At 37.3% G+C, this 72,089-nt stretch overlaps 2 protein-coding genes and 1 pseudogene across 2 annotated transcripts; 2 read left to right on the forward strand and 1 right to left on the reverse strand.

Annotated features, from left to right (window-relative positions):
- The first annotated feature begins 8,060 nt into the window (after nucleotides 1-8,060).
- Nucleotides 8,061-14,687, forward strand: LOC143621901 (protein PSK SIMULATOR 2-like; annotated as a pseudogene).
- A 14,093-nt stretch (nucleotides 14,688-28,780) lies between these two features.
- Nucleotides 28,781-33,053, forward strand: LOC143621933 (thaumatin-like protein 1b). The gene is made up of 4 exons (XM_077093206.1): nucleotides 28,781-28,980; nucleotides 29,063-29,164; nucleotides 29,408-29,999; nucleotides 32,885-33,053. The coding sequence occupies exons 1-4, from the start codon at nucleotides 28,917-28,919 to the stop codon at nucleotides 33,051-33,053; spliced, it is 927 nt and encodes a 308-aa protein (XP_076949321.1). The 5' UTR covers nucleotides 28,781-28,916.
- Nucleotides 33,054-35,592: 2,539 nt separating this feature from the next.
- LOC143621903 (uncharacterized) lies at nucleotides 35,593-36,580 on the reverse strand. Its single transcript, XM_077093186.1, has 2 exons — nucleotides 36,097-36,580; nucleotides 35,593-35,876 (listed from the first exon to the last, which is right to left on the reverse strand). The coding sequence occupies exons 1-2, from the start codon at nucleotides 36,578-36,580 to the stop codon at nucleotides 35,593-35,595; spliced, it is 768 nt and encodes a 255-aa protein (XP_076949301.1).
- Nucleotides 36,581-72,089: the final 35,509 nt, after the last annotated feature.

Below are 72,089 nucleotides of genomic sequence, written 5' to 3' on the forward strand. Positions count from 1 at the left end.
AATCAATTGGAATTTAAAAAGGTTCAAAAGGTTTTGAATTGGAAAGCTTGAATATGGGTTGCCTAAAAATATTGAAAAGGGGGGGGGGGGGGGTGATAGGCGCCGGACCAGTGTGAAACAGGTAGAAAATGGATAGATCTAATGCTTGTTTGTGATACAAAAATCACCAAACAAAAGAACAAAGGGCAACGACACCCAAATGTAGATACAGACGCACCACTACGGTTAGATAGTCGGGTCTAAGATCACCACCCAACGCACCACGATCGAGCTAGCATAGATGAATCAGTTTAACTTATTCCAAAGAGATAAATCAACACAAAACTTTTCAACATCATAAACTCTTGTTTCATTTTATTATGCTTTTAAAGCAAAAGAATTACAGACTAGAGTTTTATGGAAATAACTAACCCGCTACACCCATGATCTCTAAAATGGGTAAACTAGACGTAATTAATTAAAGACACAAAAAACATGTGAATATAATCCACTAAAATAAACATGAAAATAAAATAAAAATAAAACACGAAAAAAAAAAAAAAAACTAGAACATAAAGGATCGGATCTCCATAGGGGGTTCCAATAAACCCTGTTACTCAATGTAAATCTGCCATTGGGTCCATATGTTTATCTAAACATGTCTACCCAAAAAAAACCTTATTTAATTAAACATGTCAACCAAACACGACATGTTTTTAAACGAGTTATATATTCAACAAAAAATCTGTTTTTTCTTTTGTATGTGTGTGTGTCCGGATAGTATTGGAAATTTGCCGTTTGGCACCCTCCCATGAGTTTTTTTATGAGAGTCTTGAGTTCAAGTCTTGTCTTGTTTTGGACCATTTTGTTCCGAATTAAGTTAGATGATACGTTCTAAAAAAAGAAGGTAAAAAGAGAAAATAAAAAAATCTATTACCATTGCAAACAACTCGCAGTCATCTCGATCTCCGGTACTTATTGTCTTTTTCCACTACCTGCCCTTTTCTCTTACCTGATTCGGTAGATGTTTTATGTTAATTATGTAAGTGGACTCTTATATCATATGGTTCTGAATACTATTCATCGTATGTGTTTTCTGATCTGAGATATAATGTGATCTTAAGCATTTAATAAATAAATTTATAACGAAATAATCAAGCACTTATTATTTACTAATTTCATTAAATATTAAATAATAGTATGACTATTATCTCATTATTCTCATTACATAAGATTAAAACATAAATATGATCCTATTATTTAAGGTTTTGATGAGGTATATTAAACAATCCCTTTTTGTTATAATACCAAGAAGTTTTAGTAGCGATTCCTTATGTTTGACCAGATAAGAAAATGAAGTGAAACTGTGTTTGCTAATTGCAATCTGTCCTCTTTCCCTTGCCTTTCTTCTTGTATTATTAGATGTCGAAATTTCTACTCATTTGCTTACCAACGACTCGATTTTTGTTATGTTTGGCGTACAAATTAATTAGGTGAAATTAACAACATTTGCTAAAATAGACAAGTTAAATTTAGATTATTATTATTATTATTATTATTATTATTATTATTATTATTATTAATGTACTATATGGTTCAACTCTTGAATTGTGATAGGCACCTCATGTAAGCACATTTCTTGGAAAATCTGGCAGTGTTGGTCTTGAAATCCTAGACACTCTTGGAAGCGACCTGAAACCCTCCATTTGTAATAGAAGTGTTAAGGTATATTTTGTTGGAAAAAACGACACCTAGCCACGAACGGTAAACAAAAATTGCGGAATTAACTTCGTTTAGCTAAACTTTTTCCCGACCCGAATGAACCAATGAGGATGCAAACAAATAGGGTAATATGAAAGGAAAAGTGACACAAAAATTTTAGCGTGGAAAACCTCTCAAGGCGAGAGTAAAAAACCACGAGACTACTAGAGCCGCTTCAAATCCACTATCACCAATAATAGCAATACAAAGTCTTCTCTAGGTAAAACTAGAGGCATACACAAATCATCATATACTTGGAACAATAATTACTTCAAGTATATGGAATCAAATACAAAAGAGTAAACGAGTAAGAGGAATCACCAACGAGAGAATGAATCGATCTATGGCACGTCTCCTATCTCTTCAAAACACCAAAACCTTTGTAGCAGTATTACTTCTCTTCGTCACAATGTTGAATCCGATGAAGAGGAAAAATAATAAAGGTTAAAAGTGGCTTTTGTGTTGTTGTCGGCTGTTAAGGTTAACAACTGTAACCCAAAGAACAATATATTCCTTTGCATCTCATCCAAGAATTGAAGCCCAAGCGCGGGCCCAATAAAATCTCACACAAAACACTTCATACGTATGAAGTGAAAAACATATATAATAATTGTTTTTTTTCTTTCTTTATTACTAAAAAAACAATAATAGTAATAAACCCATGTAGAAAATATTTGTTGGGTTTCTCATGGGCAAAAATACCACAACAAATCTCCCCCTTTTTGTCTATGAGAAAGAACTCACCACCCCGGCGTGCAAGCAACATATTTTCAGCTTCTACCTTGCCAAAGCTTTGGTCAACATATAGGAACAATTATCATCGGTGTGAACTTTATCAAGTTCAAATAACTTGTCTTCAATACCATTTCTAATCCAATGATACCTCACATCAATATGTTTTGTTCTTCTATGATACATAGAATTCTTAGCAAGGTGAATAGCACTTTGATTATCACAAAGAACCACGTAGCGCTGTTGCATAAGGCCAAGCTCTTGCATAAATCTTTTCAACCACAATAATTCTTTGCATGCTTTTGTTGCTGCCATATACTCTGCCTTGGTAGTAGACAAAGCAACACACTTTTGAAGTCTTGACTGCCATGACACGGCTCCCCGAGCAAATAACATCAAATATCCAGAAGTGGATTTCATGTTGTCCATATTTCCTGCCATATCAGAATCCGTATAACCAACAAGCATCGGCTCCCCATTTCCAAATGTTATACCCAATTTGGAAGTACCCCGTAGATATCTAAGGATCCACTTAACTACTTCCCAATGCTTCTTACCCGGATTTGACAAGAACCGACTAACAACACCTACTGCATGGGCAATATCAAGCCGTGTACATACCATTGCATACATCAAGCTTCAAACCGCTGATGCATATGGAACACCATTCATCTCTTCAATCTCTTTATTATAACTAGGGCAATCTTTTTCAGATAACTTAAAATTGGGGGAGTAAAAGGTGTACTAACCACATTAACTTTAGACATCGTGAATCTGCTAAGCACCTTTTCAATGTATTGCTCTTGTGACATGTGTAACTTCTTTGAAGCTCTATCTCTAGCAATCCGAATGCCAAGAATATTCTTAGCTGGCCCCAAGTCTTTCAAAGAAAATGACTTGCTTAACTCTTTCTTCAGCTAAACAATTCTTTCTACATTCTTGCCAACAATCAACATATCATCAACATAAAGCAATAAAATGATGAAATCATCATCACCAAACCTCTTGAAGAAAACACGGTGATCAGATGCTGTCTTTCGGTAGCCTTGTTTCCCCATAACTGACTCAAATTTCTTGTACCACTGTCTAGGCGCTTGCTTCAACCCATAAAGACTTTTCTGAAGTTTACAAACATAATCTTCTTTACCCTTAACCTGAAAACCTTCAGGTTGCTCCATATAGATTTTTTATCCAAGTCACCGTGAAGGAATGCAGTCTTGACATCCATTTGCTCAACCTCAAGATCAAGACTAGCAGCTAAACCAAGAATCACTCTAATGGAACTCATCTTCACAACTGGAGAAAAAATCTCATCAAACTCAATACCTTTTTTTTTACTGAACCCTTTGACCACCAATCTTGCCTTGTACCTTAGCCTCGAGGTATGCTCTTCAGTCTTCAACTTGTAGACCCACTTGTTCTTCAAAGCTCTTTTGCCCTTAGGCAACTTCACCAACTCAAAGGTATTGTTCTCATACAAGGAATCCATCTCATCTTGCATGGCTTCAACCCACTCTCTTTTATGCTTATCTTCCATGGCCTCTTTGTAATACTTGGGCTCTCCCCCATCAGTGAGTAAGACGTACTCACCGGTAGAATAACGAGTAGAAAGTTGACGGTCTCTAGAAGACCGCCTGAGTGGGACAAATGCAGGCATATCTATTGGTAATTCAGGATGAATATCCTCATCCAAATCTTCCTGCTCTTGATTATCAACATTATCGGTACCATGTTGTTCGTCATTGTGAATACCATCTTCGTGATGTGGCTCAGATTGCTGAGTAGGAATAGGATCTAAATCAATGAGATCATCAGTGTACTGAGGAACTACCTGTGTCTTCTCAATATCTTTCAAACTCTCATCTTCCACAAACACAACATCACGACTTCTTACAAGCTTCTTTGAAACCGGATCATATAGCCTAAATCCAAACTCATCTTGCCCATAACCAAGGAATATACACTGTCTGGACTTAACATCTAGCTTTGATCTTTCATCTTTGGGAATATGCACAAATGCTTTGCATCCAAAGACCCTCAAATGACAATATGAAACATCTTTGCCACTCCAACCCTGTCTGGAACATCATTATGCAAAGGAATACAAGGAGTAAGATTAATAACATGTACCGCCGTTTTTAAATCTTCTCCCCAAAACGAATTAGGCAACCCTGCATGTGAGAGCAAACACTTAAACCTTTCAACCAACGTTCTGTTCATCCGTTCTGCTAAACCATTCAACTGTGGTGTCTTTGGAGGTGGCCTTTGATGTCAAATACCCTTCTCTCTATAATAAGCATTGAAAGGACCAATATATTCACCTCCATTGTCTGTTCGAACACACTTGAGCTTCTTCCCAGTTTGTCTTTCAACTAAGGCATGAAACTGCTTAAACACATCAAACACTTGATCTTTAGACTTCAATGTATAAACCCATACCTTCCTCGAATGATCATCAATAAATGTGATAAAATATAAGCAGCCCCCAAGTGTTCTAGTCTTCATAGGACCACATACATCTGAATGCACCAAGTCGAGTATACTTTCTTTTCTATGAGGCGGATGACTATGAAAAGAAACTCTGTTTTGATTACCAATCATACAATGAGAACACTTCTTCAAATGAACATCTTTCACACCGGACAAGGCATCTTTCTTCAATAAAATAGACATTCCTTTTTCACTCATATGAGCAAGTCTCTTATGCTACATATCAGTTACATCAGAACTCGTCAACGAATGAACCGAGTCCCTAGAAATCTTTGGATGTGCCATGTATAACTTTGAAGTTCTTTCACCTCTTGCCACGATCAACGAACCACGAGTGAGTTTCCAAATTCCACCAAAAAAGTACTGTGGAAACCATCATCATCTAATGTGCCTGCGGAGATCAAATTAAGTCTAATATCCGGGACATGTTTTACATTGTGTAAAACCAACTCCATCCCGGTATCAAACTTCAAACAAACATCCCCAACACCAACGATCTTTGATAGCCCATTATTACCCATCTTGACATTCCCAAAATCACCAAGAGTATAAGACGAATAAAATTCCCTTTGTGATGTCACATGACAAGTAGCACCACTATCAACAACCCAACTCGAATCATCACGTGCAATGTTCACCCTATCATAATCACAACAAACATGAAATTCTTTGGTGGCAGTATTAGTTTCAGAAGCACCTTTATCACTGTCGTCTTTCTTGTGATTGTTCTTTTTATTGTTGTAATTAGCCTTGTTCTCCTTTTTCAATTGTCTGCAGAATTTTATTGTGTGCCCTTTTCTACCACAATGATAACACTCAAATTCTTCAAACTTCCCTTTGGACTTACTACGGTGCTTTGCTCTATTACTCGGACCTCTACTATGGCTTCTCTCCCTACTTTCGGTAACCAAGGCATCTAAATGTGAAGAGGAACCTTGTGACTTTCTTCTCAACTCTTCATTTATAATATTACCTTCAGCCAATTCCAAAGTAATAATATCGTTTGCTGCGGAGTTGGACAACGATGTCCTAAAAGTCTCCCAAGAATCCGGTAACGTACCAAGAAGCCATAAACCTTGTATCTCGTTTTCAAACTTAATACCCATACTTGCAAGCTAATTAATAACACCCTGAAAAGCATTCAAATGATCAGTAACAGGCGTAGCATCACGGTATTTCAAATTTATCAACTGTTTAATCAAGAACAGCTTATTGTTCCCGGTCTTCCGAGCATACAACTCTTCAAGCTTGGTCCAAAGAGTACGAGCATGAATCTCCCCACTAATATGGTTCAAAACATTATCATCAACCCACTGCCGAATACACCCGCAAACCTTCCTATGCAAAATATTCCATTCTTCAACAGTTTTATCTTCAGGTTTATCAGTAGTGAACACAGGCAAATAATAATCCTTCACATAAAGAAGGTCTTCCATCTTGCCTTTCCAAACATGATAATTTGCACCATTCAAATTCACCATCCTACTTGTATTAGCTTCCATCGTTCAAACAAGTCTTAACCCAAGAACAAGAGCTGAAGCTCTGATACCACTCTGTTGGGAAAAACGACACCTAGCCACGAACGGTAAACAAAAATTGCGGAATTAACTTCGTTTGGCTAAACTTTTTCCCGACCCGAATGAACCAATGAGGATGCAAACAAATAGGGTAATATGAAAGTAAAAGTGACACAAAAATTTTAGCGTGGAAAACCTCTCAAAGCGAGAGTAAAAAACCACGAGACTACTAGAGCCGCTTCAAATCCACTATCACCAATAATAGCAATACAAAGTCTTCTCTAGGTAAAACTAGAGGCATACACAAATCATCATATACTTGGCACAAACTAACATCAAGTATATGGAACCAAATACAAAAGAGTAAACGAGTAAGAGGAATCACCAACGAAAGAATGAATCGATCTCTGGCACGTCTCCTATCTCTTCAAAACATCAAAACCTTTGTAGCAGTATTACTTCTCTTCGTCACAATGTTGAATCCGATGAAGAGGAAAAATAATAAAGGTTAAAAGTGGCTTTTGTGTTGTTGTCGGCTGTTAAGGTTAACAACTGTAACCCAAAGAACAATATATATTATTCCTTTGCTTCTCATCCAAGAATTGAAGCCCAAGCGTGGGCCCAATAAAATTTCACACAAAACACTTCATACGTATGAAGTGAAAAACATATATAATAATTGTTTTTTTTTCTTTCTTTATTACTAAAAAAACAAAAATAGTAATAAACCCATGTAGAAAAATATTTGTTGGGTTTCTCATGAGCAAAAATACCCCAACATATTTTTTATTTTCTTACCTCTCTAATGTTGTACAAGAAAACAGAGGTTTTTAAATTTGCAAGAAAATTGGTTTTTATTGGTCCCAACTTTTTCATTTTTGCCGGTGATGGTCCCAACTTTCATTTTGGCTGGCAATGGTCCCAATTTTAACATTCGTTTCTTCCACCAGTTCGCGACTGACGGAGCACTAACTCCGTTATGTTTTTGGTTTATACTTAATATAACCTCAAACTTTAGGGTCTAAACTTAAATTATAAATTTGAAATATATTAAATTAATAGAAAATAACCCAACCCCCACCGTAGCCCGTATTCCCGGCGAGGCGCCGCCGGCAACGGCGTGAGGCTCCGACCATCGAAAAACACCCCCATTTCAGCCGTTCTTGACCCGTTAATTTAGAATAACGTAGTTAGACGGCAATAAACAACAATAGTTAACATTCTAATTATATTTTAACGCCTTAACCGTCGAACTAATTCCCGTAACCTTCACCGGAAAATCGACCATAAGCAATTAAAACTGATTAATGAATTTCATCGCAATTACTAGTATAAATAGGACCCGCACACCAAGCTAAACTTGCTCATCCTCTCAAATCTCACTGATATATCCTCTTTAACCCCGTAATCCTTCCTCCAAGCTCGGAGCTTCGGCCAACTTCGTTCACCCTTTTCCCGGCATCATTCGAGGTAATTAAAACATGGTTTTGAATAATTTTAATCCGCTAATCAAAAACCCTAACTTAATTTTAACAAACATGGATTGGATTAATCAATTGGATTTCTAGGGTTTGCAGAATTATGGATGAACCTGTATTATTATATACAATAATCCACGGTGGCTGCCACGTAAGATGTTTTTGACAACTCAGATTGACACGTAAGCAAAAACATAACGGAGTTAGTGCTCCGTTAGTCGCGGACTGATGGAAAAAATGAATATTAAAGTTGGGACCGTTGCCAGCCAAAATGAAAGTTGGGACCAGTGCAGGCAAAAATGAAAAAGTTGGGACCAATAAAAACCAAATTTCCAAATTTGCAGCATAAATGATCATAGTTCAGATAATTTTCACTAACAATGATTTGCCATCAGTCTGATGTTATATCACGCTTAGACTTATGAATGTAGAACTTGCCTTAGTAACTTCAAATTTTCTGAAACTCAACTTTGGCCATGAGAGTATGTTGTTTTCTAATTGTGTGTGATTTCTATATTAAGTTTGCCTTTCAAAAAGAAAAAAAAAATTATTATAGTAATGGTGTATGAGTAATTTATTCTTACTATTTGTTTTACAATTAGTGTGTTTACCTTGGGGGCAAATATTCTTTTCTAACATAAGAACCCAGCAATCAATTATGTTCAGAAGTAAACTCTAGTTATTGTTGTAATAGAAACTAGAAAGTATAAACTGTTCTACAAAGTCAAACTCATAACCTAATAACTGATTTTAAATCGACACTTAAGTTAATATTATTAGAGATGACAATCAACTCATTTTGTTTTTTGTTATCAATGAGTCAGCATTACAAGTTAAATGGGTCAAACAAAACTTAGATCGCTATGTTGCTCTGGCATGTGACCACTCTTGAATGTCAATAGGCACCTCACGCAAGAACATTTTTTAGCAAAGCCGGTCTTGGAGTCCTAGACACTCTTGGATCTTGGTTGTCTAATTCGGCTTCAACGAATAATGAAGTATCTGTTTTGGCATTTGAAGTGGCTAATACTATTGTTAAGGGGTCCGATTTGATGCAATCACTTCGGATGAGAACATCCAAATTCTAAAAGATGAGATTTTGCTTTCAAAAGGGGTTCAACTTTTGGTTTCCACAGATATTAACGAGCTATTAAGAATTGCAGCGGCTGACAAGAGGTAATCATCGGCTGTCTTCTGTGGGTGATTTTAAACTCATTTGTGTAAAAAAGATCAATTTGGGTTGTGTTTTGTCGCATATGGGTTCGGTGGGTAAGTTTAAAAGGCTTATATGGGCTGGAGCAAATTTTTCAGCCTAATCTTGAGAAAGTTGAATCTTCGCATCTTCCTCGAAAAGGTTAACAATATTTGTTGGATGGTATACATAGTTATATTTTCAAAGTTAAGCCCTGCAAAATAGGCGGGTTGGGTTGTGGGTCATAGTGGTTCGGGTCAGAAATTTCACCGAGGTTTCTAAATGTTTATCTCACTACCAAAAAACTGGACCTTTTCCGACAAAAAAATTCATAGGTAAATTGTCGGAAACGGTGATTAGCGAGGAAATACCGATGAAAGGCGTTTTTCGGAAAAACCTCCAAGGAAAAACTTTTCCGAGTAATTTCCCACAAATCTTCTCACAATATATCGACAATTGTGGTTTGTCGCTACCTTTGCGACAAACTACCGAGGACCAGATTCATAAATTATTCCAACCATTTAGCAAGAAACTAGACACAAAACATAATTTTATTAATCATAAAATTAAGTCATAATAACAATTAATTTTATTTTATTTCCGACGATCTTACGACAAATCATATTAATTAAATATAAGACAATTTTAAATGTACAGACCAACTTCCGACAAAAAAATTATTTTATTATTTTTTTTGTTTGATTTTTACAGATGCATTTCCGACAAAATTTAATTTTTAATTTATTATATTTTCTTCTGACAAAAAAAAACTAAATTATTTCTTCAAAAAATCTAATAGAAAAGACTAAAATTCTAGAAAAACAAAAACACAATTTAAATTAAGTGATTCTATTACAATGACCAAACAAAATACAATACCATTTGTTTTAACGGGTCAAAATACCAAACAAAATAACATAAGTTCAACATGTAAAAATACCAAACAGTCAACAAACTACTTATTGGCAAGTTTTTTCATAATTTCTTCAACCTGTTTTTGCAGCTTCTCGCGCTCGGCCCGCTCTTTTTCGCGCTCAGCCCGCTCTTTTTCACATTCAGCCCGCTCTTTGTCCAAGTCTCTTTCCATTTGTCTTTGTAGCCTCTCACGTTCGGCCCGTTCTATTTCTGCTTCTCTTGCCATTTCTGCCAAGCGGATTTCCATGTTTTGTCGAGCCTCCGTTTCTTGTTCTAACTTGGCTTGAACATCTTTAACCTATAAATTGTTAAAACATACATAATTAATACATATAATACATATTAGTTACAAACTGTAATGCTAATCAGAATGCTAACTAGTACAGAGAGCAATTACTAATAAATGGAATACACAATAATATATCTATGTATTTGGTATTGTGGTAAAAAAGCAAATGGCAGTGATGGCCTAATTTAAACAACAAATTACCATGGTGCCCTTAGTCCATTTTATACAGCAGATCTATGGTGCCCCCAATTTACACTATAATTTACCAAAAATGCATTACCTAATGCTAGAAAACAAGTGCCAAATGACTAAAATAGGCGGCAAGGGTTTTGTGAAGTGAATTGAAGGCTCCAGGGTTTTAATTTTTGGAGAGACTTAGCGCCAAGGGTTTCAATTTTGGGGGGAACTTAGCGCCAACTGGGTTTTGTGTTGGGAAATATCCAGAGTTTTGGGGTTTTCAACAATTAGCTTTATATATATTATTAAGGATAATACAACAAACAAAGTTGTGGTTCAAGTGGTAAGTTTTGTCTGAGTTGTAATACTAGACGGTGGTTCGAAACCCACGTCCTCGCACCATTTTTCTAGAAAACCAGTCTTATCGCTATTTTATCGGAAATCTTCATGTTTTCCGATACTTTCCGACAAAAAGAAATAAAAATATATATTATCAATTATAAAATAAAAGGAGTAATGTCTTGGGGTGCAAACGAGATTAGCTCATTTAACTTACACAGAGCTCGAGCTTGGCTCGATTCAAGCTATATTTTCAAAGCTCGAACTCGGCTCGTGAGTAGATTTTCAAGCTTGGCTCGTTTACTATTTAGCAATTATTTTTATATAATTATTTTTACAATTTTTTTGTCTATTATAATTTTATGTATAAAATAATACATATTATTTAGTTATTCTTATTTATTTTTGTCATAAATTTATATATATATATATATATATATATTAATAATTATTAAATATATATTTTAAAAAATTATATAATTGACAAGCTAGTTTAGGCTCGCGAGCCGGCTTGAGCTCAGTAAGTGAAGCTTGGGCTCAGGCTCGTTTATTAAGCGACCTTACTTTTAGGCTTAAGCTCGGCTCGATTGAGCTTTTTAACGAGTCGATCTCGAATAGTTCGGCTCGTTTGCACCCCTATTATTGTTCATATTTGACGGAAATCCAACAAAAATATAGAAAAAATAAATAAATTTAGCAAATAAGCAATAGAATTATATGAAATACACGAAAAAAATATATGCAACAGGCACACTTATACGCGTGCATATGTTAACGCACACACGTATTCATATGTATATATACTTATACAAATACATGCTCTATGGCTAAACGCTATGGAGTGACGTCAGGGCACCGCCACCATTCATGTGAGAGGTGTCTGCCACGTCAACCCCCCCCCCCCCTTTTCTACTAGCACACACACCGAGACATATGCATAGTTTCTTATGTACACATACACTACAAACAAATATGCATACAGATACTAGCACACACACATGTACATATACAGATGCTAACACACACGGATACACACATAGACACTCCTTCACGTACACATACACACATAAACACTCCTACACATACATACACAAACACATATGCACGAACGCATATGAATATGCATACACTAATGCATACTTATAGCATACACTCATCATGCATATACCTATACTCATACACATACGTACAATAACACACGCATTAACACAAACAACACACATGATACATGCCATACACACATACACTACTAACGTCTATGCATACACACACTCATACACATACAATCACTCATATGGACATACACACTCCTACACGTACGTACACTAACACATATTCACACATGAACGCATATTCATGTACATATATGTATATGCATTATGTAAATAAAAATATAATTCGTAATTATTAAATTTTTATTTTTTAATACTGTGTTCATAAAAATAATTTCTTTTATTACTAAAGTATTTAATTATTAATGTTACTATAAATTGTAAATTATGTTTTAAAAATTTGTATCAAATATTATTACTTATAATTAATATGTTTAATATACTAAAATATTAAAGTATTGTTACTAGTAAAATAATAATTTTTTTTTAAATAATCGTTAGATTCGTTGAAAGTTAATAAAATAACTCAAATAAATTGTTTTAACATTTGTCGGAAAATTGTCAGAAACTTATATATTTCTGGCCATGTTCCGACAAAGGTTAAAAAAATATTAAATTTTTAGTTATTTTGTTGATAGATTAGATTTATAAATGATCATAATATATAAAAATAATAGTATTTATAAACTTTGTCGGAAAATTGTCGGAAGTCTTTTAATGCTTTCGACAAGTTTTCGACAAAACTTAAAAAATATTATTATTTTTCTTATGTAACTTATTAGATTTAACCTATTAATAAATAAATGGCAAATTTGTCGGTAAAATGTCGGAATCATTTGAATACTACCGACAAAATTACGAGAAAAATTAATTTGTAGGTACTTTGTCGGATGATTGTCGGAAAAATCAGTGTTTACTTTTCTACTTTTTGTTAGAAAATTTCCGCTAATAAGTGAGAAATTGTGTTTGTCGGTATTTTGTTAGAAAAAAATTGTAGGAAACTTTCCCCTTTTATAGTAGTGTCTATACATGCATGTTTGGATGTATTTTTCTCTCGTTAACTTCTCATTTTGTAACTAGGCGCGTTTGGCCGGTTGTTTTTAACATTTTATTCTTTTACAGGAGAGAGTTTAATGATATTACAAAGTGAGCTAAAGCGTCAAACGAAACTCGTGAAGAACTTGAAGAAGAAATCTCTTTGGTCCAAAAGTTTGGAGGAAGTATGAACTTGATATTAGATGTGGCAATTTCCGTCAATTACTTGTAGATGTGTCATGCATGAAATAGTTTACATATGCTATCATTTAATATAATTCATGTCTAAGCATTAATGTTGTGGCTTTTTCTTTATGCATTTTCCGTGGTAGGTTGTGGAGAAGCTCGTAGATGTTGTCACTTTCATCCACCAAACAATTGTGGAGGCTTTTGGGGAGAATGGTATTTGAATATTTGCAACTTATGATAATTTCAAAGTTCTAACAACTTTAAGATACTATTATTTATATACCTTAAGAATATATGGATATAAGATTGGTTTCGGGTAATTAGACTGGTACATGCATTGTTTCATTTCAGACGCAATCTCACCAAATGCTGACATTGAGACTAACAACATAATCGAAGGATTATGTGCAGCTGCTCGTTCTTTGCACTATGCCAACTTAATAACTCAGATTGATAGTATTGTAACCTAATCTCAGTCTCGTGTAACTTTTTTTTTTTTTTTGCATAGTTATTATAGTTTGATAAATATACAGGGCTCAAGATCTCTTTGCAGGCATCATCGCGTCCTATGTCCATGCATCCAAATACGAGGGACACGCTATACAACAGTTTACCAGCCAGTGTCAAGGCATGCTTACGTTCTCGCTTACAAGCTCTTGCTTCTGAAGAGATGGTAAGTAGTCTCCGGTATTATCTCTCATTTAGGTGGCACTTTTGATCTGCTTTCATATTACTTGTCAGTTTACGTATTCATCTCTAATGGTTTAATTTAAATATAAAAGTTAGATTTGAAGGTAACGGGACAAATAGGTTGAAAGTTTCCGAAATTTTATTTTAATAGATGAAACATTCTAAATCATACTATTTGAAACCTGCCTGCTTTATATTATCTCTTGCACCGTTGTTGAGTGTGAGATTTATAGTTTTTACTTTTTAGTATACTTATGGATGCATAATTTTTTTTAGATGGCAATGCCTGAAATTAAGGCGGAAATGGACAAGACTCTTCACTGGCTTGTTCCTGTAGCTATTAATACGACGAAGTATGGACTAACACATTGGTCATTATTTTCTTGTGTCGGCAAAGCACATCTAAGTTTTGGGTGGATCGGTGAGTGGGCAAATATCAGGTAAGCAAGCATTCCTTATTACTTTGCCATTGTTAAATTAGTATATAAGACTGTTAACGCTCGCTGGTATGATTCAAACAGATTCGAGTTTGGGAAGAAGACAGAAGGGAGTAACAACATAAAATGACTGCAGACATTATATCACGCAGATAAACATAAAACGGATCAGTACATGATACTTGATTTAGTCATCTTGCTTCACTGTCTAATGACCCTAGCGAATAGTCAACTTTCGGATGGCCGACTTCAACGGGTCAAAACCTCACTACTAGAGGAAAAAAATCTTTTGGAGGAAGTGAGTGACTGCCAAGAGTTAGCAAATCTCCAAGAATTTGTGATGTTGGATGTGTAAGATGGCCTAGGTACAACTTTTTGAGGTGGTGATACAACCAGTTAAAAAGCCATTTTTAGTGCAATTTCTTTTATGATGTGTTTCTTATGAACAAATATATATGTGCATATAAATCCGTTATATGTAGGAATGGGGATGATATTAATTAAGGTAACCTGGTCGTATCAAACGTTGGGGATGATATGATACGGGAACGCCTTCCCGGATTTAAAAAATGCATACTATAATTCCCCATGTATATAAGCTTTTAGTTAGAATTTAAGACACACAAATTATGTTTAATTTCTTTAAATAAAATTCATTTATGTGTTATAGACGTGTTTGATGATGACGACCACGCTTACTTGATCGATTTTGTTGCAAATTTGTCAAATCAATTGATTACAATGTTTGTTATCATGTAAAGTGGTGTTGATAGAGATTAAGAGTTTTGCACCATCTAACGTAACTTACAATACATGTCAAACATTCCAGGATTTCAAAATCAACAAATCCGTGTTAACACCAAGTAGGGTAATTGTGCATATGAGACACTCCTAAGATCAACATTCATATCATCAAGACTGCGCATATGACCATCCTCGAGAACTCACATCCATCTCAACACCGGCACACCGCACGAACAAAAAATATTGTTAGTAAGATAATTGTTTCATCGTACAACTGCTACATCATAATATATACAAGTTATTGTAGAATCTTAGTTTTGTGGTGAACATTGAGTGATAGTTTAGTGATATTTTAGAGTTTTGCATGCCCCCCTCTCGAGACCGGGGGGGGGGGGGGGGGGGGGCATGTCAAGAGGGCTTTGTTGCCCCCTTGAATCCTCATTGCTTAGGGGCTAAGGCTTTGCCCCTAATTAACATAATAAAACTCAAATAAGTGTGCACGTCACACCTCTTTACTTGTTTGCTGAATATTATGATTCATACTAGTCAAACAAATTAATTCATTTACACTAAAATATCTAACACCATGTTCAGCATGTTACCCTATTGTTATCTATATGTTAGAACCGAAGTTCTCCTTTTTTAAATTTTTTATCAACTTGCTTATATCAAATTCAAGATGGTCCAAGTATGAATGTGATAATTCTTAAATCAGCTTCATGTCATTTTATAGCATCTGGTGTTTCCGTCCTTGTGGGACTCAGATTATATACAACCTTGTAGTTGTTTTCTTTTGTTGCGTCACTGATATAAACATTTGAGAAGGATTCGCCAATTCCAAATTAGTTGGCAAATAATGTGGCAGGGGCGGTTGATGGTGCCACTTGTGACTTGACATATTAATTTTTTTTTCTCCCCTCATATTTTGTAATCAATCATTCAAGATTTCAAGTAGTGGTTGTGTAAACTTTTGTCAAATGCAAAGCAAACAGACAAGACAAAAAAGTAGGATTGCTTTGATATAAGTCAAAAAGTAATTATGGCTGTTGCTTGTGTATTCATAAGGCTGTGTGTGATAACTGATACCAGCCAGAGTTAGTTAGCGTGTTACGTCGATGCCACTTTAACAAATGCACAACAAGACCACGAGTAGTGGCTTGTTGTTGCCTCCAAGCGAGCTAAACACTGCCCCTTCTCTCGTTTTCACCTTCGTTTTGGCCGTGCTCGTCTGCAGACAACGGTTGTGGGGGAAGGCTTGACCAATCAATTTTTTTATTTTTAATTTATATATTTAATTATATTAAAAAAATAAAAAACTAATAATTTTGTACTTAATGGAAGAAGGTTCTAAGGCATTTTACTACTACCTTATTTTTTGCAAAACTAGTAGTCATTGTTGATTGAGACGTCAGTCAGTCTGTCAAAAAAAACCCTTGTGTGCTTAGTTATCATTATGCATGGTTTAACTAGCCATCCGTTAATTTACCGTTGTGAGTTAACTAGATTTATATATATTTTAAAATAATAAGAAAAAAAAAAGAGAGAGAGATTAGTTGTTGGCAGGGGTGGACTCCACCTTATTGGGTTAGTGTTGTTATTACGATAGCGGCAAAAAAGGCGGAAGAGCATGGCGATGAACGGTGCTGTGGTTTGACAGGGCGAGGTGGCCAATGGCGCCTCTCCACTCTTCACAATGACCAGCCTAACAAAGAATGTATATATTAGGGTGGATGGTCATAAAAATTCGCTATCAATTTCTTCAGATGAATTGGTATATTGCCATATCATATTAGTGAATAATAAAAAAAAAACCCAATGTTTTCATAACCGGATTAGACAGCAAACCGGACAGACAACCAGTTCACCGGTTCGATCAGTCGGACCAGCCGAACAACTTTCAGCCACTGCTGTAGCTTCTTGTCAGCAAAGTTGGTGCCGTTATCGCTCACCAGATTCTGTGGAAGTCCAAAACGACAGATAATAAATTCCCAAATAAATTTTTTAATATGTTTTGCGGTTGTTTGGGCTAAAGGTTTTGCTTCTATCCACTTGGTGAAATAATCGATGGCTACCACTAGGAACTGAACATTTCCTGCTGCTGTGGGAAATGGGCATGTCACATCGATGGCCCACTTCTGAAATGGCCACGAAGAAGTGACTGGAACAAGTTCGTTCTTCGGGCGATGCGTGTTGGGTGCGTAAAGCTGGCAAGACCTGCATTTTCTAGTGTATGCCAGTGCATCCATATGCATCCCCGGCCAAAAGTATCCCGCATTGTTCAGCTTAGCCACAACAGCGCGGGGACCTGCGTGAACTCCACAGATGCCCTCGTGTACTTCCCTTAAGAGGTAGTCAGCATCTTGGTTGTCCACGCATCTTAAAAGTGGGCCAAGAAAGTTACGTCTGTAAAGGTTATCATTGATGAGTTGATAATTTAGTGCTTTACAGCGTAGTTTTCTTGCCTGTGTTTTTGATTCTGGTAGTATTCCTGCTGCAAGGTAATTTATTATTGGTGTCATCCACGTTTCTGTACCGGTTTGGATGACACAAATTTCCTTGTGCGGGACTGATGGTGCTTCGAGGAGTTCAATGCGGATGTCCTTTCCCAAGTGGGTGAAGGCCAGTGATGCAAGCTTGCTTAACGCATCCGCAGATTTGTTTTCGCTGCGCTTAACGTGTATGACTTTACAATCATTAAAATCACGCATAAGGGTTTTTGCCTGGGCGAGGTACAGAGCCATTATGTCGTTCACAGCCGTGTACGTCCCATTTATTTGGTTGGCCACCAGCATGGAATCCACGTGGGCTTCCAAGTTTTTCACTCCCATTTTACGCGCAATTCTCAATCCGGCCAAGAATGCTTCGTATTCGGCTTCGTTATTCGTACTTGGGAAATCCAACCGAATAGCGTAAGTATATTCTTGGCCCGCTGGGTTGGTTAATTTTAACCCTGCGCCTGAACCCTCGTTGTTGGCTGCTCCATCAGTATAGAGTCGCCAGATATCGTTGATGTCCTGTGCTGGGGAGGGTTGAGCCTCCTCCTGGCACTCTTTCTCCCGCGTAGCGGGGACTTCTGCAATAAAATCGGCCAGGACCTGGCCTTTTATGGCTGGTCTTGGCTTGTACTTAATTGCATATTCTCCCAATTCAATTGCCCATTTGGCTAGACGTCCCGATAATTCGGGTTTGCCTAGAACGTTTGAGAGTTTGAAGTTGGTGAGAATGGTGATTGGGTGGCCCTGGAAATATCGTCTTAACCTGCGTGAAGCGTGTATAAGTGCCAAGACTAATTTTTCGAGGGTAGAGTACCGGGTTTCTACGTCTGTTAGTACACGGCTAACATAATAGATTGGCATCTGGATGCCTTTTCGTTCTGTTAGTAGTACTGCCCCGGTTGCTCTATCTGTTGCGGAAAGGTATAGGATTAACTCCTCTCCCGCTTGTGGTGCTGTAAGTGTTGGGAGTTCGATCAGGCGTGACCGAATCTCCTGAAAAGCTGCTTCCGCTTCTGGTGTCCAGCGGAAGTGCGTTTTCTTCAAGCAGTTTCTTAATGTTGACACGAAAGGAAACGACTTATCTGCATGGTTTGCCAAAAAGCGATTAAGTGCGACTAGTCGTCCATTCAGTGTCTGAGCCTGTTTGATGGTGGTAGGTGATTCCATTTTAACAATGGCTTCGACCTTTTCAGGGTTCGCTCTGAAGCCATCTTTAGTAACAATGACTCCCAAGAACTTCCCTTCTTCCATCCCAAATGAACACTTGCTCGGGTTGAGCTTCATGTTTATCTTTCTGAGCGTGTTGAAGGTTTCTTCAATGTCTTTCAACATCGCTTCTGGCTCGGGGCTTTTGATGACCAAATCATCCATATAGACTTCTAAGTTTCTCCCGATTTGGGCATGAAACTCTTTGTCCATCAGGCGTTGGTACGTGGACCCTGCATTCTTAAGTCCGAAGGGCATCATTTTATAACAAAATGTACCATCGGGCGTCCGAAACGCGGTTTTGTCCTGGTCATCTACGGCCATGTGGATTTGATGGTACCCCTTATACGCATCCAAGAAGCATTTAAGGCGAAATGGTGCCAACGAATCCACCTTAAGATCAATTTCTGGTAACGGATAACAATCTTTGGGGCATGCTTTGTTCAAATCTTTGAAATCTATGCACATGCGCCATTGTTTGTCATTCTTCGGTACCATTACGGGATTTGCAACCCATGTTTGATATCTACTAACGCGTATGATGCCTGCGTCAAGGAGTTCCTTGACTTGGGTTCTACACGCGTTAGTTTGTTCAGGCCCCATTACTCTGCGCTTTTGTACGACTGGCGTAACAGCCTGATCGCACTTGAGCTTATGCTCCGCCTTACTTCGGGGTACACCAGTCATATCAGCTGGTGTCCACGCAAAGATGTCAGCGTTTTTCTGCAGTAAGCGTTTGAGTAAGGTGCGGGTGGGATCAACGATTGTTGGTCCAATGGTAACGGCCTGGTCGGGGTATTTGCCATTGAAGGCCCATTTTTCTGGTTCGGTGATGGTTGGTTTAGCCATCTTTGGTTTGGGTTTAGATGAGACAGATGCGATGCATACCTGGGGAATGCCAGTGATCATCGCCACACCCTCAGCTGTTGGCCATCCCATCATGCCGTGGACTGAAGATACCATGGCGTTGAATCTTGCCATCCCGTCTCTCCCGAAGAGGATGTCGTATGTGTGGTGTGGCTTCCTCATCACGACGAAGTCCACATCCTCTGTGCGGGAGTGTTTTCCATCTGTAAGAGTGACGGGGAAAGATAGGATACCCAGGGGGGTTTCTGTACTGCCGTCAAACCCTTCCATTGAAGCGTAGACCGTTTCCAGGCGTTCTTTGTCTTCATCATCCAGCTTGTCAAAGAACTGCCTGTACATCACTGTTGACGAAGCGCCGTTGTCAACAAGAGTGCGGGAAGTGATGTAATGCCCCAGCTGGCTTTTGATGACGATGGGGCCTTCTTTGCTGGGGCCTCCTGGCACTCGCGGGAAGCGCACCTCAGCTTCCTTCCATGCGCATGGTTCTGTCGCTCGTCTTTTTCTTCCTGCGACTTTGCCATGGACCATGTTGATGCTGATGTCGACGGGCTTTCGTCCGTTACCTCTGTACCGGTTGTCATTTCTTCCTCCCTTCCTGATTGATGCCACGAGATGTGCAAGTCTTCCATCCTTCACAAATGTCTCAACAATATCCTTCAGGGATGTGCACTCTTCAGTACCATGACCCTTTGTCCCGTGGAAATCACAGGATTTTCTTTGATCCGCATTAGGTTTCTGCCGGATCAATGGGGCTTTTGGCCATGGCAATTTTTCCGTGGCAAATATCTCCGTGACGCTCTTGGTGAGTGGCGTCCACCGGTGTTTTCGGTTTGAAGGGTGTGTGTTGTCCCTTCCGCCAACAAGAGGGCGAGAGCTGGATGAGGTGTCAAAGTTTACCCTTGACTGCCAAATACCTAGCCGCCTCTTTTTGTTCTGCCGGGCGATCCTAACGTTGTTCTCCCTTGTCCTCTGCGTGTAGAGGTGAGTACTCTGGGGAAGATCTCTTCCCAGCTGCTTCTCTGTCTCGGCAAAGCGCTTGGCTGCCGTCATGATGGCATCCCATGTGGATGGCATGCCGTCCTTACCCGTTAATGTGCGGATAAGCTCTGGGTACTCGGCGCCCTGGATGAAAGCGGCGCGAACGAGATCTTCACTTACGTTGCCCAGACTCAGTTTCTTGGAGTTGAAGCGGGTGATGAAGTCTAGTAAAGATTCATCCTCCTCTCTCACGCAGTTGAGGATCGTCCACTGCTCTTCAGTGTACTTCCTCTGTTGGCTAAAGTGCTGGCTGAACTTGTTCTGAAAGTCCGCCCAGTCATATATGTGGTGGATCGGTAAACGATCGAACCATGCCCTGGCCGCTCCGACCAGAGTCATCTGGAACATGTAGCACCACGTGGGTTCCGTCCAGTTGCTGACGGTAGCCCCCGCAATGAACCTGTTCAAATGGTCGTCTGGGTCGGATAGACCATCATAAGTGCCAATGTTGGACATCTGTTTGGCACTTCTCGGGGCGATTGCTTCCGCAATGTCCCTTGCGAATTTTGATTTTCCTGCATTTGTAGCAGTTGGTCTAAAGGTTTTGGAGAAGTCACGCGGGTTTCTCTCCGCGATTGGTTGAAAAGCTTCCCCAAAATTCCTTTTTGGTTGGACGTCTGTTTCCTTACGCTTCCCTTTCGCCTTATGGCGAGGGTTCGCGTCGGTATCGGACTCCAACTCGTCTGAGTACTCGCAGTCACTGCTCATATTGAGGTGTTGGCGAGTACTGTCGAATTCGTCAGCCTGTTGAGCTGAACGCAAGCGTTCATCCAATTCGGCTTGGAATTCTCTTTGCCGTGCTTCGGCCCACGCCTTCACTTGATCTAGTGTTTGGCGAGGGGCCCTTGTTCGTTTTTCCAACTGGGTGTCGGTGAACCCCAGTGGAATATTTACTGCACTTGCTCCGGCCTTTGTGGTCGGAGTAGTGTTCGTAAGGATTGTATAACCGCCGGTGTTCCCCCCAGTTGCTGGGGTTGTTACCGGGGTTTCTTGGTCGGTTACTGGCCTTTGGACCGGAGTAACGTTAACCATTTCTTCAGAAATTGTGAAAAAACTAAAATAGTTCTAGCTTTTATGCACGGATGGCGCCAATGAAGAAACACTAAGTGAACCCTGGACAGATTATAGATAATCTAGACAGATTATAGATAATCTGGGGGTTAAGTAATGTTTCCCACGAATGAGATCTAACTGAGAAGGCTGTTCTTCAGGAGACCTGCAAAACAAACACCGTAAGCTCGTCACTGAGAAGGGGGGGTTCCTCCTTGTGACCACCCTCCGGCGTGAGAATCAGACTAGGTTGTTCTGAATATAAGTGTATATTAAGAGATTGCTAGATAACTGGGTAGCAGATGATCTTACCATTCCAAGATGTTGGAGTATTTATAGCCGAAGGTAGGTTAGAAGGTATAGCCGGCTGAATAGTATTCCTATTCTACCAACAGTGGACTATGCACAGGCCATACTGGTTGGTGGATAGGTTACGGCCAACAGTAACTATGTCGGCTGCACTATTCCTCCAACTGTAGATTATGCACGTCCTACCTACTGTGGATTATACGCAGGCCATGCTGGTTGGTGAATAGGTTACGGCCCACAGTAACACTATTTCACCAACTGTAGGCTGCGCATGCCCTGCAGTAAGGGTTGGTGAGTAGGCAGCGGCTAATAGTAACAAACAGTACTAGAGGGTGCTCCTCCTCGTACTGTTGTCGGTGAGCTGTCACCCTGTGATTGGCTCATGGGCTGTTCTGGTCAGATTGTCTGTCCTATCCATACCTTGGTAGGTATAGTACAGATCTTTCAGAATCATACGGACTGGCTCATTTTGGCGGGATTGTTCCCGTCTTGCTCATTCCTTCATGTGACTACTGAAGTATCTATTGTCTTGTGCGTGTAGCCCTGCTGTCTGCGGGTAGCCTTCCCTGATGGCTTGTATCCGCAACTGCGGGAACAAGCGGGGTACTTCACCATTGGGAGGCTTTCCCTGCGTGTACAGCTTGCGTACTGCGCGTAAGGTTCTCTGAGCATGGTGGGTCCTGCGGAAGCAGATGGCCTTTGCGCAGACATCCCTGTTCAAGGTGAGTCTTGCGGGACCAACTGGGCTCTGCTGGGACCTACCTCTTCACAAGGTTAAAAGAATGTCAAAATAAAAAATATATATTTTTCCAATATCAAACCGGTTAAACCGGGCGGATTTTTCCGGTCAGACTGGTGAACCGGTTCGAACCGGGCGGTTCTTTTAAGGAATGGGTGAACTGTCTAAACCGGAACCGGACCGGTCAGGGGACTCCCGGTTTGACCAGTCAGACCGGCCAAATCGGTCCATCTCTAAACCATTGATAAAAAGGGTATGAATTCAAAAATATTTCAAGAAAAGATTGCAAAAATTGTAAACAGCATTCTCATCTCATATTCTCCAATTGTTAAGTGAATAAAGTAGCTTAAAATGTCTTAAAATATACCCTCACTCTAATACGGTATCAAGCGTATGCGGGTCACTTTTTGAGTGTCAAATACACTAGAAAATTGAATATATATGTGAGCTTGTTTGGTTACTATTTTTATGGCTTGAATGAGTTATAGGCCGCAATTAGATTAAACCGGTAAACGTTTGAACCCGTCGGGTTAAAACAAACGGAAACACTTTAGCTAAGCTGATTTAATGAAGCTGACCATTTTGCCTTGGTCCTTGTTCTGTTCTTGGACATTTGGCCCGTCTTGTTTTAACAAAATGATGTTTGAAAAGTAAATTACGTATGCGTTTAGTTCCAAGTTCCAACTGGTTTATTGGAAATAAAGAATTTAAGTAAAATATCATTATCGAAGTGATAATTAAATGCACACATGTTAATATTTTTAATATCTAAATTTGAACTCCATAAATTAAATTTAATTTTATAAGTTCTATTTAATATGAAAATATATATGATTCAGTTCTAGAAACCAAAAGTAATATATCTTTATCGACCCTCATGTTATATATCTCTTTGTCTAGTATTTAAAACGACAATTAAAGTGGGTAATGCGTATACACAAAGAAGACAAAGTCCATCACATTATTCTCAGAATTATTGATCCCATTGTTTCAAATAATTAAAAACAAAAAAAAAATGTTTGTATCTAGTGTATTTAGTGTCTATAATATATAAAGAAATGTCAAATACACGTAATAATGAAATATTTAGATCATTCCAGTTTTATGTAGTATTTTACTATTTGTTTAAATAAGATTAAATATAAGTATATTCTTATATTTCTTAAAAATTATATATATTTTTTCTCATGTATATATGAACATTAAATGATTTTATCTATTAATCATGAAAAAATAAAACTATAGTAGTTGGTCTTCTGGAGTTCTGGTCTAATGACATAAGGGTAATGGTTAAGGCTTGGAATCTTAAGGTCTTAAATTTGAAACATGATTCAAAGAAGGTTTCTCACAGTGTTAGGTTTCTTTTGTTGATGGTGTTCTTGAGTGACTCAGTGTTGTATGTCAAGATCAATATATATGATTGACATCCCGTCTTAGAAAGACTCATCCGTGTATTGAAAGTGGTTCCAGATGCTGTTTAAAAAAAAAATACCTTAGTTCCATTAATAGATAACAAACCTTAAAGCAAAACATTTTCAGCATTTAAAGATTTACATGTAAACGTCATGTGATGAAACGAGAGATTGCAGGATGCTGTTCACAGTGTTTTAGAAATTGAGCAGGAACAAGTCCAACCGATTAAATTGAGAATAGTCATGATTATCACGTAGATTGCTTGCTAACAGACCATAAATGAACCGGTCGATTTTGATATACCAAACAAAATTGATGAAAAGTGGAGCAATTATTATAATATTTTTAATTTTATTGATTGTATTAAATTAAATATGAATCACGAAGAATAAATACCAGTCACCACTAAATATGAGTATGTACTTATACACGAAACAATCTTTCATCTTTGAACCCTTTTTGGAATGGATAGAACAATCCAACAAAACATAAATGAAATTTTGTGTTTATTAAGACAATTAACTTATTCGTCGTTGATTATAGGCGAACATAATCGAACATCTAAACATTATACGAAAATGAAATATCGGTTATGTTAATACAAGACGAAGACATGATAGAAACATATATTGTATTAATTTTGGATACATAAACATGAAAGATATAGTAAATCTTATAAACATATATTCAAATCTGGTTAGTTTAATTCTCTTTCTACAACCATTAGTTTTGGTCTGGTGATAAAATATGTGACTTACAACCAAATGGTAATGAGTTAGAGCATTCTCAGCCTTTTTCTTATAATTATGTGAAGGGGGTTTGTAAATTATATGGTATGGTTATGAGTAGATGAGAGAGAAAATGTTATAAGGGAAAGTTAAATTTGATGATTCACTATTCATACCTTATAATTTTTTAATATTTTCTAAAAGTGGTTGTGAGTGAAGGAAAAAGAAAAGATAATGATAAAAATATAAAAGGTATTATTTAATTAAACAAGAGAGAGAAAAAACAGTGATTTTTAGTGTAATATCTATAACTAGTTTTACAGCCCGTGTGACACACGGGGATAATTCAAATTATAAAATTATAAGTAAAACAAATAATTACATAGCATACATGAAAAAAAATTATTACGTCTATGCTTGTATCTATACAATGTGTACACAAATTGATTTTATTTATATCACAAAATGATTTTTTTTAAATGAACTTAATAAAAAAAATGTTCGTGCAAAATCGTACCCGAGAATGCTTCTTTCTATTGAAAAATTCATTATCGGTGTCATATATTTATAATTGAAAGAATTTTGGTTATGAACCAATTTCGAAAATAAGACTTCTAATACGATAGTAGTTCTAACCACTCAACCTAAATATAAAAGAGGCGTTACCTTTATTGATATATTTATCAATTTACTACCCATCAAAGGAAAGTATGATATTAAATTGTAGCAATGGATGTTCTTCAAGAACTATGTTTTTCTGAGCTACACCATAAAAAAGACTTTGATAAGTTTCAGATGGCTTCTCGACTTTGTCATAATGACAACATAAAAAATAACATGTTAACCCATTCAATTTTGTGAATATTTTGTTTCATTTTAGCATAGTTTTGCATTATATGCTTCTCATACAACGTTCTAATCACCATTGAAGGAAAACTTAATGTTAACATAAATATTTCAAATTTGATAAAAGTTAGAAGTATTGATAGGCATGGGGGTGGCATGTCGAAAGTGTTCGCAATATTTTCTTAAATTTTAATAGTTGGGGGAAAAACAGTCAATTTGTCAAATCCCGAACCTTTTAATTTTTTCAAAAAATGCCCTTAAAAATAAACTTGAAACCCGAATCATGTTTAAAATTCTAACTTTCATACTTTTGACATTTAAGTCAACACTTTGAACCCATAACAAATTTGACGATAAATCTATTTTGCATTCTCAAACTTTTAAAAATACTCAAAATTTCCATTTTTGACCATTAACAAATTTTGATTTAATTGTGGTTAACTTGTACCAAACAATCTATTTACCAACTTTTGACCCATAAAATCAAATTTAACTTCCACAAAAAACCCGAATCAATTTTCATTTGAGAAACATGATTTGTTGTTGATTTTTGGAATTCACTAAGTATTTTGAAATATATAGTAAAATAATATGTTAATATTTATATTTATAAATATATATATATATATATATATATATAGATATTATATAAATATAGTATAAAAGAAAAGTGAATAATTATTGATTTATCTACCTATTCTAATAAAAGAAAATAATTGTGCCGCATATCATCACCATGCTTCATCAAACAATTTTTTTCCCACCAAAACTCATTTACTTTTATATCTTATAGATATTTAATTATAATTAATATATATTTTCTATATATAAGTTAATCATAATAGGTTATTAGGTTATATCTAGATAAATCTTATATTTAAGTTCAAATTTCAGTTATAGAAGTCAACCTAAGTTTTTATATCATCTCCAAATTTAAGTCATTTTTATTTTATATAAAATCAAATTTATTTAATTGATATAATTTGTTTTAATAAACAAAAAGTTTAGTTTGTTAATAACATACAATAATCATATTACAATAGTAAAAAAATGAAAATATTATATTAAACAATATTTGATTTAAATAGTTTCATTTTGGGTTCTCATAGTGTTCCTTGGAATTTAACAATATTTATTTGATTTTATTTTCATTGCTTGGATTTTGAATATGTTTTGACAAGTTTGCTTATTATTTGATTCATATGATTATTAGGGGTTTTTTATATATCATTGAATTGATTCATACTTAATTCTCATCTTGAATGTGTTTTTATCTTAATTGAATGGTTTTATTGTCGTTTTTATATTGTGAAGTTGGGTTATGTTTCATTCTTAATGAACAAAATAAGCTAAGCTACATTTTTAACTAAAAGGAAACAAATCGAAAATAATCCAATATATGTATTTAAGTGTACAAGTATTTTAATGTTTTCTATGAAAAAAAAAATCTTACTTTCTTATAGGTTGTGATCCTATTTAGCACATTATTTACGAATATTATGGTATTTTTAAAATTTATTTGGTAGGTTCCATTAATTTTGATTTCAATGACATAGTTGGTATTTAGTTTTAAAATTTTAGTAATAAAATTAAGAAATACACATGTAATATATATATTTTTTCACATACATTATGTACTTATTGATTAACTTTATTTGTAGTTTTATTATTTGGATCATTCTGTGTCACACACGGGGTCTAAAACTAGTTACATATATTAGGATATATTAGTTTTGGAGTGAAAAAAATTGTGAGAGTTAACCAAAACATGACAAGTGTCCACATTTATTTTACTTTATTAGAATAGGTAGATATATATAAACAAAAACCCAAAAATCCTATGTGTCGTGATGTGGTCGCTCCCCCTTTTTTATGGAAGCCACTAGATTTCTTGATTTTTAAATGGAGACCTCTCATTGATTTAACCCAAGATCATGGGTATTGGTCTTACCAAAACTAGATAGCTCTTAAACGGGCTATAACATCTCATTAAATTAAAAATTAAACTTACCAATTATTTGATATGAAAATCCTACAAAATAGGAATATACTAAAATTTAATATCCAACTTAAAAAGAAAAAGATATAATTTATAATTAATAAACAATTTTATAGTAAAAAACATAAGTGGATCATGGGTCACCAAATCCAGATAGCTTTTAAACGGGTCATAACATATCATTTATTTATGAAACTCTTTCATCATCAAACCCTAAGTATATTATTAACTTTCTTACAATAAAGAAAATTAAAATCCAAAAAATAAATATTAAAAAAAATGTAAAACAATAATTCTCTTAAGTCATCAGATTGCTTTATTTGTAAATGAAGGTTTCTCACGCATTTGACTCGAATTCACGGGTAAAGGTCTCACCAAACCCAGATAGCTTTTAAACGGGTTATAACATCTCATTATATTAAAAATTAATCTCATAAAATATTTGATATGAAAATCCTATAAAATAGGGATATACTAAAAATTAATATCCTATTTTATTTTAAAAAAAGATATTATTTATAATTAAGAAACAATTTTATAATAAAGAGAATAAACGGGTAATTGGTATCACCAAACCCAGATAGCTTTTAAACCGGATTATAACATATCATTTATTTGTGAAACCATTTTATTATCAAAAATCAAGTATATTAATAATTAACTTACTTACAATAAATAAAATTAAAATCCATATTATACATATATAAATATTAAAAACGAATAATATAAAACAACACTCGTAATACGGAGAGTAAAATCTAGTTATGATATATATGGATATAAGGTAAAGAATGAGCTGAGAATGCTCTTACAGTACCTCCCCTAAGATATGAAGTAAAATAGTTGGAAATACATTTTAGCTATTAAAAAAAAGTTTAATTCTCTTTTGATATAGTTTTCTTAAAAATTTTTGGACGTAGAGTTTGTCACACAAATTAGGAAAAAACGATAGGGCGTCATAATGTCATCAAAGATACATTTATGAAACTATTTTAATTTATTACTTATAAAAATATAACAGAATAAGAAAACGGCTACTTTCCGGTCTCCAAAAAAAATCTTCATCACATTCCCGTACGCCGCCTCTAACAACCTCTATATATACCCTCCGACCACCTTCCCATTAACAAAATCTCCATTCTCACAAAAAATGTCTAAATTACTGCTATCAAGTTTCCTCCTAACACTAGCAATCTCACAATCCTTCTTACAAGGTACCAACAATTTCATTCATTCATCTATTTCACTTTTATTTCTTAACATAATTATAGCATTTAGATATTTGATTAATTTCAGGCGTAACTTCATCTGCCACATTTACATTCATAAACAAATGTGACCAAACCATCTGGCCCGGCATATTATCCAACGCCGGAATTGCACCTCTTCAACAGACAGGTTATTATTATTATTATTATTATTTTATTTTTTTTATTAATCATCAATTAAATATATATTCTTTTACATCAGACAAGCAGTTACGTTTTTAAATTGCAAAATCAAATCTTTTATAAATAATGTTATTTATTTATAAATAATCTTTTATTGTAATCGTTTGATTGTTTTTTTTATTATTAATTCAAAAAATTTCTTCATCCTAAAAAAATAATTTTATTTGATATCAGAGTTTTAACATAACAGGTTTTGTTTTATTAAAAGGCGAATCAAAAGTAATCGACGCGCCGGCATCTTGGGGCGGCCGGTTATGGGGCCGAACACACTGTTCCGAGGACTCAGCCGGCAAATTCACCTGCGCCACCGGCGACTGCGGATCCGGCAAACTAGAATGCGCCGGCGCCGGCGCCACACCTCCGGCCACCTTAGCGGAGTTCACCCTCGACGGCGACGGCGGTATGGACTTCTTTGACGTGAGTTTGGTTGACGGGTACAACCTCCCGTTGCTGGTGGCTCCGACGGGTGGGACTGGCCGGAATTGTACGTACACGGGGTGTATGGTGGATTTGAACGGTGGGTGTCCGGCGGCGTTGAAGGTGGTGGGTAGTGAGGGTGAAGGGGTGGCGTGTAAGAGCGCGTGTGAGGCGTTTGGGAATGAGGAGTATTGTTGTAGCGGCGCGTATGGTACACCGGATACGTGTAAGCCGTCGTCGTACTCGCAGATGTTTAAGATTGCGTGCCCACGCGCGTATAGTTATGCGTATGATGATAAGTCTAGTACGTTTACGTGTGACGGTGCTGATTATGTGGTCACATTTTGTCCGCCGGCGAGTAATAGGTAAAAATAGAAGGGATATGTTATTCGTACGCACGTTGTTTATTCACACACCCTACATACTGTCGTATAGGGGCTATATGATTGTATGAAACCCCTGTTAAAGGGGTGTGTGAATAACCAATGCCAAATAAAATAACGTAAAATCCTATTGTCGGTGACATGTGAAAAGATTGTTGTTTTGTTAAACATTTTGATGTTAAACTTGTTGGATCAAGTGTCATTAGTTGAAATAAAAATGACATACATACCCTTGCTAGCTTGTGAACCGGTTGATAACAGTTGAAACCGGTTTGAGTTCACGTGTTGATCTGGTTGTAATTAATTAGAACGAAAATGACATTCGTACCCTTGCTTGTGAACCGGTTATGGTTATCCATCCGTTTGAGTTTATGTGTTAAACCAATTATAATGGTCTAGTGTTCATTAGTTCATTACAAGATCTCTTCGTTGCTGGTTACAACTTGGGGTACGACTCATGTTTTTATTAAAAAAAAAAAACTCTATACATAAAAACCCAACAAATTATGATGATTTGAGTTATCGGACCCTACACTTGGCTGTAGCTAGTTTGATTGATTGGTTTAAATTTCTTAGATTTCATTTACCATGGTAAAAAACGGTTCAAATTTGCAATTTTAGATAAACAAAACTTAATTATTCAATATTTGATTGTAAAATAACCAGTTGTTTTGGTTTTAATTTGATGATAAAAACTTTTATTAAAATATTAACTTTGCTATTATTATTATTATTGTTATTTTTTAGAATGATGTTATTCTCATTTTAATGAAGTGATAAGATGGTTAATGTATAGATTGTAAAGAATTTGATAAAATTTGTAATTTTAGATAAACAAAACTTAATTATTCAATATTTGATTATAAAATAACCAGTTGTTTTGGTTTTAATTTGACGACAAAAACTTTTATTAAAATATTAATTTTGCTATTATTATTATTGTTATTTTTTAGAATGATGTTGTTCTCATTTTAATGAATTAATAAGATGGTTAATGTATAGATCGTAAAGAAGTTGATACATATGTGGTACTTAACTTGTAGCTGGGTAAAAAGGGCCCTGCTATGAATACCCAAACACCCCCCAAATATGCTCCTATATAGGGCTATATGGAACATATTGGGTCCCCCAGTATAACCCGATATGCCCCTTAGACTAAACGCTATGGGGCGCGGAAGGGGGGAAAAGGGGCATGGTGGGCTTCAAACACCGCTGGAGCCTTATAGCAGATAGCTTTATAGCTTTATATTAAGAAGTGTTTTAGCATAAAGGGGGTGTCACTAGAATTTAAAAAAAAAAAAGAAAAAAACAGAAGGAAACTAGGAAAGTTAATAATTACACCATTACCAACATTAATCTCTTTCACCCTAAACAGTCACACTAGATATTTTGCAACAGTCATGATTACTCAAAGGGTAAACTCGTCATTTCATGTCTAGATATTTACACCGGTGACAGCTTATTTATTTTACCTTTTATCCAACGGTAACTTTCTTTTCTTTTCAAGCTGGCACGTTTATTAACTGATAAAAAAGAGTTAATTGCCCGTTTGCCCCCTGTGGTTTGTCAAACTAGCACGTTTGCCCCCAGTGGTTCCGAAATAGCACCATTGCCCCCTGAGGTTGTTTTTTTAGTACCCGGGTGCCCCCAAACATGAACGTCCGTTAGTTTTCACCGTTTGGTGTCAGAAAGTTTAGGGTATTTTCGTCTTTTCACCGTTTATTATTATTATTATTATTATTATTATTATCCCTGCAACACTCTCCAGTGAACCAAACCCTAATCCACATCCCAAATTGCAAAACCCAAATTTGAGTAATAAGAAGGTGAAAACTGGTAATGAGGATGTGAAAATGACGAGTGAGGTGAAGAGAGTGGCGGAGATAGTGTTGGTGTTGGCGACGCTTGGGAAGATGAGAGGCGGAAGGAAGCCGAGTGCGGTGGAGGTGGAGATGATGGCGGAGGCGAGGGAGAAGTTGGCGGAGGTGTGTAAGGAGTTTAAAACTAACCGAATCCCGCTCAGGCATTTTATCAAACACTTGGCGCGCAAGCTCAACGCACCCGCATTTCACATATAAACAAATCAAGCAATTCTGTAAATACAAATCACTCCCAATTCCAGTCTTTTTGAACAACCCATGAACCTGCATCCCTTCTTTAACCAACCCCAACCACGAACACGCCTTCAACACCAAGGAAACCGTAAACTTATCGACACAACAACGGTTTTCGAGCATCAAACCCAAAACAACCACAGCTTGTTTCGGGTCATTCCCATGTGAAAAGCTCTTGATTACTGCATTCCACACAAATGGGTCCTGTGTATATAGCTTTCTTGGAACGAAATGGGCGAAGAATACGTATCGGGCGAATTGGATTAACGGGTTGTGTGGAGAATTGGCGAAATTGAGGATCAATTTGGTGGTTAAAGAAGGGCTTTTGATGAAGCCAGTAGTGAGTAATCGAGTGTGGATTTGGTTGATATCGAATTGGGTTTTGCAATTTGGGATGTGGATTAGGGTTTGGTGAATTGAGTTCCATGGCTGGTGGTTTGAATTGATGATGCAGCAGGTTACCATTTGGGGGTTTGGTTCACTGGAGAGTGTTGCAGGGATAATAATAATAATAATAATAATAATAATAATAATAAACGGTGAAAAGACGAAAATACCCTAAACTTTCTGACACCAAACGGTGAAAACTAACGGACGTTCATGTTTGGGGGCACCCGGGTACTAAAAAAACAACCTCAGGGGGCAATGGTGCTATTTCGGAACCACTGGGGGCAAACGTGCTAGTTTGACAAACCACAGGGGGCAAACGGGCAATTAACTCGATAAAAAATGTATCTTTGTGCATGTGTACAGCAAGAAATCAACGGAAGGTCAACAAACTCCGACAACGGCAACACCGGAGTTTAACGACGGCATGGTGTTCGAAGGTGCAGATGCGATGGTAAACAGCGGAGCTCCTCCACGGTACACCTACATTCATGCGGCAGTCATGGCAGTTGTTATGTTAGCTGCGTTTTTATAATATTTGGGTTGTGACAGACGTTGTTTCGGGCTCCAATCGTCTTGAAAGGCATTGCTTCTGGATCCGGATATGATCCGAATAGCATATTATCATCTATGAAGAGATATTTTAGATTGTATTGTCGATTTGTACGGACAAGATTGGAATTTCGTGGTTGATATTTTTTTAGTGATATTTAAATTCTTTGTGGTGTACTTGATGCAACATGTAACATACTCTATTTAGTGGGAAGATATATATTTAATGCAAGATAAATTTATTTATTTGATGAGTTTTAATTTATTAAATATTGATTTGATTGCTATATTTCCAGATTAAATCATGTATTTTTTTTTGGGTTGTATCTTTTGGTCGATATTAAAGCATGCTGATGACCAGAGCAAGCATGAACTAAATATTATGTATGATCATCTAAAGTAAATTGTATGGTCTATACACTATTCAGTATTTCAAGGCGTGAAGTTTAGACAAATCTGAAATTTCTTAAGGCACATAATAATAGAGAAAAGGTCAACATGAATCAATGGTTTTTTTTTTATCGGTAACGGTGATTGAGAGCTCTATGCAATCACGAGATTAATTATGCAAGTGGTATCATTCAATGTTATCAGATTATCGAAAGCCCAAAGCATGATTGATAGTATTTCATGTCCGTAATTTTTCTTGGCACCTAGAGGAAAATGGTTTTAAATGTATCCAGTTTGTTGTTGATTCTTCTTGCCCTCTTTAAATTTCGTAACACACGTTTTTACTAATGCATTGTCTTAAAGATAGTAGATTAGTGGATTACTTAAGAATGAAAACTATGATACGCATTGTTTCCATCATATAGCTACACCTTAGTCTTTAACAGGCATCCTAAGTGGGAAATACAAGATTACAGCATACCGATATGCTATTTCTCATTAAAATCAAAACGATTACAATGAAGTGGCAGGCGATGGGTAACAAACTGCGCCGCAACCCCCTAGCAAACAGGCAAACAAGATTACAAGCGTTTTGCTTGACATGTTATGATGACCAAACATCCTAGCTCACGAATAATCCCACCTATGCCCCGCTCATGAAGCAGGGGCGCGTGCTCCATGGGTATGGTTCCTACGTAGCCAAGTCCCTTTCATCCTCAGCTCATCGTTACACATCTCCTTAATTAATAATTAGGTGAAATTAGGTGTGCCCTCACTTTGGTGGTTTAAAACAATGTTTTAAAACGAGACATTGTTATAAGAAAAGTTATCTTGCTTTCACTTCAAATAAATCAAGAAACTGTCATCATTTTTTGCAAATACATAAATAATGCAATTCCTCATACGTAATTCAGTTTAAATGTTGCTCAAATCACACACATTAGTCTACATCCCAAAATACAAATATATAATTATTAATTTTGTTTTGAAAATGAAAGGATTTAGAAAGGGTCATGCTAGGGACACTTAAACACCCCATAATATGCCTCATATAGGGCTATACGAGGCGTATTGGGTCCCTAAATATGACCCAATATGCCCCTTATTATGGAATGAATTATATATATATCGATATCTCCAATTTTCAGCCCTATCAATAAAATAATTTAATTTGTGCAATATTTTGTACAAAAAATGTGTCAATTTGGAGTAATCAATCTAAAATAGACATATTTTAAATTCATTCAAAATTTTATTTTTTGTTTCAAGTTTATGAAATCAGATAAACCATAAAGAATGATAAAAAAGTAAATAAAAGTAAATAAAATGAAACTAATGAACCTTCAAATTGGAGGGTATTTTAGCAAAAAGAGAAGCGTCCCTAGAATTCCCGTTTAGAAAATAAAAGCCTAAAGCCCTAATATCATATCACTTACCCTAAAAACGTTGTGTCATTTAGAGTTTAGCCTACTGGCTCTAAGAACGTTGTGATTAGGCTGCGTGATATGGTTGGGGGCTTCGAAGCCCCTCCATAGCGCCACGTCAGCGCCACGTGGGCACTGGGGGCACGAGCCCCAGTGCATAATGCCCCTCTATGGTGAGGGGGCTTCGAAGCACAACCTTTTCTCTGTTTTTTTTAAACAAAAAAACCAATACAATAATATATAATAAAAAAATAAAAAAATACGATAATACTAAAAATACAAAATAAATTAAATAAAAAAAAACATATAAAAAAGCTATTTTTAGTCGTCGTCGTCCTCGCCGTCATCTTGCTTTTTACTCCAAAGATGTTCAACCAAATCCGATCGAAGGCTGAAATTCGTTTCCCTTTTCGTGTTTTTAATAAATTAGCAAGTTTCTCATCTTCGTTTAGTGTATAGATCGGCTCTAGCTCATCGTTGTAGTCGCCTTGGCAAACTGCTCTACCCGAGTCCTCCAATATCATATTATGCAAGATAATGCAAGTGTACATTATGTTTCTTAACTTATCCATTTGTATAAAACGTGCCGGTTGTCTAATGATAGACCAACGTTTCTTTAATACACCGAATGCCCTTTCGATGTCTTTTCTTGCCGACTTGTGTTTTTTCTTGAAATGCAGAAGTTTTTCATCAGTCGGACACGTAAAACTAAGAACCAACGTGGCCCGCTCCGGATAAAATACCATCGACTAAATAATATCCGTATTCGTAGTTGATATCGTTCGTGGAAAATGAGATGTCGGGTGAGACTCCGTTTGTGAGGCGGTCAAAAATAGGGGACGCATTAATCACAGCTACATCATTGTTTGCATCGGGCGTCCCAATAAACGCATGCCATATCCAAAGATCAAATGATGCAGCCGCCTCAAGAATAACTGTTGGGCCATCATGATCACCCCGATGGTATTGACCTTGCCAAGTAACAGGACAGGCTTCTCATTCCCAATTCATGCAATCGAGGCTACCAAGCATCCCGGGAAAACCGTGTCTTTGATGATGCACCTCATATATTTTTTGTACGTCGCTGTGAGTCGGCTTCCTCAAATATGTTTTATGATATAGTTGTGGAATACCTAAATTTAACAAATTTTATGAAATTCATGCTTAAAATGTTACGGTTTTGAAAGAAATAATTAGAATATTAATACTCACATTCGCAGAATGTGTGAAGCGCTTCACGAGCCACTGTCTCCGAAATCTGTAAGTACTCTTCCATGGTGTTGCTCGCAGTCCCGTACGCTAGTTGACGAATTGCCGCCGTGTATTTTTGCATTGTTGAATATCCCGGTTTACCTCTCGCGTCCGCCCGTTGTTGGAAAAATGCATAAACGCTTTCTAAATCACCAACTATTTGTAAAAATAGTTGGCGACTCATTCGAAAACGGCGCCGAAATCGTTCCAAATCAAAAGTCGCGTCCGGCGAAAAATAATCTTTCATCAACCGGTCATGTGCACCTACGCAATCCCGTTGAAGACGAGGCCGTTTTTTTAGTGGTTGTGAGCTTTCGCAATGCTGGACTACGAGTCGGGCAGCCTCTAGAACGACACTAAATATCGTTTCATCCTCTGAATCCAAATTGGAAATATCGTCGATATCGAGCTGGAAGTCGGGTGTGAAAGATGAGTCGGAAGACATATTTTGGGAGAGTTTTATAAAGTTTAAATAGAAGAATGAGATGTTTGTAGAGATTAGGTGAATGGCATGTGTATATATATATATATATAGTATTTTATATTATTTAATCTTTTTTTAAACGGTCTAATTTATAGCCGTTGGTGTTGGGCCCCCCACCGCGCCATCGTCCCCTCCACCCTTCCCCCTTCGCGCCCCACCTCACCGCGCCCCTCTATGGTGTTTGAAGCCTACCGCGCCCTTTCCCCCCTTTCGCGCCCCCATAGGGTTTAGTCTTAGGTGAATTTAGGTGTAGGCAATTTAAAGTTTAGCTTACTAGCTTGTGGGTTTGGTGGTGCACTTGTGCTTTGTGTCTTGTCTACTCAAATCAGGTCTTCACCAAGTGGATTAATTTCACCATCAATCACTTCAGCCTTTATTGTTTATGATAATAATAATAATCCAAACATCACATGTTAAAATCTTTTGGTTCCCGGTCCGTTCTTCATATTCATCTTTATAATTATACTAAAAATACTATATTTTCTTTCTCATTTTTAATTAAATAATATATTTTTATACTTTTATCATTATTTTTTCTCTCTTCTTTACTCACAACCACTTTAAAAAACATTATAAAATTATAGAGGTGAACACTGTATTTCTCCAAATTTAACCATGAACAGCAATATTTTCTTTCTCTTCCTATCACAACCATTTTTAACTATTTATAAAATATGGAGAACTCCCTCATATAATTTGAAGAACCCACTGGGAATGCTCTTAGAGCATTCTCATTCAATTCTCCATCTCCATCTTTATAATTACACTAAAAACACTATCTTTTCTCTCTCATTTTCAATTAAATAATACTTTTTTATACTTTTATCATTACCTATTATCTCTCATTCACTCACAACCACTTTCAAAAACATTAAAAATGACAAAATGGCAAAATACGTCATTTACGTTTAACCTGATTTTCATTAGACGTCCTTTAATGAAAGAAATAGCAAAATGCATAATTCATGTTTCAAATTTGTTTCATGTTACGTCCTTTGTCACTAATCTAGTTAAATTTTTTTATTAAATCTGATCATGTGCCTTGCACACGAGGGTATTTTTGTACATTTATACATAATTTATATAATTAAAACTAACAAATAAAATACACAAAGTGACAAAACTCTCTCTCTCTCTCTCTCTCTACCCACCATCCCCACCCTCCATCTTCATTCTCTCCATCCACAACCACCACCATTATCACCAACCATCGTTTCCGACAATCGTGTATATACACACAACTCAAACCAATACATACACTACCCCTCTCTCTCTCTCTGACCCTAATTTGATTTGTAAACCCTAATTTTGTGCTAATTTAAGGGGATTTGAACCACCGACGCCGCCATCTCACCGGCAACTTAGACCAGATCGGTAAACTAAAAGATTTGGCCTAAGGGTTTCCAGCGAGAAGCTTGTTTGCCAACCGACAAGGGTATCTCCGACCGAATGGTTCCGACGACAAATTCTTTTATCCGGCATACTCCAAAAATTTGCAAGTCCCGATGGATTAATTTCCAGGTTCCGATGGATTAATTATCCACTGATTTCTGGGTCTTCGGTGGCAAAACTTATTTAACTATCGATACTCCAACCAATTTACAGGTCCTAGTGGATTCAATTTGAAGGTTCGTTTTCCAGATTTGCAGTTCACAATCAAAGATAAGAAAAATGCTCCCTAATCTTGGCTTTAGAAGAAAAAGATTTGCACAAAAAAATTAAGGGATCTTAGGGGTGTCAGCGGCGATGGTAGTGGCGACCGAAGGTGGTGGTGGCTGCCGCTCGTAGTGGCAACCGGTGGTCGTGGTGGTGGCACAACGACTACAACCGCTGTGGTAGTTGCAAAGTGTGAGAGAGAGGGAGAGAGAGAGAGAGAGAATATATGAGAGAGATATATAGGCTAAGTATAAAATGAAAACCCACTTGAGTTGTGAAAACTCTAGAAACCCATTCTCAACCACATGTTTTTAATTAATGTTTAAATCTTGTGGTCCACAATTAAAGTGAATAAAAAATGTAAATATAAATATAACTTTTTCTCTCTCCTGAATAAATATATAAAAATTAGTAAAAAAATGTTAAAAAATAACAAAACATTTTTTTTCGATGTTTCGATGTTTTGTATTAAATGTTACAACATATATTACATGTAACAAAAAAAAAAACAAAAAAAACCGATGTTACATAGGTTTTCGCGGGTTTTCACAACTCAAGTGGGTTTTCATTTTAACCACCCGAGAGAAATATATATATATATATGAAGAAACACTAATCGACCCCGGGCAGATTACGGATAATCTGGGGGTTAAATAGATGTTTCCCACGAGGGTTAGGTCCGGCAAAGATGGTTCTTCTGATGACCTGCAAAACAGATACCGTGAGCTCGTCACTGAGAAGGGGAGGGTACCTCCTTGTGACCACCATCCGGCGTGAGAATCAGACTAGATTGCTCTTGAATATAAGTGTATATTAAGAGATTGCTAGAGAAGATAAGATAATGAGATGACAAGATAATGTGATGATAAGATAATGTGTCCATACCATTCCAAGGTGTTGGAGTATTTATAGCCGAATGTAGGTTTCCAAGAAGGTACAGCCGGCTGAATAGTATTCCTGTTCTGCCAACTGTGGGCTACGCACATGCCATGCTGGTGGTTGGTGGGTAGGCAGCGGCTGATAGTGACCAGGCCGGCTGTGTACTATTCCTTTTCCACCAACTGCAGGCTAGTACGTGCTACGACAGGTTGGTGAGTAGGCAGCGGCTGATAGTGACATTAAGTAATAGAGCATGCTGCTCGTTGTACTGTTGTCAGTGAGCTGTCGCAGCTTTGGTCTGATCTTTTCTCCATACCTCGTCAGGTACAGTACAAAAGATCCTCCAGTAGCGTACGGACTGGCTCATTTGGGCGGGAGTTTACCCGGCTTTGTGCGGGAGTATTCCCGGCTTTGTGCGGGAGTATTCCCGGCTTGCTCACTCCTTCTTCAGGTGACATTACTGAATTATTTAAGAGTTAAGTGCCTTGTGCGTGTAGCTTTGCTGCGCGGGTAGCCTTCCCTGATGGCTAGTATCCGTTGCTGCGGGAACAGGCGGAGTACGTCGACCATTGGGAGGCTTTTCCTGCGGGAACAGCTTGCGTACTGCGCGTAAGGACGTCACGTCTCTGAGCATGGTGGATCCTGCGGATCCAGTTGGTTTCTGCGCAGACGTCTCTCTTCAAGGTGTCTTGCGAGTTTAGCCTTTGCGCAGACGTCCCTGTTGAAGGTGAGTCTTGCGGGTTCAACTGCGCAGACGTCCCTCTTTGAGGTGAGTCTTGCGGGTCCAACTGGGCTCTGCTGGGACCTACCTCTTCAAGTCCCCCCAGTCCAATGTTCTTCTCTTGAATTGTTAATAAGTGAGGTGAACTTTTGGACTTAAGCAAAGGGTTTTGAAAAGGGTTTAGTTTTAAGGTTTTCCATGGGGATTCTTCCCGCGGAAGTCCTAATGTCACGTGCAGAAATTCCCGACTTTTCTGCTTAATGTTTGGGTATGAGGCGGGTAGGTCTGTAACCTCCTCGCAAGTCAGGAGCGTTGAGTTCCACTTGTGTAGATTCTCCATGAGTTTTTGGTAGTTTTGAAGATAGTGATCAATTATGTTAAACAACCAATTCCATCTTGGAGCTTCAAACAAACTAGTTCTCGACGTTCCCGCTATGCGGGGATGTTATTCCCGTTTCCGCAAGCATGGCCCAGAAGATCCTTATTGGTTTCAATTCCCTGCGGAGTGCTAGGTATGTGAAGGGTTTCGCCTTGACACTGTACCCGCACTTGTCTTATAGTTACTTTACTTCCAAGGTATTCCTGGCTTCAATTCCCTGCGGGTGCTAAGTATGTGAAGGGTTTTGCCTTGACACTGTACCCGCACCCATCTTATAGTTACTTGGTTGCCGAGGTATTTTTGGCTTCAATTCCCTGCAGGTGCTAAGTATGTGAAGGGTTTTGCCTTAACACTGTACTCGCACCTGTCTTATAGTTACTTGGTTGCCGAGGTATTCTTGGCTTCAATTCCTTGCAGGTGCTAAGTATGTGAAGGGTTTTGCCTTAACACTGTACTCGCACCTGTCTTATAGTTACTTGGTTGCCAAGGTAAGGGGTATAGTCCCGCTTACTTTTGAATCTTTTTGAATCTTTTTGAAATTCGAAGAGTTGGTGAAAGGATAAGAACAGTCCAAACTGTTGAAACGTCGTCCGACGGTTTCTTCTGACAGTGTCAGGACGTGCAGGAAGTTATGGCGACGTGACAGTATATGGTCATTCCAGACGCTTTTTCAGGCGCGTGGGCGCGAGTTTTCGGGCGCATGGCCGCGAAGTTTACGGCACGCGTCCTGTCAACAGCTGTTGCCAGCTTGCATATTCCACGTGTCATAGTTTCATTGCACCTGTGCTTTCCTCTCTCTTCCGCATTAAATTCATCGCATTCATTGCGATGAGTATATAAAGGGAGGAGAGGTTGCATCTCAACTCACAGTTTCACCTCTCTTCTTCTTCTAAACGATTTCCTGCGAATACTCTAACTTTTCTGTCGAGCATTCTCCTGAAATCGTTCTTCTTTACATTCAAAACATGTCTTCCGTTCATGATCTTGAGGCTACCGCCGAGGAGTCTGACGTGTATGCCGAGAATCCGTCGTCTACTTCTGATAAGGACGATAAGAGTACTGCTGGTGAGTGCCAGTGTGCTCTTACCGTCGACCTGTACCAGTACATTGTTAGGAAGTTCATGCTCGAGCCTTTCAAGCCTGAGTTTCCTAAGCCTCATCAGACGGTGTACGATGCCCCCAAGGGCAAGATAGGGGTGTATGCCGCATTCTTCGTTTATGGGAATTTCAGGTAGCCTTCCCTGATGGCTAGTATCCGTTGCTGCGGGAACAGGCGGAGTACGTCGACCATTGGGAGACTTTTCCTGCGGGAACAGCTTGCGTACTGCGCGTAAGGACGTCACGTCTCTGAGCATGGTGGGTCCTGCGGATCCAGTTGGTTTCTGCGCAGACGTCTCTCTTCAAGGTGTCTTGCGAGTTTAGCCTTTGCGCAGACGTCCCTGTTGAAGGTGAGTCTTGCGGGTTCAACTGCGCAGACGTCCCTCTTTGAGGTGAGTCTTGCGGGTCTAACTGGGCTCTGCTGGGACCTACCTCTTCAATATATATATATATATAAATATTTATTAATTTTTATTTTCTTTAATATTTTGATCAAGGCCCAAACTTTAAGTAATCTACACAAATAGTCCTTTAAGGAGTAAAAAGACGAACTTACCTCGCGTGCGTTGCACATGACTATATTTAACAAAAAAATTTAACTGGGTTAGTGACAAAGGACGTAACGTGAAACAAATTTGAAACATGAATTATGTCTTTTGCTATTTCTTTCATTAAAGGACGTCTAATGAAAATCAGGTCAAACGTAAAGAACGTCTTTTGCATTTTGTCTTAAAAAATTATAGAGATGAACAGTGCGCTTCTCTAAATTTAATCATGAACACTAACATTTTATCTCTCCTCCTCTCACAACCATTTTTAACGATCTCTAAAAAATGAAGAACCCCCTCACATAATTTGAAGAATCCATTGGGAATGCTCTTATCTATGGTCTTTTACTCTTTTTAACAACAAACCACCTCAATACGGTTGAATTTTTCTGAGATAAATTGTCAACCGTTCATAGTAATTTGACGTTAAAATTCTGGCTAGCTTACACAAGAACACTATCATAGGGGAAACCAACCACTAAAGGAAAATCTCATTAAGTCAGATTTCAAACTTAAGACCTCAAAATCTCAAACTTTAACTATCATTCCTATACTATTGGGTCGTAAATACATGTTCCCATGGCACAGTTTTTTGACCTCTAAAAACCATGTCTATTCATCATATTACCATTTACAATTTTTTTTTGTTATTTTAGCATTTGTCAAGCATGTTCTCAACCAATTAACCAAGTACTGAATTTGTAACTTGAAAATTTGACAAAACGTGTTGGTTTGAGAAGTTGTAACTTTAAAATTCTGGGTAACTTTATTAGATTGATAGTTTTCATGTAGGGATGGTAATGGGTCGGGTTTGGTCAGAGTATTGGTATTCTCACACCCGTATCCTTTTATAAATTTCAAGTCTCATATCCGGTCTATTACCCGTCGGGTATCGGGTATACCCGCTAGTTTTTGTTAGGATTTTCAAGTATATTTTTTTTTACCATTTTAGTTATCATATATATTTTTATTTATATATGAACTATTATTACAAATTAAAAATCTCATACCCAGCCCGTACCCGCGAATCATTTTTAAAACTAATTCCATATCTGGCCCAATACCCATCGAGCTTCGAATATACCTGTCCCGGATGCTTCGGGTTTCAGTTATACCCATCAGGCTCGGTTTATTTTTTCATCCCTACTTTCATGTAGCAACACATAAAAGGAGAGTCCCCCTTAATTTGTAATAGTATTGATCAAGCACTTCTACATTATTTCCAACTGTGTAGAAATAGAGAGTTATCTCAAGTGATTAGGGAACTCGGTTTCATTAAAATTAATTAATTACTTGAACAAACTTTATTTGTAATACAAAAATATTTGTACATTAAATTGAAAAATATAATTAAGAACGTGTGCTTATAAAAATCTATTGCTAGATAAAAAGAAAATTCAATGAGTTCGTTTCCAGTTTTAGCCAACTCGACGGGTTCGCTACCCACTCCAGCAAGCTCCATAGTTTGAGGTTTAGTTTTTGAAATCACCTAAACGCGTTTAGTAGTTTTCCAAGCCATCTATTTTTCTAATACAACATATCAGTATCAATGCCTTATCAGTTATCAAATCATATCCAAGCCAATTGGCATTCTAAAAAGTAAAAACTAGTTTATTATGAAAACGTGTTACAACCAAATTTTCAAACCAAAGTTTTTATTTAAGCAAACCAGCTTATGATATATCAATGTCACATATATTACATTTATTACGAATTAAACAAAATTCCTGGTGTATGGCGATATATAAATCTAAAGAATGACTATTTTTCTTAACGACCATTTGAATTGTTGATGAGCCACTCGAACCCAATATCTCCACCTATTTAAATTGAAGTCTTTGAGTGTCTCGAATGAATGGATATAGAGTTAACAATCCATTAAACAAGGTTAATTGGTTAACCAGATAACCAAGAAACCAAATCTTATATTACCGTTTTTCTTCATGTAGGTTACCAATCAACGAAATGTCATAATCATGCATTAGCTTAACCAACAAAACCACATTTTGGTTTGGTTAACCAACCTTGGGCCACCTATATGTCCACTACCACCCGGTGGTTTGTTAATGGTAGGGTAAATAATGATTACTAAGAAAAATAATATTTTCAAAACCAAAAATAAATTATAAGAGAGATTTTTTTTAATGGCGATATCCATTAGATGTTTGTCAAGAAAATGTTTGAATCTGAATCTCTTTGAAAACTTTCAGGTGTCTTTATCACTAGACCGTATTGTGATGGTTTTAATTATCATATAAATGGTAATTACCATCACATATGGTAATTGATATTTGTGAAGTGTCCTTATATTGGTACACCATCCTTCTCTAGTTCTCTTAGACACCGTACGACTCATATCACCCTAAATGTGGTGCATTACCTCAATCATTGTGACATTCCTCTGTCACAATTACACAAGTCAAACCGTCACATAAAACGGATATTGTACACTGTAGTCCTTCTCACTTTTACAGTATATTCCTCATCAAATCTCTTAAAACATTTCAACATCTTTATCGAGACACATGTTATTAAATTTTATAAAAAAAAAGAACTATCTAATGTTAGATGTTGAGGCTTCTAATAAAATATTAACACGCTCCACCGAATAAATATAACATATGCCATTATATCCGTATCATCTGCCACATAGTTATTAACAAAAACAATTTTTTAGGTGTTTTTATTTATTTAGAATTTGATGATTTGAATGCAAAACACAGGACGCAACCTTGAGGTGTGGTAGTCACCCAAAGTTATAAATTGTACTTAATATTTGTATAAAAACAATTAAAAAAAACAAAAAATACATATTGTGTTGTTAAACAAAATTTAAATCAATTTATAATATTTAAAAAATATATAAATATTTTTTTTAAAAGTAAGAATACGGCCTTATTAGGTTATATAATCACTTGATCAACAGAGATGTTTGATAACCCTGACACGGTGTCAAAACTTTGACGCCGGATATATCGTAATAAATCAAAACTTCGAAACAGAAAAATGCGTGATGTCCTAGATGCCATCTTCTTTTCAACATTGTATTAAAGGCACTCCATAGGCCGGGCTCAGTATAGAGACATTCTAAATAGGGTTGTAAATGAAATGAACCAAACCAAACGAAGCCTTAGAGCATTGTCATCCAACCCCTCATTTTATGTGAGAGGTGTTTTTATAATTTAGAGAGTGATTTTGGGTGTTGTAAGTGAAGAATTTTTATATTTTAGAAAAAACAGTGATTTTTCTGTATATTTGAAAAATTACTGTTCACCTCCTATAATTTTTTAATATTTTTTGAAAGTGGTTGTGAGTGAGGGAAAGAGAAAAGTTAGTGAAAAAGGTATAAAAGAGTATTATTTAATTGAAATAGAGAAAAAAATATAGTAAGTTTTAATGTAATTTTTAGCTTAGGAATAAAGAGTAGGATGGAAATGCTCTTATACACGTTCCTCCAAGCTTTCTCTTCAAAAGATAAAAAAAAATTAATAAATAAATCTAGCTAAAGGAAGTATCTAAGAAAAAGTACAGCCCAAACTTTTAGAATTTCTGTATGTAATGGCAAACGATGATGATGATAATAGAAAGTTTTAAATGCGAAGTTTAAAGATATTAGTACAACTAAAAAAATATTGTAAAGCTATGAAGTATACTCTAAAGTTTGACATAAGTTATGTTAAGATGACATGACACTTTAAATGTGCATTAGACCACTCCCCACTAGTGTTAAGTTTGTTAAAAAGGCCCATAAATTATGCTTTCTATGGGTTCAAAGGAACAATATGTATCAATTATGTATTGATTTGTTATTAATTATGGATTAAACAATTTCCTTTGGGTGAGATGGAGTGAGAGAGAAAAATGAATGATGTTGTGCTTATATGGAGTTAAGAGGGTTAAAGTATACTCCATGACCTAAGAGAAAGGTTATTAAAGTCATGATTTCTGGCTTAAAACTTTTTCACTAATTTATCTATTTAAAATATAATTAAACTGAATTTGAGTAAAAATCTTCAAGATTTTCTCGCACAATGAGTCCATGGCATCTTCAACGTAATCAAGCTGGACTAGGATTGATAGTGGTGAAGAGTGGGAGCCCAATAGCATTCCGTCTCTTAGACAGGCCTAAAATGTTTGAACTCGCAATAAGAGCCCAAATCAAGCCCATTTGAGAGGATACCTCTAGGAAAAGAAACCCTTTTCAAACTCGAAACCGTTGTGGAACCGAACCTAGCCGTTTTTCGGGCGGCTTGTGCATTTTGGGTTGGACACCGGACTGATTAAGAACTGACTTACAACGTCAGAAACCCTTGCCCCTACAACCTACAGGCCCATTGGAGACCATTAGACAACGACTAACGACTATAAGTCCGTGTCTTTACCTTTTTTTTAACTAAAAAAAGATTTTACCCCTATTTGTTAGTATAAAGGTATTACCCCGACTAGTTTCTTGCTAGTCGTGTTTCTAATAATTTTTCATTTAAAAAAAAACTCAATTAACCTCGCACATTATCAAGTTAGCTTCTAAAGTACTTTCATTGATTATACAAACACTTAAATCACTTTGAGAAGTTAATGGTCACCCTTTCCATATTTCAGTAAGGGAGCCAGATATTGTGGTGATCTCTACCAAGTTATAGAGAATATTGTACACAATGACCTCTACGTTATAGGAAAAAAAAAAAAAGCTTACTAAAGAACATTTCTTAGTTGGATCCTAATGAGTGGACACAGGGTGGATTTGTTAATATCCACACAAACCGCTACACGCTATTTTTGTGTCCCGATATTTTTCTTACTTGCTAACTTAGACAGGTCGCTATGGGCATCCTTTGGAGCGCGGAGGGCGGTGCACACCTCGAGGAGCGTGGTGGGTGGGGGCGTTGAAGGGACAATGGGCGTCGTTCTCTCCATCTCTCTCTCATATATATATATATGTGTGTGTGTGTGTGTATGTGTATATTGGGGTACCCAAGAGGCTTTAAACCATAGCGGGACGCTATGGAGAAGGGCTACGAAGTCCTATTTTCTATCGGCGATAACGTGGCACTGTGGAGGGGGGTCATGACCCTATCATAAAGAATAGTCTTATAGGCCCTCATGCAGTCATGCATAATAAGCATTATGAAAAGTTAATGTTAATTTATTTATTCTTGAACTTTTAACGCATTTTATATTTATGTATTTTGCTTATGTACATTACAATGTTGGGAATACTCTGGACTTCATTGATATCATAGCTAGTCTTCTACTTGCTTCATAAAGATCCATAGCTTGCAGCCAAGTACGTCCCCATGCATACCTCCCAAATCCACGAATTACTTTATACGTGTTCCACTCATCTCATGATTCAAGACCACCACAAGACTCTATACATCATTCTGAATTGATTTAGGTTCTATACTTCGATGTAGAGACAAAAGAGAAAAGTGTTAAAAAGAAGGGGGCACGTACAACAATGTCTAAGGAGGCAAGGAGACACTCTCACGTCCAAGTTAGTATATGTTTATGAGGATGTGTCAGATTCCAAATAAGCTCTATGTGGCTTCACACACCGGTGGTTATAAAATTATCTATCATCAAGGTATTGAAACCTGTTGGTTTTAGGCGCTAAATGATCTCCATCCCCGTCCTCCACTAGAGCACGAATGGTAAGTTGTCAATTAGGGGGGGGGGGGGAGGGGGGGGGGGGGGCTCATCGATGTCCACTAGTCAAGAGGGTGATATGAATAATGCTATAATGTTAGTATTAGTTACGGTAACAAATCCTTTATATATGAGTGTTAAGTTGCATATATTTATTTGATGATCATATAAATGAATCAATGTTGTAAAACTCCCGACTAGGCGGCCAAGTACTTCCCGATTACTCCCCGCCTAGATCGAGTACTCCCCGCCTCGACCGAGTACTCCCTAGGTATTTTCTGAATAATCGGACTACTCCCGAGTACTCGCGACTCCCCAGTCGACCGCCTAACGACTTTTACAATCTTGAAATGAATGTTTTGTATTTCATCAAAATTGGAGATTTTCTATACAAAATTGATGTTTTGTATCATAAGATAGAATGCTTTACCCCCCCCCCCCCCCCCCCCCCCCGGGAGGGGGTTCTTTTGAATAAAGGTGTGGTTTCATATATCGTAGACTAAAACAAAAATATGAAATTTGCTGGGCCTTGAAATATTAGCAAAATATGAAGAATTGAATAAATAAACAATTTATGATAGAACCGATGAACCAAGAGTTAATTGAATTAATATGTGAGATTTTGATATTGAAAAAAGTAAAAAATAAAATAAAACTCGATCTAACCATTTAATTCGGTTTGCCAATTCAACTTGCCCAACAATAAGCGTCTAGTTTAAGAAAATTTAGCCGACTGGCAGGCCAATTAGACGATCTTATTCAGTTTTGAAAACAAATACGTGTAAAACATTATTGTTGGAAATATAAAAACATAATATAGGGGAAAGTTAACGTACAAATGAAATTAACGTGCTAATTGTGAGAATCAAGTAGAGTAATTATATATATAAGTAGATGAAGAAACACTAGGTGAACCCACGGGCAGACTATAGATAATCTGGGGGTTAAGTAATGTTTCCCACGAGAATGAGGTCCAGCAGAGAAGGTTGTTCTTCAGGGGACCTGCAAAACAGACACCGTAAGCTCGTCACTGAGAAGGGGGGGGGGGTTCCTCCTTGTGACCACCCTCCGGCGTGAGAATCAGACTAGATTGCTCTGAATATAAGTGTATATTAAGAGATTGCTAGATAAGATTGAGATATCAGATGATGTCCTTACCATTCCAAGGTGTTGGAGTATTTATAGCCGAAGGTAGGTTTCCAAGCAGGTACAGCCGGCTGAATAGTATTCCTGTTCTACCAACAGTGGACTACGCACAGGCCATGCTGGTTGGTGGATAGGTTACGGCCAACAGTAATAAGGTCGGCTGTATACTGTTCCTTTACTGCCGGCTACGCACTGTTCCACCAACTGTAGGCTGCGCACGTCCCATCGTAAGGGTTGGTGAGTAGGCAGCGGCTAATAGTGACAAACAGTACTAGAGGGTGCTCCTCCTCGTATTGTTGTCGGTGAGCTGTCACCCTGTGATTAGTTCATGGGCTGCTCTGGTCAAATTGTCTGTTCCGCCCATACCTTAGTAGGTATAGTACGAAAGACCTTCCAGAAGCATACGGACTGGCTCATTTAGGCGGGAGTATTCCCGCCTTGCTCATTCCTTCATGTGACTACTGAAGTAACGAATGCCTTGTGCGTGTAGCCTTGCTGTTAGTGAGGGTAGCCTTCCCTGATGGCTTGTATCCGCAGCTGCGGGAACAGGCGGAGTACTTCACCACTGGGAGGCTTTCCCTGCGGGTACAGCTGGCGTACTGCGCGTAAGGTTCTTTGAGCATGGTGGGTCCTGCTGGAGCAGTTGGTCATTGCGCAGACGTCCCTGTTCAAGGTGAGTCTTGCGGGTCCAACTGGGCTCTGCTGGGACCTACCTCTTCAAGTCCCCCCAGTCCAATGTTCTTCTCATGAATTATTAATAAGTGAGGTGAACTTTTGGACTTAGCAAGGGGTTTTGAAAAGGGTTTAGTTTTTCGGTTTTCCGTGGTGATTCATCCCGCGGTTTTCCTGATGTCACGCAGAAATTCCCGACTTTTCTGCTTGATCTTTGGGTGTGAAGCGGGTAAGTTTGTAACCTCCTCGCACGTCAGGAGCGTTGAGTCCCACTTGTGTGGATTCTCCATGGGGTCTTGGTAGTTTTCAACATAGTGATCAATTATGCTAAAACCACCAATTCCATCTTGGAGTTTCAAACAATATAGTTCTCGACGTTCCCGTCGTGCGGGGATGTTATTCCCTTTTCCGCAAGCATGGCCCAGAAGATCCTTCTTGGTTTGAATTCCCTGCAGAGTGCTGAGTACGTGAAGGGTTTTGCCTTGACACTGTACCCGCACTCGTCTTACGGTTACTTTACTTCCAAGGTATTCCTGGCGTCAATTCCCTGCGGGTGCTAAGTATGTGAAGGGTTTTGCCTTGACACTGTACCCGCATCCGTCTAACGGTTACTTGGTTGCCAAGTTATTCTTGGCTTCAATTCCCTGCGGGTGCTAGGTACGTGAAGGGTTTTGCCTTAACACTGTACCCGCATCCGTCTTACGGTTACTTGGTTGCCAAGGTAAGGGGTATTTTCCCGCTTACGTTTGAATCTTTTTGAATTTTGAATTTTGAAATTCGAAGAGTTGGTGAAAGGATAAGAACAGTCCAAACCTCTGAAACGTCGTGCGACGGTTTCTTCTGACTGTGTCAGGACGTGCAGGAAGTTATGGTGACGTGACAGTACATGGTCATTCCAGACGCTTTTTCAGGCGCGTGGGCGCGATTTTTCGGGCGCGTGGCCGCGAAATTAATGGTATGCGTCCTGTCAACAGCTGTTGCCAGCTTGCTTTTTGCCACGTGTCATAGTTTCATTGCACCTTCGTTTTCTCTCTCTTCCGCATTAATTTCATCGCATTAATTGCGATTAGTATATAAAGGGGGAGATGGTTCTTTGTAATCCACACTTTCACTCTTCTCTTCATCTTCTTTGCGATTTCCGGCGAATACTAACCTTTTCAGGCAAGCATTCTCCCGAAATCGTTTTCTTCTTCTTTTACTAGATGTCTCGTGATCTCGAATCTACGGCTGATGATAAGAGTACTGCTGGCGAGTGCCAGTGTGCTCTGCCTGGCGACCTGTATCGGTACGTCGTCAGGAAGTTCATGCTCGTGTCTCTCGAGCCTGAGTTTCCTGAACCCCAGCAGACGGTGTACGATGCCCCCAGAGGCAAGGTCGGGGTTTATGCTGCATTCTTTGTCTATGGGAATCTTAGGTTCCCATTGACAAAGTTTGTTTACCGTGTCCTTGAGAGGCACGGTGTTCATTTGACCGAGTTGCACCCCATGGCGATCGCTAAGATTCGCCACTTTGAGTGGGTGTGCCGGATACTGGGCATTGAGCCCTATGTTGACCGCCTGATGACCTTCTACACTTGGAGGTGCATCCAGGGGTGGTACACGTTGACAACCCGGATTAAGGGTTTAAAGATCTGCGCGACCGAGCGCAGTCTTCGCTCGTGGAAGCGGGAGTTCTTTTTCATATCCGCTCGCGCCATCCCCATTGCCATGAAATTCAAGAACGGGCAAGCACTTCCCAGCCTTCACGCCTCCAGCTACCAGGAGGCGGAATGGTTTGCGAAGATATCTCGGGTCCAATCTCCGGTTTACCGGTTTGCGGAGTCCGGGATGGTGATGCTGGGGATGAGCCGGGTGTGGAAGGAGGCTGATGCGCGCAAGATTCCGATCGTCCTCGAATACGGTTCGAACTCTGTTCCTTACGGTATGCCTTTTTTCCTTTTGTTGATTTTGAATTTCTTCTAACTTCTTTCCTGTTTATTTCAGAGGGGAACGACTTGCAGTCGCTCCTGAACCCGCGGGAGGCTGACGGTCCCGCACGGATGGGTACTCGCGCTCTAGATGAGAACGAGTTGCCCATCCTAGAACAAACGGCGGATCGGTTCGTGGAGGTCTATCCGCTAGGCCATGAGATCCTTAGCGCCCGTCGGCCAGGTAAGGCCCTATTCGACCCTCGACCCCTCAATGTTGAAACCTCTGCTGGAATTCCTCTAATCGTATGTTCTGATGAGGAATCCGCAGATGGTCCTCCGTTGGTGCGGAAGAAGAAGGCTGCCGGCGGGAAGGGGAAGGAGAAGGTGGCCTCCACAGCCGATCCAGCGCCTCGGTCTGACTCGGAGACCGAGAGCGAAGAGGTGGCGGGGAATCCCGGTGGTGACAAGATCACCATTCCGGAGGCTGTGACAACTGTCACCGAAGAGCCCAGGGTGACAACGGTGACCGGCGTGAAGAGGCCGGCTCCATCGGGTTCATCCCCGCCCGTCCGTACTTTCAGGCTCAAGAAAACCCGTAAGTACAAATTTCCTTTAGCTTTTATCTTCATAGCTTAATATCATTTAACACTTTTCTTTGTGCAGGCGTGGATGTTCTTATTTGCTCTTTCCAACTCACCATTACCTTGCGGGTGTGCCACTGAGGTAAAGGTGTGGGTGATTTGAAGTTCTTTCAGCCACTGTTGTAGCTTCTTGTCAGCAAAGTTGGTGCCGTTATCGCTCACCAAATTCTGTGGAAGTCCAAAACGACAAATAATGAATTCCCAAATAAATTTTTTGATATGTTTCGCGGTTGTTTGGGCTAAAGGTTTTGCTTCTATCCACTTGGTGAAGTAGTCGATGGCTACCACTAGGAACTGAACATTTCCTGCTGCTGTAGGAAATGGGCCTGTCACATCGATGGCCCACTTCTGAAATGGCCATGAAGAAGTGACTGGAACAAGTTCATTCTTCGGGCGGTGCGTGTTGGGTGCGTAAAGCTGGCAAGACCTGCATTTTCTGATGTATGCCAGTGCATCCGTATGCATCCCCGGCCAAAAGTATCCCGCGTTGTTTAGCTTAGCTACAACAGCGCGGGGACCTGCGTGTACTCCACAGATGCCTTCGTGTACTTCCCTTAGGAGGTAGTCAGCATCTTGGTTGTCCACGCATCTTAAGAGTGGGCCAAGAAAGTTACGTCTGTAAAGGATGTCATCGATCAGTTGATAATTCAGTGCTTTACAGCGTAGTTTTCTTGCCTGTGTTTTGGACTCCGGTAGTGTACCTGCCGCAAGGTATTTTATTATTGGTGTCATCCACGTTTCCGTGCCGGTTTGGATGACACAAATTTCCTTGTGCGGGACCGAAGGTGTCTCGAGGAGTTCAATGCGGATATCCTTTCCTAAGTGGGTGAAGGCTAATGATGCAAGCTTGCTTAACGCATCCGCAGATTTGTTTTCACTTCGCTTGACGTGTATGACTTTGCAGTCGCCAATGAAGAAACACTAGGTGAACCCACGGGCAGATTATAGATAATCTGGGGGTTAAGTAATGTTTCCCACGAGAATGAGGTCCAGCAGAGAAGGTTGTTCTTCAGGGGACCTGCAAAACAGACACCGTAAGCTCGTCACTGAGAAGGGGGGGGGGTTCCTCCTTGTGATCACCCTCCGGCGTGAGAATCAGACTAGATTGCTCTGAATATAAGTGTATATTAAGAGATTGCTAGATAAGATTGAGATATCAGATGATGTCCTTACCATTCCAAGGTGTTGGAGTATTTATAGCCGAAGGTAGGTTTCCAAGCAGGTACAGCCGGCTGAATAGTATTCCTGTTCTACCAACAGTGGACTACGCACAGGCCATGCTGGTTGGTGGATAGGTTACGGCCAACAGTAATAAGGTCGGCTGTATACTGTTCCTTTACTGCCGGCTACGCACTGTTCCACCAACTGTAGGCTGCGCACGTCCCATCGTAAGGGTTGGTGAGTAGGCAGCGGCTAATAGTGACAAACAGTACTAGAGGGTGCTCCTCCTCGTATTGTTGTCGGTGAGCTGTCACCCTGTGATTAGTTCATGGGCTGCTCTGGTCAAATTGTCTGTTCCGCCCATACCTTAGTAGGTATAGTACGAAAGACCTTCCAGAAGCATACGGACTGGCTCATTTAGGCGGGAGTATTCCCGCCTTGCTCATTCCTTCATGTGACTACTGAAGTAACGAATGCCTTGTGCGTGTAGCCTTGCTGTTAGTGCGGGTAGCCTTCCCTGATGGCTTGTATCCGCAGCTGCGGGAACAGGCGGGGTACTTCACCACTGGGAGGCTTTCCCTGCGGGTACAGCTGGCGTACTGCGCGTAAGGTTCTTTGAGCATGGTGGGTCCTGCTGGAGCAGTTGGTCATTGCGCAGACGTCCCTGTTCAAGGTGAGTCTTGCGGGTCCAACTGGGCTCTGCTGGGACCTACCTCTTCAGTAGAGTAATTATGTAATTAAATCATAGAATAATTACATAATTAGTCTATGATGTAATTACATAATTACTCTACTTATATATATAATACTCTACTTGATTATCACAATTAGAACGTTAATTTCATTTGTATTTGATCCAAACCCCCGAACATTATTATTAGTTTTAATATCTAACTTATTTTTATATATTACGCTTAAAAAAGAAATTATGAGCATAACTTAGCCAAGAAGATTATGAAGAAAAGTAAATTTATTTATTTATTCATGTTAAAATGAAAACGGCATGGATCTGAAATTCTTCATGCAACTTTCTGAAAGGCCAACTAAGTTATGCATATAAATCATATCTAATGTATCATTCGCTCTTAATTCGTAGAAAACAGAGGCCACTCGATTTATCTATTTTTAGGGAAAAAACACCAAATTCTAAGTACAGTATATGATTTTTTGGAGTCAGATATACAGTTAGCAAAATTATAGACTGCACAATTAAAAAGGCATTAGCTTTTATAAAAGAGAAATTTACAAAAGAGACATTTACGTATATCTCTTTTCTAACATTTCTTATTACATATTTCTCTAATCTAATCTAACTTATTTAATTTAACTATACTATTAAAACAACACAAGTTATTCACATAACATTTAACTAGACACTCCACATAGGATGTCATATGTCATGCCACTGTTTCCTATTATATTATGACCCATGACCCGTTTTCTTATTATAATCCATGACCTGTAAGGCTTTATAAAATTTTGAAAAATATATTATTGTGTGATACGATTTTTGAACCTAAGACCTCATGTTTCAAACCAAATGTGCTTATCAACTCCACTAAAATGGTAATTGTGTTTGATTTCTTGGCTTAGCATATATAACTGCGATTTCTCTTCAAGTATAAAACCCAAATTATATTTAATTGTTAACATTTTCATAATTCACAATATGATATTGTCTTCTCATACCTCTTTCACACAACCATTTAAAATTGTTCATCGTTTCTCTCTTTATTTTAAAATATAAGATATTTTTATTTATTTTCTTTTACAGCAAAACCTTAGTCTTTGTAAATTTAGTTTTTAAATCTATTACAAATATCATTTTTATACACACAATATTTAATATAGCAATATCGGTATGATTGTTTAATTTGAAATAAATCAAACATCAAGATTTGGTTTTCAACTTAAATTATAGTGCATAATATATTAAAAACTTAATAAAAAAAAAAAGTCATACATAAAAATTATTATATGAAACAATTGAATTTATGTATTACATATAATAATTTTTATTTTTATTCTATTTTTCACTCGTATGAAACACGGGCTCTAACCTAGTACTAAATATTTAATTACGTATTTCCCCTCCCTAACCCTCATATATAACGTATCTCCACGTTTTATTAAATTTAACCAACTAAGTGACCATTTTACCTTTAATGAACTAATTTATATATTTAACTTTCTTAATAGTAATAATTACATATACCGTCAAATTAAACCCAAACCAAGTAGGATTAAGACGAACATATCTATTAAATACAGTTAGACTCAATTTTTTTAATCGTTAACAAATATAAAAAAGATATTTCTTTACATAGTTTATAAGTTCAATATTTCTAATATGAGTGACATATCAACAAATTACCGGTTAGAGAGCCCGCAATTAATTGGATTTAGGATTGGAGGGAAATCAAAAATTTATTTTGTTGTAAAGTGGGGGGAAACTCAATTGTCACGGTTCTTATAAACTAACCGCTCTAAAAAATAATTCATAAATAGAAAATGTGTGTGTATATATATATATAACATTGAATTTGCCTACAATCTGATTTCATCTGGTTTCATGTCTGTAACTGAAGATGTGGTCTGAAGGTCTGCAATATGAAAATATAATACTATTTGTTTTATAAATTGGATATCGCCTGCATAAGCTGAAAATTAGTTACCTATCATACATATCACAGTAGATAAAATTTATTTAACGTCTGTAGACTGCTAAACTAATTGGTGGTGGTGTACGAACTGTGAAAGTGGGTGGTTCTGGTCGATTAGTGGCAGACAATTGTGGTAGGCAGTGAACGGTGGGTGGTGGTGGTAGACGGTGGTGATGGACGGTTGTGGTGGTGGTGTGTGGTGGACGGTGGTAGTGGCAGACGGTGGGTGGTGGTGGTGGACGGTGATGGTGGTGGCACACGATGGGTGGTGGTGGTGTTGGACATTGGGTGTTGATAAGATGTGAAGAAGTATAAAGAAGTGTGTAAAGTTGAACAATAGCTTATTTTTTAAGACTATAAAAACATTTTTCAGATCCCTTTCTTCTAAAAAAACAAACAGTCTTCAGAAGCTTATATCTGCGTGCGCACAGATGTAAGCCCCTTGCAGACCTTTTTAGCAAAAACAAACAGAACCTAAATGTTTTTATGTTAAAATACACTACATATGATGAAGTGCTTAGTTTATGTGAATTTATATGTTTATATTGCTATTATTTCATTAACCCCGCCCGTTTAAAATATCCGTATTAACCGGGCCATGTCCTTGTTGGAAGGTTTCAACAACTTTTCCAATGAATAATTATTTTGAGTTTAATGGATGTATATTACATTAGGGTACATAATGAGTCAAGCCGTTCATGAACTACTTGATCTCGGATTGATAAAAGGCTCGAAACGAGTAGAGGTTTGCCGTTTTGAGCTCAAGTCGAGTTGCTCATGAGCTACTTGAGCGTAGATTGTTAAATAAATCAAAAAAAGTCGAGCCTCTTGCGGGCTAGTTGAAATTGGATAGATAAAAAGCTTAAATTGATAAAAAAAAAGTTGGAAATGAGTCGAGCCGCTCGCGAGCAACTTGAGCTCGGATAGATGAAAAACTTGTCACACCCCGACTTAGGGCCTAGGTGTGACATCTATAGTTGGTACCTGTTTTGTAAATATATCAGAGTTGCGGGTTATTAGCGGAAGTCTTTGGTTATAATAAAATATTAATTTATTTTGAAAACTTCTCGCATAATAAATATCCAAGTATTTGATTTACAGGGGGCGGTTAACATGCACTAATACACTATCGTACATTACGTAAGCGAGTATCCTGAACGTACAATTATACGCGATTAAATTTTTAAATACAACTATATGCCACTATATGCCAGTTATCAGAAGAGTATTTCCGTCCAAAAGATTTTCCGTCCAACTATACTCCTCAAATATATTTTGCAATTCCCCCAAATCCCTGTTCTTCAAAATTCCTGTAATTAAACGTATTAGACAAATTTTTGGATTTTGACAGCACTACATTGTTTTTGTGTCTTCAAAGTTTTTAACCGTACGTTATAGGTAGACGTTTATGTTTAAAGGAACGTATTAGGAGATTTTTAGTTGCATAAGCCGATTTGATTTTGTCTGTTTTTAGACGAACATATTAGTTCAACTGAGATGATGTAAAAAGCAGTATTGTTGATTTTTTTTTTAAAATAGAACGTATTAGAAAAACGTTTTAGCAAAGCGTATTAGAAAAAAATCAAATTGGAGTTTTATAAGATTTTATTAAATATTTTTTTAAACAGAACATGTTCGCAGAAGGTATTAGCAAAGAGTGTTAGATGAACCCAAATTGGATTGGTGATTGTTTGTTTCAGACTTTTTTTTAACAGAATGTATTAGTAGAACGTATAAGCAAAACGTATTAGCTTATATAGTTGTTTTTGTTAGTTTGATGCTTATATAGTTGTTTCAGACTTTTTTTTTAACATAACGTATTAGAAGAACGTATTAGCAAAACGTATTAGCGTATATGGTTGTTTTTGTTAGTCATATTAATATACAGACCTATGTCAATTTAGCACTTTCAATACTTGACTAATTCGTTTAAATTGTAATACATTCTTCTAATACGTTCTTAATACACTATTTATACGTTTTTCTAATACGTTCTTAATGCATTCTTAACTAACTATTTCAATCATTATACGTTTTTCTAATGCGTTCAGTTAATACGTTCTGAATTCTTTACACACCTATTTAAAACTAATTCGTTCAATTCTAATACACACAGCTAATACGCTCTTCATACTATCGAACCAACAGATTAGCGATTACCAGATTTTTTCAGCTAATTATAGGAATGCATCGCGTTCGACAGAATGATAATCAAAATTGCCAAATCGCCAAAATTGTAATCTCAATTACTCAACAAAAACGGTTTATGGGTTTTGATATAAAACAGAGTATAATAAAAACCGTTTCTAAAATTAGTAGCGGGATTGAATTTTTAAACGATGTTAAATGAAAATTATATCCTTATGTTAAGTTACAATATCAGATTGTTAAAAGTTACGATCTACGTTCAGGATACTCACGTACCTAATGTACGATAAAGGATTATTGTATTGGATCCTTTATCTTGATTTACAACCTTGTTTAATCTTGATTATTTTATTTTAATGATTTTAAAAAAAAACCGAGTCATCTACATAAGTGAGCTTCTAACTTCATGAGTGACTCTTATTCCTTGTTATATGTTCTATACTTGCTTTCCTATAATGTGGGGGAAAAATACGTCAGCGATATGCTGGTGATTCGTTGACTCTAAAAATATTTAATAAATCTTTGACTGTCAAGATAGTTTTCTTGAACAATCTCAGCATAAACGTCTCTTATTTCTGGGAACTTGTGCCATTTGCCATATACACACAATTACGGTTCTTCGGGAACTGATGCCCATTGGAGAACTTTGGTTATGACTGTTTAGCCTGCAGCCACGTAGCCTTGATTGAAAGGCTAGACAGATATGTTTGGATCCAGGTACATGTGTACTCGGTCTAAGTTGCTTTTATTTTCTATCTTGTGACCTAGGGATCACGTAATCTCGTAAATTTAGAGATCACGTAATCTCAGATAAACATTTGACTGACTTGTTAAGATAAACAACCCATTTACCTTAATGACTGACTGTAAAAGGTTTAACATATTCACCTGTGATTGTCTTTTCTGAATGATGTGGTGATCTCGTTTGAAAACCTTTATGAATGATGATTGACCTATAAAATAGGTTTATAAATATTTGGATCGTCTCTTGATCCAGTTACAGACCTTTAGTTTGATTTTGATAGCTTTAAACCTTGACTGATCATTTGTTTGAATAAAATATTTAGGCCCGTAATCCTTTCATTTATTTACAAATCATGTGCTGAGTTTCTTCTTCATGAAGTAACATATATCATAAAGCCAACAATAAAGGTTTTCAATATGATATCATATTGGGACTGATTCCCAATATGGAGGGTCTTTCAATATGATATCAACTGATCTTAATGTTGGTGTGGAAATCCAACACAAGATGATACAAGAATAAGTATAAAAAACTCAAAATATTGCTTTAAAACACATGTTATGATTAACGTCAGCTGCTTAAGCATAATGTTTACAATACTCGTCTAATGTATCTATGATACTAGACGGCCAAAATCACACACGTCAACCACACCTAAACCCTATACAAGATATCTATAAATAGGGTAGCCAACATACCAGCCCAACAAAAGCCCAAAGCCCAACAATCAACAAAAACATGAAACCGGCTTACTACAAAACATGAAACCGGGATTAACTAAGTGCAAACCATCAAGTATAGACCCAACAATCTCCCCCTTGGTTTGTAGCTTAGTTGTCTAATCATACTCCATAATTTCAACATCAGCATCCTTTAGGTCGCCTGCCCAATAACCAGTTCTGATAATGGAAGCCACCATTCTTGTGTATTCTTTTGCAGCGGCCTCAAAGAGTGGATCAGCAATGATTTGAAATTTGCTGAGGGTCTTGATATCTTGTTCTCCAAGCTTGAGCAAATCCCTTGGATCGACAAATCTGTATTGCCCCTTACCTTTCTGCAACCGTATGATAACAGTAGCAGACATACTATCGAACGTCCAGAATCTCATGTTCTCCAAGGTTCCATTAGGTACAGGAATATGAGTAGCCTTCTTTGTTGCAGGCCACATCACGTTTATCATAGTTTTTCCCGTCTTGGGATCTTTTACACCTTTGGCCTTTTTCAAAAATGATTCGGCAGTGGTCATCTTCGGAAAGCCTCTATCCACTTGGCTTCTGAGAAAATTCCAGAAATTAGTTCCTCTCTTATCATTGGTTGGATTGTGGAATGATGCATTGATGAGGTCACTAAGATCCACTTTTGTCCAAGACCCAAAATCTTTCATCCGCTTGTAGTATTTGGTGTTCCCAGATCTTTGTTTAACCCACCACATGTTCTTTTCAGCATCAAATCCCCAAGACATAACTCCAGAACGATCACCATATTTATCTGAAAAATCCTTGTTAAAAGTAATAACAAATCTATTGGGATGATCGGAGGATTCAACATTCTGATTTGAGTTCTTCATAATCATAATCTTCTTTTGGAGTCGATCCGATCTCTCATTTGTCATTGGAGGTGCAGACATGTATTGCTTCAATGTCTCGGATTCATCTATGTTTTCAACAGAATGACCACCAGAAATGTCACCTTGATCTGTATTGGGAGTTGTTGAAGTGACATCAGCACCACTCTTGAAATCATCTCCAAATTTCTGAACAAGTTTTTGTTGAAGATCAAGATATATAGCAGTTAGTTCTCCCATACTAGACTCAAGCTCTTTAATCTTGGAACCTTTGTCTATTGGTTCAGCTTCCAATGCAATCCCTTTCCCTTATTCTTGAAAAATTGTTCCTGTATAGCAAGAATATAGGCAACCTTCTCGGAAACACTGGAGCTTGACTGACCCTGATTGGCGGGGTCGGATGATCCAGATGGAATATCAACATGTGGAATATCGGCCTCAAAATCAAACTCTTGAGTAATATCATCAAATGTTTGTTCCTGGGTCTGAAACTCAGCAGTTGATTGAGTGAAGTCATTGTGAATCTTAGGAACTGCTGACTCTTGTGGTTGTTGTTGGTGTTGCAGATTCATGAATCAGAACGCCTGATCTTGGATCTCTTTTCCTTCTTTTTCGTGGAACTAGATCAGCATCTGAATCTTCTGGCATATTTTCATCTTGGTTTTCAGCAACTGTCTGAGGAGGCTTCAAAGCAGTTGATTGAAGTAATTCTTTAAATTTCTCAAACTCTAGTAACTGTTCAGCAGACGAAGCAGTCTCCGTTATACGGTGTTCAGACTCTAATTGTTGTACGAGAGTCTCCTCATCTTCATCATCAGAAATAATTTCAAGAACGACAGTACGCCTCTGAACTGGTGCCACATGCTCTTCAGCAACCTGAGCTGTCATCGGGACATTCTCTGTTTCAGCAAAGTGGCCGAACTTAATTAGCCCATGAATGCCTTGATAGACGACCTTTGCTCATTTTCTTGATTGCTTCATCAACCCAAAGGTATTTGGTCCCAGTGACTTCATATCCAGTGTCTCAACAGATTTAACAAGATCAATGTAATGTGAATCAAAAATCATCTGTAGAAATCGAGGATACATAAGAAACATCTCTTTCTTCTTTCCCTTCAGATTGCTCACCATCTCATCAAAAACGAACTTGGAATAATTGTAATTCCAATCCATGATCAGAGCAACAATAGCTAACATCTGCGTGTGGGAGATCTCATCTGAACCTCCTTTTCGTCCCGACACACATGTAAAGAATGTGTGTATTAGAAATCTACAGTATGGGTGAAACAACTTCTTGACTGCAGGAGGATAGGATCCTTCGTAGCCCATTCTTGTAAGGACCTCAGAAATAACAGCAATTGAATACTCTGTTGGGTAATCAGGTTGATCTCCAAATAAGAGCACTTATCGTATAATAGCCTCTGTGATGACGACCGGCTGTTTCTGTACTTTGGAATCAATACACACAACTCCACCTGGTCCTCGCTGGTTGATTGATGCATTATTCCAAAAGTCCGTGATCATTCTCTTGCAAATGACAAGACTTTCTCGCAAGGCGTGGGAAATCCTGCAAGTATTGAGGCCAACGATCATGGACTTGAACTCCTTGTATGCTGGAGGGGGTTCAAACAAGTATCCAGCTATATTGTGAGTATCAACGAACTTTAAAGGAGCTTGATCAGCCATTTCTGCAACAAACGGGCTAAAATACCCAAGTAAAACGTGAGTAATCATCAGTGATAACCAAACAATAAGAGCTGCGAGAAAGACTTAAGACATGAACTGGATCAAAAAGATCCATATGCAATAGCTGAAAAACTGATGAGATGGTATTAATCAGTTTTGGCTTGTGAGATTTTCGATAATGCTTGCCCAGAGCACAGGCCACACAATTTTCAATGGTAACAAAATCTTTAACGGGTAATCCACGCACCAAATCATTTTTAGCAAGACGATTCAGATTTTTCATATTAGCATGACCTAGACGACGATGCCAAAGCATTGCATTATGTTCAGACACTTTGAGAACAAACAGGTTATTTCATCAGGAACATTTTTGTTCATGTCGATCACAAAAGCATTATCTTTTCTTTGTGATCGAACAAGAATCCAGTCTTCAGGTATAATGATACCTGGTTTCAAAATCAAACACTCCCTTTTTGTAAAATGAGTTGAAAACCCTTTATCACAGATTTGTGACACGCTCAACAAACTATGCTTCAGCTCTGGAACAAAATTAACATTCTCAAATTTCAGAACACCGTTACTTACAGTACCCTTCTGTGTGATCTTCCCTTTTTCTCCACCTGCAAAGGACACATACCCACCATTAAAAGTTTGAATGTCGTGTAGCTGGAAAATGTCTCTTGTCATGTGCCTGGAATAGCCACTATCAACATACCAAGGTCTGATGATATTCCTCCATAGCTGCTCCTGCACAAAGTGCGGGATTAATTAGATTTTGGCACCCAGTCCATAGTGACACTGGTTACTCCTGAGTTGTCTACCCTGGTTACGGGCTGCCATGACATATCTTCTCGATTATCTAAATAGAAGAAGAAACCTTCTTTACCGGAGACTTAGGCATCCATTTATATTTACCATTGAAAGATTTAATGTTGTTTGTACGAATGGATGGTTCAATCTCTGGTTTGCGTGTAGAGGGAACAAATGAATTTGTTCTCCCGACAGGAAGAGGCTTAGAAATAGAATTCGTTTTTGAACTAGAAACATAGTTTATATTCCTTTTACTAGACTTGTTAGGCTTGGTCTGATGAGGACTAAACCTACCAGTTTTGTTCCTGTTCCGATCACCGTCAGAAGGATTTGCCTTGTGATACCAAAAATTTCGTCGATAGGTATTACGAGGCATATTCCTCTGGTAAAATCCATAGTAAGGCACATATGGACGATGTGGACAGTTTCTAGCAATATGACCAGGAACTCCACAGTTAAAACAAGTTTGACGTTTTACATAAAAATCATTATGGTGAACCTTTTCTCTTGACCTATTGTGTGGGTCAGTACGTTTAGCTTGATATTTATCTTTTGACACATTGTTCGGTTCGACCCCCTTTAGTTCATTTGAGCATCCCTCTTTAATGAACTTGGGTGGTGAGCAGTTTTTAGTTAAACTTTTATTTTTAGTTTTCTTATCAAAACCCACATCATCAGATTTCACAGTTTTAACAGAATCAACCACACAATTGTCTTTGCCCTTAACACCAGAGCCCACACAAACCGACGACATAACAGAATTCAAAACAGGCAGTTTCAAAGAAACATTAGAGTTAATGTCTTTATTAAACGAAATACAAGAGTCATCATCCTCATCAATCCAATCCTCAACAACTACTTTCTCTGCACATGAAGTAAACACGTTAGAATCGTTCACTCCTGAAGTTGATACATCTGTATTCACAAGATCAGACTTGTCATTCTTATCTTGTTTACCGTACTTCATGCCCTGTACCTTTTCTTCTTATTCTTTGGTGACAGAAAGTTGAACATAGTTGTTATTGTAAGGTGGGGGTACCTGACTATAACCTATACCCCTACCTTCGTTTTCTTTCCACCATAGCTGATTATCAATCATTGAGCTAACTATTTTACTGGAACCCTCGAATTTTTTAAAATCAAGCTCAGCTCTTTCAAATTTAGAAGTTAAATTCAAAATTTCAATTTTAGAGGCTTCCAGTTTAGCGGTTAATTCAGCAATCTCCTGCTTGGCATCTAGATGGTGACAACACTTTATGCTGAATTCATATTTAAGCTTAGAAAAATCCTTTTGATTTGCTTCAATTTTATCAAAAAAGGCTTTTTCATTTTTCTTAAGTTTAAAGTTTTCAGATTTCACTCTCCATATCTCTAAGCAAGTTATCATTGTGGAGTTTGTATAAATTAATTTTATCAACACAATCTTGAGAGCATGGTTGAAAAATTACCTCAGATGAGCTGGAAGAAGTGAAGCCCATGAACGCAAATTGAAGTTCCCTGATCTGCTCCTCAGCAGCATGTTCTTCCTCAGCATTCTCAACGTGAGCATAATTGGCAGTCTGATTGCCAATGTTGAGAGCATCCATCTGATCATCCCAAGAAAATTGTTGAGCAACCAAACCTCTTTCACCATTTCCCGAGCTCCCCCCAACTTCTCCTCTAACATTTCCCACTGGAACCAGCGCCCTTTCGGTGTTTCCTTCCTTTGCTGGGTTGGTACATTCATGAGCAAAATGACCCGGCTTGTGACAGTTGTAGCATCTTAGAGTATCCTTGTTAAAACCCACCTTCTGGTTGTTTGGCATATTCCAATTGTTCCTCCCCGTTCTCTTAGTGAACTTCTTGGCCCGAAATACTGCCATGGCGATTTGCCAAGAGATATCCATTTCTTCAACATCATCTGGATGGATTTGATCAAGCTCAGCAGCAACTACCGGTTGAACCAAATCTCCAGCCAGGAATGCATCGTAGCAGTTCATGAATCCTGCCATTAAAGCTATGTTCTCTTGAGTTTCCTTTGGGATAGAGGGAATCTGACTGGAATTCTGATTGGGAGCAGCACCAGATGATTGAGGTTGACCACTTTGAGCAGGTTTAGTGAAGAAAACTGGAGCTGGTTGAGATGGGATGGAGGACGGTTGGCTCTGAGTGGACTTGAACATTTGGAAGTTTCCTTGAGGTGGAAGTTGCTGAGTGGCTTTAAACATAGACAAGCTGTCTTGTGAGATAAGGGCATTGTTGGAAGCGACGTTGTAACCAGCAGCACTGTAGGAGTTTGCATGGTTTATTGCACGTTGCTTGTCATCCATGTCACATGCCTTAATTGTGGCCATCATCTCAGAGATAGACATCCTGTTGAGATCTTTTGTCTTCTTGATAACCGCAACATTCATATCCCAGCTTTTGGGCAATGAGTTCACCAACTTGTTGTTTATCTCAGATGTTGCTAGATAGATGCTTGCGGATCTCATCTTAGTCACAAGAGCAATGAATCTTTGAAGTTGTGTTTCCAGCGATTCTCCCAACACATGATTGAACATATTGAATTTCTGTCGCAGCAAATCTTGGCGACTTCTCTTCATGTCTTCATTTCCTTCATACACTTCAATTAACGCCTCCCACAACTCCTTAGCAGATTGAAGTTCTCTAAAACTTAAAGCAATCTCAGGTGAGAGAGCCATAGTTAAGGTTGATAGGGCCTTTTCATCCTCTTCAACTTTAGCAAAATCATCATCATCATACATTGCAACAGGCTTCACAACAATTTCAGTTGAATTCTCACGTTGATACGTGATGATTTGAGGTCCCCTAACTATGCTTCTCCAGATCTTAGCATCTTTCATCTTAACATACTTCTCGAATCGAAATTTCCACTCACTGAATCCCTCATGTGACAGTAGACGAGGCACACGAGTGGTCGTCCCCATTATGGAATCTAGTTCTTGATGGAGTGAAGCATTTGATGACACATTACTGTTGGTTAACTGTTCCATTTTATAAAAAATTTATTAATCAGGTCCAACTAGGTTCTCGGTTCGGTTTCTGACCGAAAACAAGCTTCAACCGAATACTGCAAATGTTGACTGAAAAACTGCAAGATTTGACCGATAATCACCAAGAATACTATTTCTTGACCGAAGACACTGATGTTACGCCGAAAACCCTTGTTTAGAAGCCGAGAACTGCCAAAATCACCCGAGAACTGAATTATGGAATAAGATTAGCAACCAACTGAATTCCGTGAATTACGGGATTCAAATTTGTTTCCAGATTAGCCAAATCTCTATCCAAAATAATCTTTTCTTCTACGATTGGTAAAATCGCCGGAGAATCACCAAACACCACCAAACGAATAACTCTTGAATCCGTTGATATCACAATGATGAGCCTGAATAGGTCTAAGGCTCTGATACCAATTGTAAGTCCCGTGGAGGATCTTTCAATATGATATCAACTGATCTTAATGTTGGTGCGGAAATTCAACACAAGTTGATACAAGAATAAGTATAAAGAACTCAAAAGATTGCTTCAAAACACACGTTATGATTAACGTTGGGTGCTTAAGCACAATGTTTACAATACTCGTCTAATGTATCTATGATACTAGACGGCCAAAATCACACATGTCAACCACACCTAAACCCTATACATGATATCTATAAATAGGGTAGCCAACATACCAGCCCAACAAAAGCCCAAAGCCCACCGAGAACCATAAGGTTCTCGGCTTACATACAAAACATGAAACCGGGATTAACTAAGTGCAAACCATCAAGTATAGACCCAAAAGATTTTTAAATCCATTTTCAATATGTAACACCCTAGGAAAATATCACATCGGCCGTGGGCAGGAGAGATACTTGGTTCATAAGTAAATGTCTTGCCTCTTAAATCATCAACGTTTTTTGGGCTTAATGTTAGTGGACAATAGGAGAGCTCCACAGTTAAGTGTGGGCTCAGATGGAAGTAGTACTAGGATGGGTGAGCTCCTGGGAAGTCTCTACCGGGGCAACCAAAAACAAATTTGTGAGCTCTTCGTGGGCAAAACGAACAATATTGGTGGTGCAAGAGGATGGATGTTACATTACTATATGGTACAATCATATTCCAAGAAAGATCAACATTTGTGCTTGGAGGGTTTTACTGGATCGGCCTCCTACCCGTTCCAATGTTGTTGACAGAAATTATTATGTCCCTATAGTTCTTTGTTCGGTTTGCAATCTTTGGCACGAGTCGAGTAATCACATCTTTGGTGATTGACCTTCTAACCTTGGGATCTTGTGCAAATTGTTGCTTGGCTGGGAATTGTGTTGCCGGTGGATCAAGCTCTTTTTTTTATTATAACTAATTAGCTTGGTTTAGTTCACCCGGTGCCTTCTAAAATAGATTTAGCGTGATCAGTTATTTTTATCACTTGGTGGATTACTTGGAGGATGAGAAATGACATTGTCTTCCAACCAATAGGAATCAAGGAGGGACTTTATAACGGCATTGTTCAACTTATTTCTTTTTGGTATTATGGTCATTCTAGACTTCTAGTAAATGATGTGTTACTTGAACCGACTGGATGATGAATCCCCTAATGTACTTGTAACGGTCTTTCTGTTTGTGGCCCATCCAATTTCTTGCTAGTTGTGGTCTTTTGTTTTTCTCTCTTTGTTTATATTGATGCCGTCTTAAAAAAATTAATAATTATGAACATATGTTCATTGTTATTTTTATGTTTTCAACGCATTTCCAACTAAAACATATTATCTTTTTCCTTTTCCATGTGTATTTCTAACAAAAAAATATTACAAAAATTTACAAAAATATAAAAACAAAAAAAATCAAGATCTTTTATTTGCCAGAAATTGCATAAAAGATAGAAACATGCTATAAAAATTCAAACATGAATAAGACGCAGACAAGCTCGAGTCGATCTTAGGCTAAATTAAGTTTTCTTTAAATATATAACAATAATTAAAGTTGTATGTAAACTAATTAATAAATAATAATTGAGTCAAACCAAGATTTTTAAAAAGAGTAAATCTATACTATTGCTATTATTACTAATAATAAAAATAAATAACACAATTATTATATTAAAAACAAACATCAATAGGAATTGTGTTGGAATACCTCCTACGCATTTCCAATGAAATCTATTATTTATTTTTTTCTGTTTTCTTTGTTACGTATTTCTCATGAAAGGGTAAAATAAAAGTGTGCAACTTTTGCTGGAAATGTGTAGGAATGTTTGCTACGCATTTGTGACACAATTGCTTTTTGTCACTATCTTGTCACAATTCTGCTGCAAATTTAGTTTTCTTTTTTCGTAGGAATTTCGTTGGAAATGTGTTGGAAATAGGCATACGTAAGAAATGCATTGGAAAATTTAGTAAGAAACATTGTTTTTTTGTAGTGGTGTCACGGCGGAGACATAACAAAAATTTAAGTGAAAACGGTCAACCGTCATGCTGTAGCTGATCCATGTATGTAATAAAGATTGCGACACTTTCTTTTCTAAAACAAATTACAAAGTTGAAGTTATGTAAAAAAAAATATGATTAATGATCAATCTAATCTTATTAGTTATTATGGTCCATGACATTAAACAGGTGGGATATGAAATTAACAAAACACAACATCAACCTACCTCAAATCAATAAAATACATTTCTAACAATATGATTTTTCTACTGTTGTTCTGATGATTAGAAGGAAGACAGGCCGACGTTTTCTTTAGTGAATATGGAAATGATGGTTGGTTAGGGTATTGTAAATTGTAAAAGGGTAAAATGGTAATTGTATAATAGAAGGAGAAATATGTAATTAAAGGTTTAACATTAGGAAAATATGTAATAAAAAAAGTTAGAAAAGGGATATATGTAAAAATCACTTTATAAATAATTAAAATATTTAAAAAGCTGTTTCATTATGGTTAAGTTATGCTTTACTTTTTATATTTTGGTCATTGCTACTTTAATTTCAAAAGTTTATTTGTTTTTTCTGAAGAAATTAGCATTGCAGTAATTTGTCTTTGTTATTTTAGTCCAACTTTGTAACTCTTTTAACTTTTTTCCGCTGGCTTTTTGTTGAATGATAAAAATGCCCACGTATTAGAAAATAAAAGTTAAAACCATAGTCACAGAAATCGCTCAGTTACTCGCGAATTTTGTTTTGGTACATTTCGTACCGGATCGGAATTCGTTTTTGTTCCGATTGTGGGTTCAATTCGGGAACCAAGAGCAGCAGTCGCCGATCCAATTGAACCCTAAAATGTGTACTAGAATTGTTGGTACGTCGATTTAATTGAACCCTAATTCGCGAATTAGGAATCGATTGTACAACAATCCAATTCGATTGGGGTTTTTCCTAAAATCAGTAGTAAATTGGGTTCCAGCATGACCAAAACCCTAAAACGCTAGTGAAGCGCCGCTGCTTTTTTTCAGTTTTTTCTTCCATAAAACTTCATTTTTCACCCTCAAGTTTGTATTTTTATTAAATTTAACCCTATACTTTACTACTCAAATATATTTTACAATTTAATATAGCTATTTTATAAAATTGCATTTGAATATCTGTGTATATATGTATATATAATGTATATATGTATATATGTATATATAATAAATTGGAAATTATATTTTTAAATAAATAACTTTTATTTTTTAAAAGATATATAATTTATATATTAATTTTTCAATTCCCTCGAACCGGATTACTTGGCACACCGTACCGGTTCGTACCGAAATGAACCTACCCCTCCGTACCGAATTCGTCTAACCTAGCGAACCACGTACCCGAACCGCGTACCCGTACCAGAGAGTACCACGATTTATGTGACTATGGTTAAAACCAATCTTGCGCGTGGGACAAACGTGATTATTTGAAATTTTCTTGCTTTGAACAATATACTTACACGAGTTTCTTTGTTTTATTATTCAAAAATTTCTTGCTTTGAACAATATACCTATGCGAGTTACTTGGTTCTCTAGTGAGTTTCCCACACAATATGTAGTGACCTGGGTTCGAGCAGCAGTGATAGAAACTGTTTTTTAGGCAAATTTTTGAGGCTCAAATTGACGAACCCTCAAAAAAGGTAATGTTAACGCATAAATTGATTAAAATGGATTAACAAAGCCCTCAATTAAAAAGCACTTGACAATGCTCATTTATCTTATATTTATTTACCAGCTTTCATTAGATCATGTTTTGATCACAACATACAACCCGTTTTCAACTACAAATATTGGTTTTCAATTTCAACAAATTAGTTAGTAATTGCGAATCAGTTATAACTATTTGTTGCGGTTTTGTTTTTAGAAAATTTATAGTTATCTTTAAGAAATTATAGAAATAGTTTATTATTATTACTATTATAATTATTAATGTTTATAATACACTAGCCATAAAAAAATCAACCTAGACATCATATACTGATAGTAGTCGATTCGAGATGGCTAATCTCTCAAGTGATAGACCATTTGAGCGGGTTAGACTTCAAAGAAATAGAGAGAACAAGACATAATTTTACTTCAATATTCTTCTTAATATTATGCTTAAACTTGCAATGCCTTTTATAAGCTTACACTTGAAAATAATTGACCTAAATAAAAGGTAACATGACCATGAACTAGACCACTAAACGAAGATAACTTCCCACTAACCTAAACTAAACAAACAAGTAATGAAATTCATAGAAACTAATAAGTAATTAATAAGTTGCATGGTGAACATGGGTCTTACAGGTATCATATACCTTATGACCAAATACGGTTTTAGTCTCTATCGTTTCTCAACAAATTTGGTTTTATATTTTGTTTATATATAGGTTCTTTCCCCGTGATAAGTGAAATATCGTATACTAGCTGAATTTAAACACGACATGGAATTGAAAATGAATTCCGACATTCATAAAGTTTAAAATTTAAAACTCGACCTTCCTAAAAAAACTAAACAAACTATTTATTCTTCTTTTCCATCTTTTTGACATTTTTTAATTAACCTAAACTTGACCATGCTTTAATTTAATTTCCACGTCACCCATGTCGTAATTTGTGTGGTGCTTTATCTTTGCAGTACATGCAAGTTGTATATAAAAATCATCTTCTTTAATGTGACTTATCTAAATCTTTATTGTCGACTGTTTATGACATTGATCGTGTCTAGCGTAGGAATGAGCGTTTGTATCGGTACCGATCAGTACCAGTGTCATACTGGTGTCGAATTTGGTATCGATGTGGTACCGTCGGTGTCGAATCGATAACAAGTTTTTAGTTTTCGGTATCGGTATTTTCCGAATTTTTCACGAAATACCGATACCGAATAGATACCGGCACCATCCCGAGCTCATCCCTAGTCTAGCAAGTTGTTGTAAACCTTAAGTTAAACCGTCATGCCACTGTCATGTAGGCAGTGGAACTTTAACTAACATATCAATTTTAACAATGTGTTTTGGTTTAAAGCCTTGTTACAACGTTAAACCCCCACCGTTTTCTCCTTTGCTGTCACGTTAATATGTTGAAGCCCCTTCCTTTACCGCCTAGTCTTATCATCTGACGTGGTGTATGTGGCGTTAAGGCCGGGCCACATCAACTATTTCCGCCCCTTTGAAGCCATCAATAACCGGTCTCATAGTTTAATTAAATGATGGAATTTATAGAACAAGCTTGTCACAACGTCATTTTGATTGCGTACATTATCACAAACAAGATTGGCAACAAAGAACTTCAGCAACAAACTTACGGCTATTTTAATAATAAAACTATAAAAGTAACCGTATTTGCAGTGTTACAAGTATGTTTAAAAAGGTTAATTACACAGCCACCATTTAACCTTTTAGAGAACCACCCCAATTCCATGCTATGCTTCAGAACACACATATTTAGCCATTTTTTTTAAATGGAAGTGGAACAATCCCTAAAGGTTCTCACTTTTCTGTCAAAGGGGTGACAAGAAATCTTTTTTTTTCTTTCAAAATGAAAAGGAGAGATATTTAAAGAATAAAAAGATTATCCATAGACATTACTTACAACTTTACACGACACATAACATGTCATATGACAGTGGTGGCTGTCACCAAACCGTAGAGATATTGATTCTAACCCTAACCTTTTCATTACTGTCGGTAACCGAATTTATGTATACGCAATTGTACGTTTAAATGAACAAACATATATGAACACGTATCATAACATTCGATCACGTATGTTTAAATCCATTCATATATATATATATATATATAGGGTAAGGTTAAAATGAAAACCCATTTGAGTTGTGAAAATCCGCGAAAACCCTATGTAACATCGTTTTTTTTATTACATGTAATATATGTTGTAACATTTAATACAAAATATCGAAATATAAAAAATGTTTTGCTATTTTTTACTAATTTTTATATATGTTTTCAGGAGA

Source organism: Bidens hawaiensis, unplaced genomic scaffold, assembly GCF_021521415.1.
Source record: "Bidens hawaiensis isolate Kalapana, Puna unplaced genomic scaffold, B.hawaiensis_p1.1 tig00002977_1, whole genome shotgun sequence".
Lineage (NCBI taxonomy): Eukaryota > Viridiplantae > Streptophyta > Magnoliopsida > Asterales > Asteraceae > Bidens > Bidens hawaiensis.

Excerpts from the sequence above, each read along its gene's own strand:
- LOC143621933 (XM_077093206.1), top strand. The coding sequence starts at position 28,917 with ATGTCTAAATTACTGCTATCAAGTTTCCTCCTAACACTAGCAATCTCA. Across the intron at positions 29,165-29,407 it reads TGCACCTCTTCAACAGACAG|GTTTTGTTTTATTAAAAGGC; the intron begins GTTATTATTATT and ends TTAACATAACAG. Across the intron at positions 30,000-32,884 it reads TGTCCGCCGGCGAGTAATAG|CAAGAAATCAACGGAAGGTC; the intron begins GTAAAAATAGAA and ends GCATGTGTACAG.
- LOC143621903 (XM_077093186.1), bottom strand. The coding sequence starts at position 36,580 with ATGTCTTCCGACTCATCTTTCACACCCGACTTCCAGCTCGATATCGAC. Across the intron at positions 35,877-36,096 it reads GCTTCACACATTCTGCGAAT|CCTGTCCTGTTACTTGGCAA; the intron begins GTGAGTATTAAT and ends GGGAATGAGAAG.